This window comes from Gavia stellata, chromosome 17 (genome assembly GCF_030936135.1).
Source record: "Gavia stellata isolate bGavSte3 chromosome 17, bGavSte3.hap2, whole genome shotgun sequence".
Classification (NCBI taxonomy): Eukaryota; Metazoa; Chordata; class Aves; order Gaviiformes; family Gaviidae; genus Gavia; species Gavia stellata.
The window spans coordinates 21,985,318-22,054,220 of record NC_082610.1 but is presented as its reverse complement, the minus strand read 5'-3'; the positions used below and the strand labels follow the sequence as shown (position 1 = coordinate 22,054,220).

General features: G+C 46.3%; 3 protein-coding genes across 3 annotated transcripts; 2 read left to right on the top strand and 1 right to left on the bottom strand.

Annotated features, from left to right (window-relative positions):
- The first annotated feature begins 9,693 nt into the window (after positions 1-9,693).
- On the top strand, positions 9,694-18,310 carry LOC132318553 (forkhead box protein J1-like). Its single transcript, XM_059826145.1, has 3 exons — positions 9,694-9,792; positions 10,587-10,700; positions 17,510-18,310. Exons 1-3 carry the CDS (start codon positions 9,694-9,696, stop codon positions 18,308-18,310), a joined length of 1,014 nt encoding a protein of 337 aa, XP_059682128.1.
- A 4,461-nt stretch (positions 18,311-22,771) lies between these two features.
- On the top strand, positions 22,772-31,115 carry LOC132318552 (exocyst complex component 7-like). Its single transcript, XM_059826144.1, has 7 exons — positions 22,772-22,831; positions 23,657-23,722; positions 24,793-24,977; positions 25,649-25,754; positions 26,253-26,475; positions 27,787-27,954; positions 31,072-31,115. The coding sequence occupies exons 1-7, from the start codon at positions 22,772-22,774 to the stop codon at positions 31,113-31,115; spliced, it is 852 nt and encodes a 283-aa protein (XP_059682127.1).
- A 28,705-nt stretch (positions 31,116-59,820) lies between these two features.
- LOC132318551 (RIMS-binding protein 3-like) lies at positions 59,821-61,830 on the bottom strand (the record flags this gene model as incomplete). Its single annotated transcript, XM_059826143.1, has 3 exons — positions 59,821-60,249; positions 60,436-60,957; positions 61,312-61,830. Coding segments are annotated over 3 exons (1,470 nt in total), but the record flags the coding sequence as incomplete, so codon positions are not given.
- Between the last annotated feature and the right edge of the window lie 7,073 nt (positions 61,831-68,903).

Here is a 68,903-nt window from a genome sequence, read left to right as displayed (position 1 = left end):
AGGGGCCCAAACAATATCGCTTCAATGATACAGTCTTAGGAACAAAGACCCAAGTATTTAAGGACATCAGAAGGAAAGATTTAGCTGCACAGAACTGCCCTCAAGAGGTATGGGATATGTTTGTTTGGGTATTTCTTTGAATCCCCAAGCCAAAAGTAAGAAACAGTACCAAGTTTAATAATCATGGATTCTCAGTGGGTTTTGATAACATTCTCAAAAACCATTAGGCAAAAAAAGTATTTAAAAACAAAAGCTAAGTGATACAATGTCAAAATGGCAAAAAATACACTCCAATCAATTTTTATTGCAGGAAACAAAAAGCACACAACCACCTAGACCAACAACCATATTACTAGCTGTAGGCAGACAGCTGTAGAATGTGGCGCCATGTTCAGTTGTGCAAACCTTGAGCCTACGTGATCTACAAACGATCATACGTTATCCGTAGAGCACAAAGTCATTCAGGAAATATTCTGGCATATTCAATATGAAATACAATGCATTACTAGGCACAAGCACCAAGATTCACTTTACAACTGTGCAATGGCATGACTCAGTTTTTCCTTTGCTGAATCAACTACATGGTATTTACAACACAGACTATGTTTTACTGGGAAATACATTAAGTTAATGTTTGGAAAATTAATACAAGGCTTCATTGTTGAGATCTAAGTGCAGCGTGTAGAAAAAAGTCTGAGATTGTGTTTTTACATACCACTTTTGGTGTTCCACTCACTGGCTCAGTTCGACTTCTAGAAGAAGAAATAAAGGTGATCAGAACTTAAACTAAAGTACTTGTACCCAACATCAAGCAGTGAAAACAGATTATAAAACCTCAACATCAAAACATTCTGTTCTGATAGTCTAGTGACTGTGGAAATTTATTCATATACATAAATACTTCTCTCTTCGTACATTCAGTGCAACTAAAAAAACCCCCAAAATCCCATTTCTGCTTTGTCACAAATTACTCTAAGACTTACAGATGTAGAACACAACAGTGCAAGACAAAGTCCTCAGATATTTTGTCTCTGCTGCATACGTATCGAAAATATGAAGTCTGTACCACGGTTTTGTGTTCTTAAACAATCAGCCATCAACATATGAAGGTAACTTTAGCCACCTGTATATGCCCAGTATTACAAATAGGTACCAGAGAGAGTACTTTAGTCTCTAAGAAAGAACAGGGGTAGTCGAGACCCTTTGAAGTGCAAGTTTACTTAAGGGAAAAAAATCAGTCATCTGACAGAGAAATAACAGCAATGTCAGCAGCAGAGTCTTTAGAACAGTGTTTCTTTGTGGAAGCCTAAGCACTGTGTTCAGATATCGACTGCACTTAGTCATGAAAGTGCCAAAATGCTACATGCGTTACATATGCTATATTGGCTAAAAATAGTAGTAGAAATGTCACCTGAAAGCAGTTCCTAGGATTTTGTGAGATTTAGGAGTCCCATGACAAAAACACAAAAGGTCTTAATTGCCAGAATGTGCTTTAAGATAATCTTGAAAATGCTACAATATCTTAGGAAATATCTATTACATTTGAAACCTTGCTGAGCTTCCACATACTCATTGATCTCTATTTGCATGCTGCTCATCACGAGTCGGACATGCAACCATTGATACAGTTAACAAACCATTCATATATCATCCAAAGCATCCCATGAGCAGAGGCAATTCAAAGGCTCCTATGGACCTGATGTACAAATAGAAAGGCTCACGCTTCCTGCCACTGCTAGAACACCACCAGGCTCGCAGCTACAGGCACGTACCTCCTGAAGATGAGGAAGTACGAGGAAACACTTTAGATTGCCACACGATGGTTTCTTCATCCATTGACCTTGAAGAACATACTCCAAGGCGAGTAACGCATTTTGAAAGCCTCTCCACCATTACAGCCCACATTCATCATCCCCAAATGTTAACCACTCTACCAGTTGTTTCTGCAATGTTTTCAGCTGAAGGAATAGAAAGCTAATCTGCCTGGTTAATTTTCAACGTTAGAACAGCAGTGCCATTCCTTCCTTATCCCCACATCCAGCTATTTCTTTGATCTTTGATGCTAGCAGCACCTATCCTCTCCTTTTAGGGCAGCATTACAACAGCAGGAGAGGGTGCCATCCAACCAGAAACGGAGGATGCACTGACAAGACAGTACTAAGCATACATATTTCAATTAATCTCCCAAACAAAGCCATGTTTATAAGAACCATGCTGTGGCATCCAGAATTGCTAGGGAGTGCCTGAAAGCACTGCAGCAACTACTGCAGTCATATGCCCAAAGTTTACATGCAGAGCCACATAAATTCATGGGTTTTTGCTTGCAGATGCTTCATGGGCACCAGGATGCTGCTGTACTGTTTGTTCGAGACACACTGTAACTCATCAGTCTACTTTATTTCTTGAGAACCAACATCAGAAAGGCACGGCAAAACCACAAGCTAGTAATACCTACTGATTGTGGTGAAGAGGCATATCTTTAAGGTGGCTGGAAAACATGGCCATTCAAACAACGCTAATGTAGCTGCTACAGAATGGGACTGTAGGAATATGTAAATGACAGCCATAATCCTGTAGTCAGGATTGCATTTGAATAGCTGTAATTTTAATCAATACACCCGATTCTCTGTCCTCTGTAAACCTCAGGAACACAGAATTAAAACCTGGAGCACAGATAATCAGCTTAGGGTAAAAACAGACATAGAAAGACAACTCCTAACATTTGCTAAGGTGCTGCACTGCTTACTGAGTTTCAAGTTTGGAAAGGATTAACTGTTCCTTCATCGTACTCACACAAAAGGCAATCCACTTTAGCATATTGTTCTTTTTCTCTTGCCTGAAACCGGCGTTGTCTTTAGGAAACTAACAGGAATCACTTATGAATGGAACTTCTTGTTTGCATGGTTCGCCAGCTGGTAGCCCTTGGTCTTTATAGCTGGTACGCAAAACACCCATATTTGGGGCGTACGAATACCTGCCGTATCCCGCCCCCCCCCCTTCCCCAAATGCAAGAAATAGTCAAACACTCAGACTTGGACTCTTCTGAGATGGGAACAAATTATAAGTTTACACTACAATGCGAATCTGTCTTTACTATAAAAGCAATAAAAGCAAACACATATAATAAGGAATCTCTCCACCGAGGGGAAACAGGATCTGCAACTTGGCTCTCAGAACAATCAACCCCAAGAACAAACCAAACAGATTCATTTTACAAGTTACCATTGTTGGAGATGGAACTCCATGTCCCCGCAGGCTGAAAAATCTCAGTCTACTTTGGGACAGATACGTTAAAATCTACCCCATGACAACAAAAATTAACAGCAGCTTTAACAAGAAAGAGACGATCTGAATGCCTCTGTAAACTAATAGCCACAAAAAAGTTAACACACTGAAACCCCTAACAAAGAATACAGTACATTATGGATACTTACGGAACATAGGTTTTGCTGGTAGCTTTAACTCCTCCAGCAAGGATTCTTCTAACAATTACCGTCGAGCTCTTAGGAATCGGGGCATTACCATGTGGGTATTCTGAAAACAACATAAATACAGACAAAAACATTAGTCAATTAATGAGAATGTATATTAATATGTAATTGCCCTTCAGAGAATCCCTTTACAGACATTAAAGCAAAACTTTATAGGTAACATCGCGCCATTATCATCTCAACACGCTAACAGTACATTTCAAGAAATCTTCACGTTTGATAATCAAACACAAGCAGCAAAATATTTCTCTTTTTTTTACAATAGTTTAAATGCCAACAGCAAAATGGTCTCAAAGGTCACTAAAGAAGAGTCTGCTAATGCACGAGGTTCTCTCCTGATCTAGCTTAAGTTGCTTTTGCTTCTGTTAGGCTACAAAACCAATAGAACTTCGGAGCAAAACAAACCACAGCAAAGTCTCACCTGCGTAAGCCAGATTCTAAAGCCTGACTAGCTTGCCCTGCAACAAACCAGGCACTTAGCTAAAGCATGAAAACTCCACGCCGTCGCTTTCATAGCTGTTAACTAAAAACAATGCACCTCTGCTGCCAGTGCTCCAGGCTGACAGAACACAGAAGAGAGCCTGCCACCGCTGCCTGTTTCTTGGAGCTTAATCCATCAACAACCACACTTCTCAGCTGCTCAGTGCTTTACATTTAAATGGAAACAAAACTGGCAGGGCTAGAATTTGGATCACAGAAGTTTTGGGCAGGTTTTGAGCTTGATTTCACAAGCAGGGCAAAACTGGCTCAAACTAAAGTGGCATTTCCCCTCTTTAGCTTTTATTAAAGGTGAAGTGAAAAAACATAGGCTAAAAAGCTAACTTTTTTTTTTTTTTAATAGGAAAGGACTAAAGCTGGAGCGCTATTCCTAAAGTCCCTGGAAATTTTTGTTTGCTCAGTTTGAATTTAACAGATGCCAGCTTAGTCTAACAGCTCTCAGACTAAACGGGCATCTCCCACCAGGAACCTGTTCCCTGCGGGCAGCAACATCCCCTGGCAACTACCAGGACCTGCAAAGCAGTATCACTCTGCCTCAACGCATGACTCAACATCTGCAAAGCGAGCAGTGACATCATGCTCAACAAGGCTACTTTTCACACGTGTCCAAGCAGAGCTCCAATAGAAATGTTCAACAAAGCTGGAGGTAACAACATTGTGGATTCCTATTCCCTAGCAGCACACCACTTGTTTTAGTGTCAGTGATGGCCAGTACGTGGCTACTGGGCTTTTGTCAATCTGACCTGCGATTAAAAATAAGGATTCAATTAACTCAGAAAGCTTACAAGAGCACAGGAAGATTTGGGTGTTCTATTAAAGTCCAGAGCAGAAGAGACACAAGGGTCTGAAACTTGCTACCTATTCTACAAGAAAATAGTAGGCTTGAAAGAGTCAAGGGGAAGAAGTATTTCAACAAATGAATGGAGGCAGACAACTTAAACAACAGCTACTTTGACTGCTGCCTCATACTGAAGAATTGATGACTTCTCTAAGAACATTTCTTATGTATATTCACCACAAGTGTTCTGCCATAAAACTTCAGTACTGCCCTGAGGTGGTTAACACGTGGTGCCAGGAAAAGAAAAACAAGGTTAGAAATCAATGAGAAAATGATGCTCAATAGCATCTGAATGGCAATGTCTTTGGTGTAGAAAAGCAGTTACATTAACATGAAATTCCAAAGGATAATTTAGATACAGAGAACACTCACGTGCAAGATGGCCCCAAAATGGGGATAGTGAGCACTTTCTGCAACAGCCACAAAACCACTTTTCCAGTGCAGTGGGGTAAAACAAGTTGAAGACAAAATTAAGTCACTCAAACCACTTTTCTTCTTCAAATTAGCCATCTATTCTATCCCTTTCAGCTTTCTCTGCCAGATTTCAAAGAAATCTGGCAAGTTTGTTATTACAAGGCATCCTCCCACGTTTCCTTACCATTTTACCTAGAAGAATTCCAGGAAACCAAAACGTTTGTAAGCACTACCTGTTGCACGTCAATGATGTATTCTTCTACGCATAGCTCTGTGTCTAAAACAGGGATCTGAAGGTAGTTGTCAGAACAGCAGCTACGAAAGAACAGCTCTGTGAGGCCCCCAACACAAGTCACAGCTACCGATCGTGGCCAAATCGCATTATGGCTTCCCACACCGTTTAATCCCTGGAGCCCCTTGCGCCCCACACGCCGGCAGGATGGGCCCCAGGCTGACTCACGCTGCGTGGGGACGAGCCACAAAGAGCAGAGCGCGGCTCCTGCAGACGCAGCCAGCGCAGGGCAGTCTGCGATGCCGCCAGCCGGGCGGTGCCTGAGGCCCCGCGCCCGCCACCCCCACGCACCTTCTGTAGCCTGGGCGTTGGTGATCTGCAGGTGGTAGTTGGCTGCCTTCAGCTTCTCACAGCCCATGATCTGGCGCTTGAGGTCGCACAGGGAGATGTGGAGGCCGTCGAAGGTGACCGCGTCATAGTTCAGCTTGGGGGAGAACTTGTAATGGATGCACAACGTGGTCGGGGCCAGGCGGTGCCGGCTCCACGAAGGCGTCTACCGCGGCAGACGGCGTTGTGGCCTCTGCGCCGGGTTAGGACCCACAGCGGCTCGGGGAAAAAACCACTGAGGGGATCAGGGCAAGCAGCGCAGGCTGAGATCAAGCTCCTCCTCGCAGCGGGGTCAGGCAGGCAGACAACTGGGAGAGGTCCCTGCGGCCCTGGCTCAGCCTCTGCTCTCTCTCCCGCATACAGCGCTCCCAGGCCCGACCGCTCGCCATAGCGACTCGGGGCCCCCCAGCGTTCCGCTGAAGGATTTCCCGGCCGACAGCGCATCACTGCAAAGGCACACTGCACCCACCCCCTGCCCCACGTAACCCAGCACACTATGACAAAAGGACCGCGTCACGTGGGCGTGGCGGCCCCACCCTCTTCATCCTAACGCCGAGCACCCCCTAGGGGAGAGCCGTTACCGGTCGGCATCACCAGCCGTCAGCACCGGGCCTGTCACCGCCCTGGGCCGCTGGTGTCCCTGCTGTCCCCCAGCCTGTCACCGCCCGGTGTCCTGTCACCCCCCAGGCCTGTCACCGCCCAGTGTCCCTCCTGTCACCCCCCAGGCTGTCACCACCCGCTGTCCTGCCACCCCCTGAGACTGTGGTGTCCCTCCTGTCACCGCCTGGGCCTTCACCACCCTGCGTCACCTCCCATCAGCCCCTGGGCCTGTGGTGGCTCTCCCAACAGCCCTGGGCCCATCACCGCCCAACGTCCCTCCTGTCATCTCCCAGGCTGTCACCACCCGCTGTCCCTCCTGTCACCCCCCAGGTTGTCACCACCCGCTGTCCCTCCTGTCACCTCCCAGGCTGTCACCACCCGCTCTCCCCTCCTCTCAGCAGCCAGCCAGGCCAAGACAGCCTGGGGGAGATGCAGTGGGCTTTGCCTTCGGTCGCTCAGCTCCCGCGCCGCAGGGCCAGCGAAGGGAGGGGACGTCTCAGGGTGTTTGAGTGGATCTTGGGGCATTTATGGAGAGCTCAGTCAAAGAAGCCAATGACCATTTATGTTTAGTGCCATAAACCAATGTACTTCCCAAGTGTGGCACAACCACAGTTGCTTCAACGCTGGAGAGGAGGACTAAAAAGCAAGGAACGAACCATGAGCGTTAGGAGGAGCCACAGGACAGTATTTCTTGCTTTCTCAATCATCACAGCTGCTGCTGCAACAGCCCTCGCGCATGAAATGGAGCCTTGAATTATGAGGGCTAGTTCTGCTGAGTAATACGCTACGGCTTGCAGATGTTTCTAGGGCAACCGGCTATTCCTTTCTGCTCCTGTAAATACAGTATAACAGGCTTGGTGTAGTCTGGCAGGGCTAACGAGGGAGCTCCACAACTGCTTGGTTTAGATCTTTAAATGCCTTTTGGGCTTCCAGAGTCAGGAAACCTTTTCGATTTTACATCCAAGGGGTACTTATTTTTGCTATTTGTGTCTGTCTGTTTTTCCTGTTAACAGTGAGTTGGAAGCCTAGGTTTTAATATGGTAGCCTTGCTTATAAGCCTGTGGTGGAATATGGATTATACTTATTCATTCCAGAACTTGGCCATAGCCACAGTCCAAACTACAGCAGCAGAAACAAATAAGCCCCACTGTTGGATATGCACTAAAAGCCCACCCTCTACCAGAAATCAACTCTCCTGGGTATCTGTCCCACTGAATTCTCAGTGGTACAAGGGCGGGCATCTACGTTAGGAATTTTCACTGAAGAAAGGAAGCATACCGCCCTTCTGCCAAGAAGGGTTTGTTGCTAGATCTGTTCCACAGATCTGTTCCTATGCCTAAAGGCAATTGGTATTCCTCCATAGATTCTTCCTATAGACCACATCCACTGAGCGTGGAAGGAGATGCTCCAGAAGCCCTTACAGAAAACCTGTTCTAATAAGCCATCACAATGCAGATTTCTTCCTGGATGGAGTTTATCAGGCCCTGCAGACTCCGAGACAATGTGGATATTTGCAGATAGAGTAACTCAGTATTCTGCAGGAAGCCATAATCAAACTAACGATAATGTTAAAACTGGTTGTCACTACAGGCCTATAGGCTCAGAGTCATCTACTCTGGGTCCAAACCTCACAGGTTTACCGAATCAACTAAATCTGGCACATGCTAACCCTTTTACAGGAAATAATTTACATGATTCAGATTTATTTGAAGATTCTACTACCCTATTTGCACAACTACCAGGGCAATATTAGATAGGTGGAGAAAGGGCATTTGAGGATTTACCCTCCATCTGAGCTGAAAAGGGTATTCTAAGTGCATTAACACCACCCACACAGGTTACAACCAGTATCCCTTCTGCCTCTGTAGCTCCTCGCTACTGCTATCTATGGGAAAAAGTGCTACAGCCCTCTGACAGAACGTGGCACCAAGTTCCACCTGTCTGTAACAGCTTTTATCCCACGGTTAGGGGTTGCAGAACTAAAAAGGGCTATGGCAAATGTGTCAAGAGAATTAGAAAAAGCCTTTAATGAAAGCACAGATAGTATTACAGCCCTACAGGGAGATATCAAATTATTATCACAAATGCTAATACAGACTCAATTAGCCCTCGATCACCTTTTAGCAGCATAGGACAGAGTATGTGCATTATTGAATAACAGCTGCTGGGCTTTTTATGTAAATCAAGATGACAAAAATGAAACTGATAGAAACAAGAGAAAGACTCATTTAAAAATATTACATGAAGTAAGGCAGGGATCTCCCCTAAATCTGTTTGAGTGGCTAACCTCTTGGCTCCCAGACTTAGGTAGAGGACTGTGGTTTTGGGCTGCTGTGTTCACTCTCTTGTTTTGCTTTATAAGTCTGTATGTGTGTGTACAGTGTTGCATTACCTTATGAATTCGACTTATGACTTAATGAGTAGTGTAGTGAGACCCTGATGGTCAAAAGAAAGGGAGGGACTGTTAGGAAAATCTCATTCCCTAACTATTGTACCAATTAGTCTTTAGAGTATGAAACTGTATGAACTTTCTGAAGATACATCTAGTTGACATTGTATACTACCTAGCCGTGGTTCAGTCAGCATGACTAAAGGACCCAAGCCCATTGCACAGAGGAGAAGGACAGCCTCCACCCTCAAGAAGAAAGGATTCCCCTGGACTACCCAGATCGTGCCAGCATCCCAGCCCCTCCGACACCTCTGGAAAACCCTCCCACGATCTGCCATCAGAGATAAGGAACTGCAGCAAGACTGACTCCGGGGACGTCTAGATCAAGGAAGAAGCAGGTGGATGGTGACGCCACAGAATTTGAGTTGCTTTGCAAAACAGCAGTGTGTGTGTGTGTGTGTGTGTGTGTTAACAGCGATTGGTCAAATCAATTTGAATCTGAACACTTGAAAGGTATAAGAATTATAGGAAGCCTTCAGGTGAATACAGATTAGTTCAGGGTTTAAGGGCAATAGATCAGATAGTAAAAGACATTCATCCTGTAGTTGCGAATCCATATACACTTTTGACAACTTTAAGGGAAAGTCATCAGTGGTTTACAGTGCTTGATTTAAAAGATGCATTCTTTTGCATACCCCTGGAAAAGGAAAGTAGAAAATTGTTTGCCTTTGAGTGGGAGAATCCACAAACAGGACGAAGAACACAATTGACATGGACAAGACTACCACAAGGATTTAAGAATAGCCCGACCATCTTCGGCAATCAACTGGCAAAAGAGCTCGAGATGTGGAAACAAAGTAATCCAGAGTTACCTGGTCATCTGCTTTTGCAATACGTGGATGATATACTGATCGCCACCAAGGAAAGAGCAACCTGCATAAAGGTAACGATAGGCTTTTTAAACTTTCCTGGACTTAATGGGTGCAAAGTATCCAGAAACAAAGCACAAGTAGCAAGTCAAGTTGTAATATATCTGGGCTTTGAAATTTTAAAAGGACAACGACAGTTGGGAACAAACCAAAAAGAAGCCATTTGTAGTATACCAGAAGAGAAAAATGTTCACGAACTGAGGGCCTTTTTGGGAAGGACTGGATGGTGCAGGCTATGGATCGTGAACTATGGTCTAATAGCTAAGCCATTGTATGAGGCCCAGAAAGGGACGCCTCCCTTTAAGTGGGGCCCAGAACAACGAAGGGCCTTTAAAGATCTGAAACAGGCCCTGATGACTGCTCCTGCTTTGGGACTTCTGGATTTAACTAAAGATTTCCAGTTGTTTGTTCATGAAAGGCAGCATCTGGCACTGGGAGTGCTGACCCAACGGATGGGAAGCTGGAAGAGACCAGTGGGGTACTTTTCCAAGCAACTGGACACAGTAAGTACAGGATGGTCTACCTGTCTTCGGGCAGTCGCTGCTCGGTAATGCTCATACAAGAAGCCCGAAAGTTAACTCTGGGATGGACAGTAGTGGTATATGTACCACACATGGTGGTGACTGTTTTGGAACAAAAGGGGGGTCACTGGCTTTCTCCCAGCAGGATGATGAAGCATCAAGTAATATTGACGGAGCAAGATGATGTGATACTAAAAACAACTAACCTAGTTAACCCTGCAGTTTTCCTGAATTCTGTACAGGAAGAAGGACAACTGGAACATGACTGTTTAACTACTGTCCAACAGGTGTATTCCAGCCGACAGGACCTGAAAGACACACCATGGGAGGATCCTGACTGGGAACTGTACACGGATGGTAGCAGCTTTGTGGAGAATGGAGTTCGCTACGCTGGATATGCGGTAATAATGGAGACATCGGTCATAAAGGCTAATGATTTGCCCAGCAATACCTCAGCGCAAAAGGCAGAGTTGATAGCCTTGACAAAGGCGTTAGAACTGAGCGAAGGAAAGAAAGGAAATATTTGGACTGACTCAAAGTATGCTTTTGGTGTAGTGCATGTCCATGGGATATTGTGGAAAGAAAGGGGACTATTATCCTCTCAAGGGGCAAACATCAAATACAAAGAGGAAATATTGAAATTGTTACAAGCAGTCCAGAGACCGATCAAAGTGGCAATCATGCACTGTAAAGCACATCAATCAGGAAATAGGAAAGAAGCTATAGGGAACAGATTAGCTGATAGAACAGCTAAAGGAATAGCAAAAAGGAATGCCTTACAGATGGCATTAATTCCCACAAAGAACATTACATTACCAAAAGAGAAACCTAAATATTCGGAGGAAGATGAGAAACTAGGGAAGTTATTAGATGCAAAAAGGAATTTAGCAGGATGGTGGGTCACAGTTCAGGGACAGGTAGTAATTCCCCACTTCTGATGAGAGAAATATTACAGACAAAACATAAAGAGTGCCATTGGGGTCCAGAAGCATTAGTCACCTTTTTAAAGAGATATGTGGTGTCTATAAGAATGTAAGAAATGGCTAAAATGATTTCTGCTAAGTGTGAAAATTGTTTGCGAAACAATCCAGTGGTAAAAAGTTCCAATGGGAACCTTGAAATCGGGAGTACAACCTGGAGATTATTGGCAAACTGATTTTTCAGAATTACCCAGACAAAAAGGGCATCGATACATTCTGGTGGGGGTTGATACTTTTACAGGATGGCCTGAAGCTTTTCCTTGTCGGACCAATCAAGCAAAGGAAGTCATTAAATGATTGTTTCAGGAAATAATTCCAAGATTTGGAGTACCTATTGGAATATCTTCTGATAGAGGCCCACATTTTGTTGTAAAAGTAATACAAAATATTAATAAAATTTTGGGAATTACCTGAAATTTACATACCCCCTGGAGGCCTCAATCAAGTAGAAAAGTAGAAAGAATGAATCAGACATTAAAAAGGCAAACTAGCAAAATATGTCAGGAGACAAATTGGCTACTACAATGAGCGATTGGCTAAATTACAACGGCCTTTGCAATCTTCCCTATTGGCTTTAGAAACTAACCAGTGGCTGTTGTCAAATGTATTACCAAAATGGGAAAAGGTGAATGTGGAAGACCATGAATTGGTTGTAGATGCACTCGGTGTGGTCCAAGATAACCTCTCTTTGGCTCTCAGTTGTATCCAGGCACAACTGTGGGTGCAATCAGTGGCCGCTTCAATCATAAGAGAGGGTGAAGAAGGCACTCTCCCCACCGACATTTGGAAGATAATTTGGGATAGTGTCATTAATTTAGAGAAAAAACTCCAGTCCTGGTGGAATTTGGTAAACTTTACCTACGATCCCATCACAAGTACAGCCACAACCTTTGTATTAACTATACATAATGCTTCAATATATTCGATTTACCCTGTTATTGCATTAGGATTGAATCACAGTGGAACCATACTCTATCCATTTGAGCATAGAGTATGGGCCCAAAAAGTGGGATAGAAATGGCAAACTGTGGATTTGGAATCATGTATTGTACGAGAACAACAAGGGTTCATCTGTGAAGGTAATGCAATCAGAGGTCAGGGTATCTGTTTAGATACTGAACAAAACGTTTGTCATTTTGAGACTCGCCGTGATGAAAACCCTGAAACAGTGCTTATATAGAGATTGGTAAGGGCTGTGTATGTTTGAGAACAGCTTGTGATTTTATATCCATAGATGATGTGGTTATAGATACTCGGAATCATTCAAATTTTTGTGTTTGTAATTTCACTGAAATCACAGGATGTGATTTCTCTCATTTGGCTCCAGTCACATCTCACCAGCTCTTGCAATCTAATTATACATTAATTCAGGAACTGTTGCCTGCACCCATTGGAATGAATCTCACCTTAGTGAAACAATTGCTACAACACCAGGATTTAATCAAAATTTTGAAAAAGGTCAAGGAAAATGGACAAAGAACTTTAATAACTGTCCATCACAATGTGGAAGAAATACACCGTGTTTTAGAGAGGGTGGAAAAGGATGCGGAACATAAATGGTGGGACGCTCTTTTCGGATGGTCACCTACTGCTACAGGCATCCTAAATAAGTTATGCCACCCTATCGCTGTTCTCCTGATATTGATTTTAATAAGTCTTGTTCTATCAGTAATATTATATATTATGAATTGGAGGACGATGAATCAATTAACTCATTTGACATCTATACTTGATGTATTTAATCTGCTTAACTGATTAAAATGAAAGTATTGAAATAATTTTCAAAACTTTCAAAGGGGGGGAATTGTTGTAAATACTCTGATTTTCTAAAATAATCAAAATATGATCATATAGAAAGGTTAAATTTGATTAATAAATAATAAAATAAAAATGTGTAAGTTAGGATTGTTAAGTTAGAAACAATAACCGTAGGAACCTCACCAGGGAGTCGCCATTCCATACTAAGGAACTAATAGTAACGAGATGGAACGATGAAGAATTGAATAGAAAAGTTTTGTTTAAGTCCTGCGACAATGTGACCTGATATGCACCAGTGATGCAGCTTGGAAAATTCCTTACCTTTCCCATCTTGATTCGAATATCAAGAATGCCAATCAACAGATATTAATAGAAATAACCATTGATTAATTTAAGTATGGCTATTGATAGAATGGTATAATCCAGAGAGCGATTAATAAAAAATTAAATTATATATTCTGTATAAAGGTAACTAGGTATGATTTCTCTGTGATTTAATCATAAACTAACTATTGAACAATGTAGCATCGTGAATAGGTAGGGTTTGCTTGTCAAGAGAATGCTAAGTTGTAGGCCTGGTCAGTAAACCGAGGAAAACTTAAGAAGATTCCAAGAATGGGATTTTGTAACCAACCTGAGCATGTGCAAAGATGGGGTTCAACTAAAGGACACCATGAGGAAGAGTATGGACGACCACCAGAGGACCTTAGACGACCACCTGTGTACCTGGAGGCACATGGGTCACGAGCATTTACATATATTAATGAGTTCTCTGAAACTGCATGAATATGTTAATTATTTCTTGGAAATATGTTGAATATATATACTATGATTGTATATAACTTTTGCAACAGAGAAACTAAGCATGCACACGAGGTGGATCGATCCCCTGTGCGTCCAGCACTGCAGTAAAGAAGTGTCTGCTCACCTACATACATTGTGTAGATGAATTTTCATGTTACAGATTTGTAACAGTTTAAAGGATAGAGGAAACCCACAGGACCAAGGGCTGTTGCTTAGCACATACATCACACCTGGCAGAGCCCACAAATAAGGGGTCTTGCTGCATATACTGCAATGGCACCAAAAGATCCAGGACCAATATGGCACTTGTCAGAAAAATCACTACCAACTTCAGTAGCGCTAAGGAGGTATGCTACACACCTTGGACTTCTCCTCCTCCACAGACATTTGCAGGGAATAATGTGCAGAGCATAGCCCATGCTGCTTGTAACTCACAAACTCACGATGTGGCTCTGTCTCTTTCCTCAAGGGTGCACCAAATTTTACTTGACCAACTAAAGAGGAGAAAAGGAAAACAAGAATCTAAGCTGGACTGCAATTAGACCCAATTCAGCTCCAAAGGCTAACAAAAAAGACAAATCCCGTTTAATGAGTGCATCACAGCCCCACTGATGCAAACTTCTGACACAGGCACACCCCCAACTTGTGCCTGCTGGAAACTAAGGGGCACAGAAAGTACTCTTCCATCACAAAGGCAGCACGATCGCCACTTGCCCCACCTAGTCATTAGAAAGAGGAGGAAAACCATTCAGCAAACAGGGCCGTCAAGTGCCCTCTTTAGAGCAGCAATACAGATGTAATTTAGATAAAACACACAGCCATTGTGGGAATTCCCTCTTGGACCTGTTCTTCGGGGAGATCACTAGCACTAAAGAGCCGTGAATGGAGTTTGGAGAGAGCTTATCGCATCTTCCAGGAAAGCTCTTTGGCAGACGCTCATTAACACTCCTTCCCTCAATTTTAGCTTCAGGAAAGACAACTAAAGCGCCAAGGATTGCTCTGATTTAATTCAAACAAAAGAATGACTACAGCTTGGGGGATGGAGTCTGCTTGTAATGGCCAGCGATCAACCACCTCCTTTCCTGATTTCTACAGGACTGTTTCAGTTCAAACTACAACAAGAGACTAAATTAAGGCAGAAAAATCTTCCTCTGCCATTCTGCTACCTAGCACAATCTGGCATCACTCCGAATATCCCTGCTGCAGTGGCGTATGAAGCAATACCAGCCAGCTCTCAGAAGAGCTCAGGTTGCGTCCTGTTCAGTTAAGATGAAGCAATAGTGAGATTTGCTGAAGTGCTGACAAAAGCTGTATTCAAATGTTTTACACTAATGTTTCTTTGGCATAGTCATCTAGAACCTATATCCGTAAGTGAAACAGCATAAGTTTTTCTTTTCCTCTGTATCACTAAAAATGTTTCTATATACGTCAGCTATGCAGAATACTAGTTGAAATATGTGAATATCAATGATTATTTTAAGAATATTTAATGTTGTCATTTTACACATGCTTACAGTTTATTTCAGAGCGTGTCTTTTCTCTTCTCCCATTTCTACTTCTCGAGTGTATCCTATGAGGCACTGCCAGAGGCTAGAGGTGAACAATAAAAGACTTCAATTCCAAAATATATTCACTTGAAACCCAGTATTGTGTACCTGGTTTTTAGCAGGTTTCTTTAGCATAATAGCAACAAAGAAAGACAGAAATCAAGCGGAAGCTAAAAATAAAGATTGCATGTATGTTTTTGTACATGAAAGTTAGAATTATTTGGAGACATTTTATCTGTAGAGTGTCCTCCCCTTCAAGAGAAGGGTTTTTAAAACACTTGATTTGAGCAAGTAAAGACAATGCTGGCCAGCATTTGTCTTTGCTCAGATAACATTTCCTTTTTGGCCTCTCAGTTTAACGGTATTGATAGTTGGAAAGTCTTCACTAACATACAGTTAAGTATGAAGACAGGATGCAGTAACAGAATATCTGTTTTCTCTTGTTTATGAAACACTTCAGTCCTGCACTGCTTATCATCTTACATAAGCGTGCTGGTTTTTCCCAGCTGTTAAAGCAGAAAATCAGAAATTTTGTCTTTGTCAAAACCGTAGGTGAAATGGAGTTTCGGCAAGAAACACATACCAAACCGCTTGACAAAAACAACTACAGGATCATTCTCTTCTTCTCATAGGAAAGTAAATTAGGAACAAAAGAACAAGTTCTACAGAGGTAGAAAATGATTTTTGCGAATGCTTGCTTTGCAGATGAATGGAAACATAATTCCACAAAGAAACAGAAAGCAGAATGCACGACAGAACTCGGGACTGCAGAAGCAGTCCACGCATACTGCTGCAAAATTGTTGAAGGACAACCACAAGCAAAATTTTAAAGTGTTTTCATCTCTTTCTCTTTGAGCGTCTCTCCCCCAAATATAATGAATTTTGCTAAGGGCCTGGACGTGTGACAGAGCAGCACAACCAAAAGTAAAAGCAACCCTTGAGCCTGTTCCCAGATCACAAAACATTCTGTGCCTCAATGAACCATAAGCATTTAGTTTTGTCGGCAAATGAAAACTTAATCTGAGTCTGTGATTAAAACGTAGTCCTACCTCAGGATCATTGTCATCAAAATCACGGTAAGTGGAATGATCAGGATTATTCATTTTATCCAAAAGTTCAATAGCAAGACTTGGATTTAATCGCTGGGTAACAAAAAGGATGCTGAAAGACAGAAGGAAAAACACAGATTAAAATTCCAACCACCCATATTAAGCACATTTTAATTTTAGAACTTAAAAAAAATCCCACACATAAATTTATACCTGTAGTAACTTTTCAGCTGTCGGTCTTTTTTCAGGATTTTTTTCTAAGTACCGTTTTCACAGAATGATGGAAACTATTGGACCTGTGAAAGGAAGTGGTAAACGTGAGAATCAATTGCCCAGTGAAATACATGATCATTATCTACTGAAACAGAAAAGTACTTGCCATTTCATTTTGTCCTTTAATTCAGGAGGCTGGCAGTTGCTTTTCATCATTAGCAAAAGCGCTCTAAAAAAACCAACAGTATTTCTGTGGGTGACATGGCAGTACATACCTGACATGAATTTTGAATACATTGTTTAGTTGGCAGGAAGAAGTCCATCCGTTTAAGAGATGCTACCAGGACAACATGACGCAATTATGCAGCAAAAGGAGCTGGCATAAAAAACCTCACCTCTGGCACGTGAGGCTTTCTAGGATGTGGCAGGGCAGGAGGGACCTGGGTGGCTCGTCCCTCCGCTCGGGTTATTCCCAGCCCAAATCCGCAGTGTGCCAATGATCCCGGTGGCGGTGCTCACCCAGGCAAAATGTCTGCAAAGCCCCTGCCCAGGCGTTGCCCACCTTCTCCCCAGGCAGGTGGGTCTTCAGCGGCTCTTAAAGCCCATCACGGGGAAGGAAACCCTCCGGTCCCTCTCCAGGGCCACCTGGGTCCCCCAGCCTCCCCTGTGCTGGGGGGACCTATGGGAGCAATGCGGGAGGAGGAGCTGTGTGCCAGTCCGTTGACTTTCTCCTGCAAACTCACGGCTGGGTAATCACCACGTTTTTAATTAAATGTGTTTATTAAAAAAAGAAAGAAGGTAGGTGCTGCAGTAGCAGACAAGCATTCAGCCTTGGGTTTTTTTTCTCTTTTGGGTCTAGAACTCCACCCGGCACAGCCTCTCCTTGAACAAGTGCTTCATCAAGGTCCCCCGGGAGAAGGGCGAGCCGGGGAAAGGCGGGTTTTGGAAGCTGGACCCCCAACATGCTGACCGGCTCAAGAACAGTGCCTTCAAAAAGCGGAGGATGCCCCCAGTGCAGATCCCCCCGTCCTTCACCGGAAGAGCCCAGCAAGAAGTATGGTGCGTCACCAACTCGGCCACTTCAACTTGCACCACCGATAGCATCCTCTACCTCAACACGGAGTCGCAGCAGCTGCTGAAAGAATTTGAAAAAGTCACTGGCAACGAGAACCGGAATCCAGAGGATGGCAAAGCAGGCCAGAAGCGCAGGCAGCCCTTGCCCAAGCGAACGGCCAAGGCGTCGCGGCTTTCCAGCTCTGCCTTGCTGACCCAGGAAGAGCAGACCGAGCTGGGATCGCTGAAAGGTGACTTTGACTGGGAGGCCATCTTAGACACCAACCTGAGTGGGGACCTCTCCATTTTCGGGGATCTGGAGTTCACACCTCCACTAAACCCCGCAACACGCAACCTGGACTTGACGGTACAAGGGCACCACGTCGACTGTCCTCAGGGGCAGGAGCAGGTCCTCACTGAACCCAGCCTGAACAACCTGGACTTTGATGAAACCTTGATGGCCACGTCTTTCCTGCAGCATCCCTGGGATGAAGAGACAGACGATCTCCTCTCCAACTGCATCAACATAGATCAGTTGTTTGACCTCAACGATACCTCTTTGCCAGTGGATGTGAGCGACTGGAGCAGTCTCACGTCCCTTTTGTAAGAGGCCAGTCGCCATTCCAAGCCCACACAGACTTCAGTAGGATGCTCCCCCCATGCTGCTGGGACTTACAAGGGACAAGATTTTCTAGAGACAGAGACATCCACAGTGATTTTTGCCAGCTTCATCATAAGATTATTCACAGAAGCACTTGGGGGAGAAAAAAACACCACCACAGGAACTGCTTGATATATCTTTAAAGGACACATCAGAAGTCTCTAGTCCATGAGAGAAGAAATAGAACACTACTTATTTTTTTACTTTTAAAGGAAGAAATGTCCCTTCTGGATTCTCCGAGTTCAACCTCCCTCCTGACTTGTGCCTAGGGAAGAAGAAAAGGTTTATAAATTCAGCAAGTCTGCCTCTTTAGATGTTTTTATATAATCTATTATATATTATCTATTCAAAGAAACCTATATTTTTAGCACTAGAATTTCTTAATAGTGGGGGGGATAGGGGAAATACAGTTTGAGAGTTGTTTTGTATTTTCACTGTTTTTAAAGGCTTGTGTTCATTGTTCTGTAAACCAAGACCAGGCGAGGGAGGATTCCTGGAGCAGCAGCAACAGGTTTCGTTAAAGATCCAGGAACTGGCCCTGGCAGGAGAGGAGCAGTAGGGACCGAGGTGCTCCCAGAACAAGCTTTCGTATTTTTTATAGCCAAAATTCTCGCTGCAGTTGCTGAAGGGTCTAGACCACCATAAACCCTCTCTGTCTTTCACCAGCTGACATAGCCCCTCTCTGTTTTTTTGGTCTGAGACTGTTGCTCTCCACTTCTTTTGCTCATCCATCAGGTTACGAGTGGCTGCCAGGGCAACGCAGGACCCCGATTAAGAATGCATTTTTGGGGGAGCTGTAAGGAAAACACTGTGGCATGGCCATCAGCTGGTGGCAATGGGGTCACTCCACATCAAATGCTCCCAGCTGAGACCAAGGAGGAAGGAAATCCACATTCAGGCTCCATCCAGGAGCTCAGGCCAAAGACTGTGAGGGCCACGGGCTCTGGGGATGGCAGCGGAGATGAAGTTCCATCCAGCCGGGAGCAGCTCATCATCCGGGAGAGCCACCGGGATTGACACAAACCAAAGCTTTGGCCCTTTGGCTCGGAGCACAGCGAGAGTGTGGCAAGGTCTCTGCAAAGCAGCTCAGAAACATTTCGGGAGTGGAGCCAAACTCTGCTGAAACTTGACTTGAAGCTCTCAAGAACGGGATCCTTCGCCTCTCCTTTGCCTCTCCTTCGCTGTAGGTTGTTAGAGTTAGAGTAGATATTAGGTGGGAGTAAGTAGAAGCTGTAGTTTTAGTTGTATGTCTTAGACTTACTGAAAAATGGAAGTTTGTAAAGAATTTCTTTTTTGGTTACAAAAGCACTTAGGACCTTCAATGTGAGCAATATAATTTATTGAGAGTATAGTTGTAGTGTAAGAATCAATAAACAAGCCTTTAAAAAACTATATAAATTACCCTTGGAGTAATTTGCACCCAAATTTGGGGAGAGGGTTGGAGCCGTGGAGGTGGGAGTGCAGGTCCCGCATCCCGCCAGTAAAGCGTAGGACAGGCTAAGAACCAACATCTTCGGCTCACGCAAGCAGCAGAGCTGGGACTGGGCCACTGCTTTGCCCAGGCGCCAGCACCTGAAGTGCCCTGGGATGCCACCGCACAGCTGGGGACGGTGTCCCGGGGCTGGGGAGTGAAGGCCATGTCTCTGGGGGGCTTTGGGGGTCAGTGTAGGTGTTTATATCTGTATTGGCAATGCTCCTTTTTATTTGTTGGTTTTGTTATATTTTCCTGTTTCGGGGCCTCGATGCTGAAGAACTGCAGCGATATGTGTGCAATTTAACCTTTTCCATGGAAAGTTATTTTCAAATTAAAAAAAAAAAAAAAAAAAGAAAGAAAAAATAGGAGAAGAAAAAACCCTTTTGCCTCTTTGTTTCCCTCCAGCACAGCCTGGCTCTGCCTGATCCTCTTCCCTGGAGGTAGGGGACATCTCACCTGCCCAGCCCTGGTTGCACACCCAGCCTTGCTACATGGGTGCTATCACCCCTCTCCACGGCAGCACAGCAATGCCCCGCGGAGAAACTGAGGCACAAACCACCACATGCATGACAATGGTTACACCCCGCCTGTGCGACATAAGGGTGGCTGTGCCCGGGGTCCCAAGTCCTGGGAGCTGCTCCCAACCCCTGGAGCATCCTTCCCTGCCCCTGCGGGGAGCTCTTGAGGGTGACATGGTGTCAGTGCCGGGGGCTATCCCTCTGCTTGTGCCATGTCCCCACCTGGCCCTGTAGATGCCCTGAGAAACACAAGTGGCTTCAGAGCCCTCTTGGGTACAGGGCGGTGAGAGGAGCCGCACAGGAACCGCAGGAATAGCCAAGCCCTCGCGAGGCCAATTACGCCGAGGAGCGGTTGGGCTCTGCCAAGGCAGGGAAGAAAAGCAGCGCACGCTCAGCTGCCAGCCCGGCCGGCGCAGGCAGGGTGAGGGGTGGCGGGTCTGGGGGCAGCAGGTTCGGGGAGCCCCATGGGGAGGGCAGGTTGGCTCAGGGATGTGGGGCTGGGTGCGAGGCTGGCCAGGGCCAGGCTGTGGGTACCTCTCTGTGCCCACAGCTGTGGGGCAGTGCTGCCACTTGGGATGGTGGGAGAAGGGGCTGGAAAGGGACTCTGGAGAAACTGCCAGCAATGAGCCGGGGGGGGTATTTACAACCCAAAGATCCCAGGTGTGCTTTGCGCCCTTTTGCACTGTATTTTAACATGTTCAAACTGCAGTGTTTCTACCCTTTCTTTTTCATTTTACCAGAAATAGCCTCTGCTGCTTTGACTTTTTTCATTTGACCAGCAAGCCAGGTTTTTTCTGCTGCCTCCCCTTGGATGTGGCGTTGCACCTCACGTTTGCACAGACTCTGGTAGTTTTTACACTATTTATTGGCAGACTGACTTTCTGTATATTTATTCACCCTTTGCACCCTAGCTGGCAGCAGCGACATGGGTTGGGTGCCTCTGTCCCAGCTCCCCCTCTTTGCTCTGAGGGCTCAGTCACCCCATGAAGGGGTGAGGGAACATTTTTGCTGGGTTTTCAGGAGATATACAGCACTATTCAGGGGAGCACACACAATTGTTCCCCAGGCTCAGAGAGGGGAGATTTCATTTTGGTCCTGGTTGCTCTTTGAATGAGGGCATGAGTGTTAGCAGAAAAAGCATGGATTGTTATAAAAAAAAGAGATGGCTCTGCTGTACACGGAGAAAAAGAAACCTTCCCAATCACACCAGCCCAGCGGGGAAAAGCACAAGACATGCTGAGCGCTGACCCTGGACAGGGATCTTCTCTCTGGTACCCACAGGACAAGATCCCCTCTAGCAGGTGTCCCCATAAAACACGGGCAGGCAGTCATGGCTGGGCAATGTCACACACAGAAAACACAGTGCCCTGGCTGTGCATCGGCCCTCACAGCAGCCAGAGCCCGGTCACAGCTGTTTGCAGCATGATAAGGTGGGTTATGAAACATGCCGAAGTTGTTGAACAAAAGAGACCAGCCGGGCTGTTTCAGCTCCTTTCCAGAGCCCGGGGTGGTTTGACAAGGGGAAGATGGATGAGAACACACCAGTCCCTTCACGCAGCAGGGGCCTTGCCTCGGTGCACCATGAGACGGCAGGCTGGGACTATCCGTACTGATAAAAGCAGCTCCCTGTGCCAGGCTGGATGTGGTTTGTGAGGTTGCAGAGCCCCGTAACTGCCTCAGCGTGTGATAAACCCGGCCATCCCCACCTATGCCGCAGGAGAAGGCAGCACCTTCCCTGTGGTGGTAGCCTTTCTTTCTGGAAAATGGATGCTGGATGGGAGTGGAGTGGCCTGCACTCCTGCAAATGTCTACATTTCCGTAATTCATACTCAAATCTCTACAATTTAATTTCCCTGGGCTCAAACCCCTGTAATCTTCCTCCACACCTCGTTTCTCCCTCACGGTGTGTGGCAGAGTGGCCCTGGGCCTGGCCGCCCCAACAGCTTGGCAGGGGGGAAGGCTGGCTGGCTTTGGACCCCCGTCAGGACGTCGTGTCCTGTGGGGACGTCGGTGATACTGGGGTTGGAGGAGTTCGACTCGGCCAGGCCGTAGTGGGGATGGCGGGCCTGGGGAGCCAGTCCTGCCCTGACAGAAATGGGGTGCCACCCTGGCACCCGCCACACCACTTCCAACATGGCGGCGCAGCTGCCCACTACGCCCAAACTGCCCGTCACGAGGGGCAGTGCACATGCGCCTCTTCCCCTCTGGGACAACAGCGCATGCGCGTTCAGGGCTGGTGCCTTTCCGGCCCCTACTTAAATGGAGACCACTCTCCAGGGGGCCCTTCGTCGTGCTGCACATGCTCAATGTGTCTTGCCGCTCCCAAGATGGCGCCGCAGCAGTGACGGGAGGGCGGAAGAGGGTGTCTGCAGTGGGACTGAACGGTGGAGCGCGGCCCCGGCGCTCCGCGGCAGGATGATCCCCGCCGAGGAGGTGTCGGCCCGCAGGAGGGAGATCGAGGGCAAGCTCAAGCAGGTAGGGCTGGGCTAGGGCCCTGCTGCGGGCGCTGCCGGGGCCGGGGCCTGGTCCCGGGCCTGCAGCCCCAGCCCGTTGCCTAGGAGATGGGCCTGGGAGCTGGCACGGAGGCCCCCTCCGGGCCTGGGAGCGTCCCGCGGCCCCCTAAGGGCCTGGTCACCCCGCTCCGGGCCTGTCAGCATCCCCAGGTCCCCTTCAGGGCCGAGGGCCCTTTGTTTTCAGGGTCAGGAGGTATTTCTGCCCCCCACTTTGGGGCTGGGGCCCCGCTCTTAGGGCCTGGTAGCTTCTGGGGGCTCTCCCTTCAGGTCCTCAGGTCCAGCCTGTGGGGCCAGCCCTTGCAGGTTGCTGTGTCCCGTCCGCCCCCCCCACCCCATCTCTGGGCTTTGGTGACTTGAAAACAGCCCTTGGTGGTTGCTTTGCGTTGGCTGCTTGAGTTCATGGCTGTGTGGGGGATTTGGATGGTGCCTGTGCAACACCTGTGTTGTGCTGTGGCAGGCAAATGTGGTCTTGTGCCAGTGTGCCTCTGTGGTAAAGGTGTTAACGTTATATTGTGCTGTGACTTCAGTGTGCTAAGGCTCATGGGCTTGGGATATTAGAGGGAAATGAGTAATCCATAAACCCCTCACTTATGTTAAGCGTCTCTCACCTCGGGTCAGTTGTTGTGATTTCTGCGAAGAGGTGGCATATTAAAATATGGTGTCAGCATCAGATCAAACATTGTTTGCTGCAGTGTTTACCAGGACTTGTAAAAACGTACGTGTAGCATGTAGTGACTTAAATGCTCCATGTTCAGAATTGAAGACTAGTTTTTCATCCTACTGACAGGAAGAAGAACCCCTGTCCTTTATCAAAGAAAGCCTTGAGAAGAGTGACCAGCTTACAAAGAACATGGTAAGGAGGTCCTTGAAGTTCAGCCCTAATGTTGGGCCTCGGTTTACTTTTTCTTAGGACAATCTGTTTTCAAGGCTGTCATTGTGCCTATCTGAGGAATGCAGAGTAATGAACCACTTGCTCTGCATCTGTGTTTTGACACTTCAGTGGCTGGGCGAAGTGGGAAACTGATGAATGTTTAAATCCTAAGCTTCTCTCCTGAGGAGATGAGGGCTCACATGAGTCTGTCCTCTCTCTTGGGAATAGGTATTAATAGACCCCAGACTAGTTTGTGCAACAGCATCATGTTGTTGCTTCATAAAGTCAGGTCTCGTTTGGAGTTTTATTTTGGGAGTGTTCTGCTTAGGAGGTAGAAAGTAATTACCACGCTCTAATTGCTCCTAAGCCCTCAGCTAGTATACTATGTCCCGTTTTGGGCTTAGTGCTTCAAGAAGGTCATAGAGGCACTGCCAGAGAAGTGTGGAACACATAACGTAGGAGTGAGTCTTGAAAGAATTACATTTTTGCCTGGAAAAGATGACATTAAGGCTCCATTTATGAGCTTACTAAGAGGTTTTCCACCTTTCAGAAGCAATATCGCAGTCCCTTTTAAAAACTAAATGTCTATGATGGAAAAGAAGGTTCTCGCTATACTGGTCCTGTGTCGTCGTGTTGTGCATCTCATATTTGGGTCTTAGTGGTATGGAGCAAAGTGGCAGCCGGTTTATGCTTTTGTTCTTTTTACCTAGGGCACCTCTAGGCAGTTCCTGTGGTTTTGTTTTCTGCTGTCAAACAAAATTTTGCTCCTCCTTAGTACTGTCTTGAAACATTAGCTTCACACTTTACAAACATCTAATTCAAGCTTGGCCCGTCTCTGTATGGCAGGTGATCTATTTTGTGATTATTAATACAAATTAGGACATAGAGGGATTAAACAGCCTGCTTTAGGAGCCATGGCAAATTAGTAGCAGAGCCCAAAAAGTGAAGCTGGGACTTGAAGGTCCCTGATTGCCCTGCTCTAACTGCTGTCCAACTGTATGGGTCCAGGTGGAAGGATGTCCTCAGCTCTCTGTTTCTCTCTTGGCGTGTAGGTTTCTATTCTTTCCTCCTTTGAAAGTCGTTTGATGAAGCTGGAGAACTCGATCATCCCTGTCCATAAACAGACAGAGAACCTGCAGTGCTTGCAGGAGAACGTGGAGAAGACCCTGTCCTGCTTGGATCACATCATCAGTTACTACCATGTGGCTAAGGACACAGAGAAGATCATAAAGGAAGGGTGAGTTGAGCAGCTAGATCTTACTGGGGTGCTTCATCCTATTGAACTTTTGGTAGGGGACCTGACTCCACACACTCATCGTAATGTTCCTTGTACCCTTCCCACACTCTTTTCCCACTGTCAGTCCACAATGAAGCTGCCTGACTTGACCTTCAGCAATCTCCAGAGGGCAAAGTCTGCTCAGACCCTGGTGTCTCTTCCAGGATTTGCAGACATGCTGCCATATGAATCTGATGAGCATTGGTGGCTTCTCTTCTTTCCTCCACCCTTTTCCCAAAGGTTCTTCCTGCCCTGTTGATGTTGTCGCTGCATCCAGGATGAATCAGAACTGTTCTGGAGCCTGCTTTCAGTCTCTGGGAAGGTGCTGTGATGGCCCTTCTCTGGGGTGGGATGTGCAGCTTCCTCTACCTTCCCATCAGGGCCTGACTGGGAAAGGATGGCAAGGCTGAGAGTTGTGTGCTGCTCCATCATGAGTACTTCTGCACTTGCTGCATGGATTGGGTATTCTGCTGTGCTATTGAGTGGAGGCAAAAGGGAATCCCATGACCTCCTCCTAGTTGAAGAAAAGGGAATTTAGATGTTCCTTGTTATTTGTATCCTGAGTTTGGTCTGGTGCTTTCTTGATACCTTCTTTCTTTGCTGCTTCTGTTTATTTTTGGTTTTATTTTCAGCCCCACTGGGAGGCTGGAGGAGTACTTGAATTGTATGGACAAAATCCAGAAGGCAGTGGAATACTTCCAGGACAACAATCCAGACAGCCCAGAGCTGAACCGCGTGGTAGGTCATGGGTCTGGAACCTGGCATGGGTAAGAGGGACAGATGTAGCCCTGCTGCTTGCCCTCTTGCTTGCTGCCTTGTAAAGAAGGTGTTTGGGCACAGCTAAAGAAACAATTGTTTTGGCTTCTGTTTAAGTCTGCACTCAGCAGCGTTTCTGCTTGTGGCGTTTTGCTTTCTCTACGCACTGTGCCATAGGACTTCTGAAAGTGCATCTTGCACGTGTGGTGGAGTTGATTGAACCTCTTCCTGAGCAGCTCTTGTCAGTCCTTCAACTGCTTGAACGGAATGGGAGATCTGTTTAAATCCCACTTGAAAACTGAGCAACTCCCAAGCCTTTTTTTATTTAATTTGCTTTAAAAGTTTCTTAGTTACAGGTGTTGGAGTTTGAAGCATGTGGTTAGAAACGCTGCAGAAAGTACGTTCTTATACAGAAATACTTGAGAGTGACTGATTACAGAAGCCCTGTGCTGCTTCTGTCCTTCTGCTATTTTGTGCCAGAAATCCCTCTTTGAGAGGGGCAAGGAGTCCCTGGAGTCAGAGTTCCGCAGCTTGATGACACGACACACCAAGCCGGTCCCACCCATCCTCATCCTGGACCTGATCAGCGGGGATGATGAAATGGAGACGCAGGAGGAGATGTCTCTGGAGCACCTCCCGGAGAGTGTCCTGCACGATATCATCGGCATTTCTGGCTGGCTGGTGGAAAACAGCAGGAATCAAGGTTGGTAGTGCTGTGTGTTGTTCCCTTGTAGTTCTGTATCGGGTGAGTGCTCTCCAGCTACTTACCGCATGTGGCTGAGACCAAAAGTAGGGTGTTGAGGGTTGTGTGTAGCACTGTACAGCTTTGATTGTAGATCACACACCTTCAGCCTTGAAGCCTCTGCTCAGGTGCTGCTGTGGCTAACAAACCATGACTCACACTGCCGTTGGTAGCTAGCAGCGCTAGCAAAACTAGTGACTGCCTTAGTGGCACCTTTTAGGTGAGTAGTTCAGTCTCCTTTCAATCACCTTCTTAAGATCCTCCTTTTTTTTTTTTTTTACAGCATTTGTAGTGAGTGATGGTTTGTCAGTTGAACAGAATGATCTGGTGAATATGATGAGAGAGCGAGCTGTGTAAATAAAGCATAAATTGTCTTAATGCATAGCCTGTCCTATAGCAGAAATCCATTTAACTTGCATCTGTAATGCCTTCTGATGGAGCTGCAACTATCTAGTGCTCCATCATTATAAGTGTTATAAATGTGTGGGACACTGGTCACTTATTCCCATTTGGGAACTATTTATGAACAGAACATTTTGTAGTAAATGTGACCAAGGGCTGGGGGGGGAAGCAGCACAGACGACTTTTTTCAGTCAGTACATGTCTCTTCTTTCCTGTTCTGCAGCATCAAAATCTGCCTACAGCTTTATACTCCTTTATTAACTTTTTCTTTGGGAGTGAACAATTTTGTGGACTTGTTACAGGAAACCTGTACTTTCACATACATATAGCTACTAGAATCACCCCCCACCTCAATGATTTGCTTCTGAGTGGGGATTACTGTGCTTACCAAGTATGACAAACATCTTTTAAAAGCTTCTTAAGAACTTTTCCATGATCAAAGGCGACTGAAGCATATATAGCATATTTTGTTAGTCAGTTTGTATTCCGCTTTCAAATGATGAACGCCTCATTTAGTTCCTGAATGCCCTGAATCCTGAGAAGTGTGTAAAGTCTCTCATGTTAGAAACTGAGCACTTGAATTGACAAGGTCTTGCACAAATGTCTCCCATCAGTTCCACAACTGATGTGCTCTTGGTGCACAGACTTGTTGTGTGTGGTGGGAGGGCTGGAATGAATACTGTGGGGGAAGGAAGAAGAAGTAGTAGTTTTTGAAGAAAATAGGAGAGGCTCTGGGAGGGAAAAACACCTTGCGTCCCACATCAATGCTACTAGGGCCCCTTAGGGGCACAGAGTGTTTCAGGAAAGGTTTGTTTTATCGTATAGTGTTCCCTGTTTGCCTATAATCTTGTTTCTACCTTGTCTCCCTAGATTTTATGCCTGTTTACTTCCAAATCCGCTCTGTCCAGCTTGACCGCTCCATCAAGGGGCTGAAAGACCATTTCCGTAAGAACAGCTCCTCCACTGGAGTGCCATATTCCCCTGCCATTCAGAACAAAAGGAAGGACACCCCCACCAAAAAGCCAATCAAGAGACCAGGTGAGTTCTTGAAGGGGTGGGGGGGATTGCTGTACTGTGTATCCTCTTGCCTGGCTATCAAACACCTATCTGTAGGCCTTCTCACTGCTGAGGTAGCCTCTGTGTCTAAAATGTGCGCTTAGGACAGAAGCAGGGGTGAGACTTTGGAGATAAGCGCCTCTTCTCTGCCCTGGATTCAGCATTGAGGCTACAGGCATTTTCTGTCTCTGTTATAAAAGGGCTATAAAAGGATATGATCCGAGAGCACCTGTCCTCAGCCTTGGAATATGGAATACAGACTGTGCCACAGCAAAATAGAAAACTGTGATCTGATAAAACACATCACTTTAATAATCATTAGTTATGAATAAATTATTACTATGCTAGGAAACCAAGAACTCATCAGGACTTGAGATGGGGACTAGGTAGGTGCCTACTGACATGAGATCCAAAGTTGCCTCAATTTTGGAAGGGCTGTTAAGCTTTTGCCTTGGCTTGTCTTTGGAGGAACTAGGAATGTGGTTGGTGGCTTACTCCACCTCTCCTCATAATGGAGTTTTGCTGCATTTTCTGCAGCTGGTGAGGCCGCTCACTCCGGTGTACCGGAGCGCAGAGCTGGAATTCCCATCTCTGAAACGTGCCATCTAGTGGGAGCACAGCCAGGAGGGCCAGCAAAAGCTAGCACGTACCTCCCGCAGCAGCACAGCGATATTGTCCCGCTGTGTGTCACAGCACCCTCTGCAACAGTGATCAAAGTCAGAAAAGTTCATATTTCTGTGGGTTTACCTGGCCAATACTCTCCCACCCTAATAATTTTTTCCTGTGTTGTCAAAATACTCTTATGGGGTTCAAAAACTTAGTAAGAAATGTGGCTAGGGACTGGGAATGGATGGGATGGGGAAAGGGAGGAAAAGAAATGCCCATTTTAATTGTGCTGTGTTTATTTTTATAATCCTGATGTGAATGCAGTCCTCATCCCAGGTAATGTGCGTCTATGTGTGCGTGTGCTGGCCCTGGTGCTCGCTCTCTTCACTTCTGTGTGTGGAGAGGCTTTGCTGGGCCTCTTCTTGCTAAAGCAGAGGGTGTGCCTGGGATATTTGGAGAAGGGGGGCTGGCTGGGGAAGGCTGTGACATCCAGAGATAACCCCTCTGGTCTTTTAAAATCAATCTGTGCCATTGCTGCTGTGTCCTGGAGCTGTTCCTGAAAGCTGATGTGTGAGTTGCAGTTGGTGAATGCAGATAGTCTGCGAATTTCGGTGGATTTTGCCCTGTCAGCAGAGCACCACCTGACAAGGGTATGTCTTACCCCACACTTGGCTTTCCTCTGGAGTTTGACAGGTAGTTATTTGCCTAAGAATTTGCCCTCAGTGTTGGGAGGCCTGTAGAGGACAATATCCTCCTGCTGAGGAGAACTAGCTATGCTGCAGATGGCAGAAAATCAGTGTTTTAAATTGCTCCTAAGCATGATGGCAGTCATTTGTGTTCAGCTCCTGAGCAGTCTCTCCTGCCCAACAACATGATTCCAATAAGTAAAAATTATTTTTGTGTGGTTCAGTAGCACTCTACTGGAAAGATGCCAGATGGGGATCTGTAGTTGAGCCATGGGGAACTCGGGTTGCAGGTGCTTCAGGTTTGGTCCACAGTTCTTGGTTATCACCTGATACTGAAAAGATCCCTGGGTTTTGATTGCTGTGAAGTTAGCAGGGTCAGCAAACATTTCTGAGCAGCCTGCCAAATGGTAACATCTCCCCTATGCCCTAGGTAAATAGATGGATGAGATTTTTTTTGAGCAGATGATAAAAAAATCACTAGGATTTTTTAATGGGTCTCAGATCTTGGATGCTCACACAGAGAGTACAGAAAGGAGCCCACACGTTTGAGAGCACAAGCATTTGTTCTCTGCAAACAGGGTTCCTCCAAAATGGATGCATTTGGCCATCCAGAATTACTTGTCATGATGAATGTCTCGGCTGTAGGTTTGCCAGGAGATTTTTCACATCTTTTTGCCCAGTTTAATTGGAGTTTGTGAGATGGCCAGCTAGAAGGCCCAGAGCATTGGTCTGAATGTACTTAAAGAGCTGACAGTGTATGAAGGAAAGCGCATTTCAAATGATCTATTGGGGTATTGTTAATCTCAAGAAAAGATAGTGGCTAATTTGTCTCCAATCTTCTGTGAACAAGGACAGAGAACCAGACTGTAGCTCTTGAAGGACAGGGGTGGTTAAACCTCATACACCAGCCATCTCTTCTGGCTACTACATTCTACTTAAGTGAAATTAAAAATGGAGGGAAAAAATAGTCTTTGAGCAGAGATTCACTGTTTTTTCTGCAGTTCCATCAGCTTTCAAGGACAGCTCTTGAGGTGGAGGTCTTACACCCTCTTCGCACTGGCACAGTGGCCCTCTTCATAGCAATATTCATCTGGTGGTGTTTGATTCCCCTGGTTTTAGCCTTTTTTCAATTATGGACAAAGAATTTTTTTTTCTGTGCTACTGCATCAGTAAGTAAAGTCAAGTTCTGCCGATTTGGGGTTCAGACAAGGGGGTTTTCTCACAGTTACAATTTGATTTCCTTAAGGAAGAATATCCCAGTGCACACCCCAATGCACACTTAAACCTGTTGCAAGGGATAAATAACAAACTAAATCTGATGTGCTATAACTTGTTTACCCACAAAGCAAAGAGCAAGAGAGGCTACAGCTAAAGGGAAGGTGAGGTGTTAGGGACAGGGTAACAAAGCAGAGGACCCCGCGTCTCCCCCAGGTACTATGTTGGATTCTGGAGAACATGCTCCATATCCATGTGTTGTTTCAGAGGGTCTTAATCTCTGCGTTACTGTTTTATTTGTTGATGTACCCTGTACCGTCTCCCGTTGTTACAGCATGCAGTTGAAAATCTGACTGCTGGAGGTGCTTCTAAAGTTAAGTTGTCTCCTCTTTAAATGAAACTTGCCAAGTCAAGTTGACCTGATGAAGCAATCTGTGGGCTTTTTTTTTTTTGTAGTTTGCTGTTTGAAATGTCAGCAGTCTGTCTCAGAGGGCAGGTGTATTCAGATTCCCAAATCATCCTGCTGCACACATATGCACATAAATACCTCTTCTTTGTGATTCCGGTAGACCAGTGCTTTTTTTGGCTTTAGAGCAGCAGGTAGCTCAGAAGCTCTGCATTGCCAGGGAAGGATAGGGCCAGAAGGTGCTGGTAGGGGCACCCATCTTGGCTGCCTACAAGCAAAAGCTGGAGAACTTTAGCTGGTTTTATACAGACTCCTGCAGCTGGTGCTTAAAAAAAGAGGATGTGTTGCCCTTCTGCTTGGTTAGGAAACTGCTTAATGGAAGAGAGAAACAACGTGCAATTGGAAAACTGTGCCTCATGCATGCCCAAAAGCCATTTTATTTAACAATTGGGCCACAGGAGCAGAAGTGTCAGGTGTTTTTTGACTTTTGGGGGGTTTGGGGGCTCTTTTCAAGCTATAGGGGAGCCCTTTTTCAGTTTACTTAATGTTCCAGTTTACCTAGCGGTGAGGTACTACCTGGAAGGCAGGCTGTGGAGTCTTTGTGTGGCAGAACAAAGAGCCTGTTCCTGCTTCCCATATTGATCGCTGCCTAGCTTGAATGTGATGTTTTCATTAGTAGCTGAAACGCAGTCCCGTTTGGTTTGCAAGCTGCCTAATAGGGGAAAACAATTGTGGAACAAAAGCATTTGGCTTCCACTAGAATCCATTAAAGCCTAATTAGAATACTAAGTAAGAGGGATACAGCAGCACTGAAGTGATGCCCGTGAACACTGAACACTCAGTGTGTGTCAGCGTAAGCACAGGTAATTGTGCTTATGCAAATAAAATGCAGCAGTGGTGTTTCAGCTCATCTGAGAAGAAACTGTCAGGGGTGGGCTGTGGAGACGTGCGCTGCATACCTGTGAAGTGAGATCCTATTGACAGCAGCAGCAGTTGTACTGTCTGCTTGGTTCTCACACCAATTTACCCTCTTTTTTATTTTTTTTCCCCCCCCCTCCCCCTGGATGCTTGAAAGTGGGGGAAGATGAAAGAACTGGTAGAAGAACAGTACCTGGGTTGAGCTGCTCTGCATCAGCTGGGCCCTGGTAACAGCAGTAAGAAAGAGCTTAGTGCATATCTCCAGAGCTTGCCACAGCCCTGCTTGCTCAGGGGAACTTGCTGTTGTGCCCAAGCCGTTAAGGTTTCTGAAAGCAGCTAAGAATAAAGTGGAAGTGTTGGGTACGAAGGGCCTCAGGAAGCTTGGAAGAAGAGGCCTAGCCCTCTCACTTGATCGTATGGCAGAGGCTAGGAGCAAATGCATCAGCACAGCGAAGGTGTAAGTCTTCCCTCCTCCCTGGTGTGCGGTTAAAGGGGAGAAGTTTCCTACTGGAAGAATGTGTTTTATGGATATGATTTTCACTTTACTGAGTGGTTGAGAACACTCTGAACTGGTAGAAGAAAAATGGTTCCTAAAATGTAATGTTTCACTGGCAACAAGTTCTGTTATTTAGTAAGTGCCCCAGGTTAAGGCAGCTTGGTAATTCAGTGGGAACACCTCTCTCCTGTTCTCCCCCATTAGAGATGCACTGTCTGGGGGACTTGAAGTTTCCTTCCCCCTGCGGCGTATCCCTTCATGGGATCGAGCTGTCCTGCGCCCCAGGATACTGTTCTGCAGCAGTGTGTACTTGGGCTTCCCCTCAGGATAGCGGCCCTCAGCACTTGGGCAGCCAACACTCATTTCCAAGCTGCACTGTGGCTTACAGTTACTGGTGGAAGTAGGGATTTTTTGCATGTTGGAAGTGTTTATTACTTTGAAGCGGAAGAACAATTCTTAATTTTGGCAGCAGCATTTTTATTTCTTGGATCCTTCTCCATTTACTCAGGTCTCCTATAGAAACTCCTTCTACCTTCCCAAAACTTTGTTCCCTGTTGTGCAGGCAACAGCAAAGCTCTGCTGTGAGAGGGTGTCCATGTGCTTGTGATAATTGTAGCTTGTTGCATGACGACTAACCTTTTAATGTGGAAGCAGCGCTTCGTCTTCAGTTGTCACATTAATGTTTTGTTTTGTGCTTTCTAGCTGTATATCCAGCATTGGCTTTTGTTCAGTTCTGTCTGTTTTTTGTGTGTGTTAAGTATAAATCTTTTTAACCCAGTGTTATTTTTTTCCATGGTTTTAATTGATTTGCAGTTCCTTAGAAGAGAAGTGTCTTGGGGATTAGGGCGACTTAATGCGAGTTAGACATGGGTGGGCAGCATCTGTTATTCTATGATGCCTGTGATGGGAATTGCTGCTGCAATTGCTCTCTTGAGCCCAGAGGTTGTCACCCTTTTATCGCTTCCTGTAACGCCAGAGATCATTCCTTGTCTTGGCTGTGGGGCTCCTGATGGGTCTATATTGACCACGCTCAGAAAATACCCCTCGGAAAGGCACCTCTTTCTGCAGGTCTAACCCAGTGGCTGCGATTGTGGCTCTGGGGAGCAGGCAACGTGTTACTGATACCAAAGACTTAAACAAATTAGTTAGCATACAAAAAACCCAGATCCCTTTGTGCAAACTTTGTACAGATGAGTTAAGATGATACTGCGTCACACAAACTGAAATATGCATTAGTTGTCCTGGAAACAGGCTGGCTGTGGCGATTAGCTCTATTGGGTTATGTTAATGTTGTCTACCTGGAGACAAAAGTACATCTAGCACCTGATATAGCCTCTGGGTCTACTGATAATGGCCGATATGCAAACTTGAGAGTTGGCCAAACAGCCAAGTCAGTGAAATGCCCCAAATGGGTGCCCTAAGGCTGACCTACCTCATTATACTGTTAAAAACCACACCTCCTAGCTAGAAAAGCCCCCAACCCAAATAAGCCCCCTACTCTCTGGGCATGCGTAGTGAATTAAGAGAACTGTATCTTTAAGATGCAGTAAGAAAGATGCTAACCAATAGTTAGCTAAAGGGTGGGACCAGAAGGCGTAACTAACTTTGTTAACTGTTTAAATACCTGTCATGATTTCAACTGGGTGTGCATGCTGGGAGGAAGGATCCCCCATGCACCCAGCGCTGCAATAAACCAATGTCGGCTTTCTAAACTATCATTTGGTTTGGAGAGTTTTCTTCGTTACGATTTTCGGTAACGTTACCGGACAGGAATGGTCCGTACTGCGAAGCCCTGCTTCCACGGCTGAGGAAAAGCAGCAAACCTTCCATGCTCGGATTCAGAGTACCGGCTTAAATAAACTCGTTACAGGGAAGGGTGCTGGAGCCAGCCGGGCGTCCCCGGCCAGGGCCCCCTCGCTCCGGGGAGCTCCTGCGGGGCGGGGCGTTTGGGGTCGGCAGCCGGGGGCCTCTTCCACCCGCTTCGGTGCCACCGCACGGGTGGGCGTGGGGCAGCAGCCCCGGGACAGCCGCTGCGGACCCCTCTGTCCCGGGAGGGGAGGGGAGGGGAGGGGCGGGCCGGGACCGCCGCGCCTCTGCCCTGCGCCCGCCGGGGTCTCTCGGTCCCGCCGGCTGCCGCCCAGCGAGGGGGGTTCGGCGGAGCTCGGCAGGGGTGTCCCGGGACCCGCCCGAGGAGAGCTCCTGCGTGGGCAGCGCCCGGGCCGGTTCGCCTGGGCGGGGGCTGCGGCACCGGCACCGGCCCAGACCCGCCCCGCCGAGTCCCGCCGAGCCAAGCCGAGCCGAGCCGAAATCACCCGAGCCCTGCCGAGTCTCGCCGAGCGGTGTCGAGCCGAGCCCAGAGCAGCCGAGCCGAGCCGAAACGACCCGAGCCCAGCCGAGCCCGCGGATCGGATCGGAGCCGAAACGACCCGAGCTGAGCCGAGTCCCGCCGGGCCGAGCCGAGCCCGGAGCAGCCGAGCCGAGCCGGAATGAGACGAACCCAGCTGACATTTTGTGAGTTCTTTCTGGTTAGAATTCTTCTCTTCAAGGTCAGTTGATCACTTTCTGGGGCAGTGTGTGAATGTGGATATTATTTGGGTTTTACTGTAGCTGAATAATTACCCCTTAGGCTCTTTGGCTGTGGAGGGGTAGTTTGTTGTGTGCCTGCAGAACAGTCTGAGGCAGATTGGTTTCACCTACTGAAAAGAGCGAAATAGCTGTTTTGGAAACTGCCTGTTAGTTACTAGAAGGTGATTGAGGAGAACTTCATGTATACATCACGTAACTTTTTGCACACACATGTGCGCGCACACAAGCACGCCTGTGTATATGTCCACATGTGGAAGTGTATATGCTGTGAGCTTATAGATTGAGAGCTTTAGGAAAAAGAGTAGTAAACCACTGCATACAGAAGAATGTTTGATTTGTGGAGAGGAGTTTATCTAAAAATGTGTTTTGCCCTTTAGGATGGCGCCAGAAGTTGCTGCAGTAGGAAGAAAAGGTGGCTATAAGCACCTCTGTGATCTGTGGGCAGCTGGAATAACTGCTACAGAGCTCGCTGAGCTTCAGCCTCCAATGTTTGACCTACATCCCGTGAGGTTAGCAAGGGGTTAAAGCGCGGTGTGTAAGTACAGCTTCCCAAATCATCCATTTGGAGTAGTGGCTACATGGGTGCTTGTGGTGTTTGGGGGTACTGCAAGGGTGTTGGGTTGTAAGTGTTCTGGATGTACGTGATAGAAATTGTGACAACTCCTTTTGCTGCATAAACGCGTCATGTTGTCCTGGTAGCGTCTCTTAAACGGATGGACTTCTTCCTGCCAACTAAACAATGTATTCAAAATTCATGTCAGATAATGTAGTGCCATGTCACCCACAGAAATACTGTTGGTTTTTTTAGAGCGCTTTTGCTCATGATGAAAAGCAGCTGCCAGCCTCCTGAATTAAAGGACAAAATGAAATGGCAAGTACTTTTCTGTTTCAGTAGATAATGATCATGTATTTCACTGGGCAATTGATTCTCATGTTTACCACTTCCTTTTACAGGTCAAATAGTTTCCATCACTCTGTGAAAACGGTACTTAGAAAAAAATCCTGAAAAAAGACCGACAGCTGAAAAGTTACTACAGGTATAAATTTATGTGTGGGATTTTTTTTAAGTTCTAAAATTAAAATGTGCTTAATATGGGTGGTTGGAATTTTAATCGGTGTTTTTCCTTCTGTCTTTCAGCATCCTTTTTGTCACCCAGCGATTAAATCCAAGTCTTGCTATTGAACTTTTGGATACAATGAATAATCCTGATCATTCCACTTACCGTGATTTTGATGACAATGATCCTGAGGTAGGAATACGTTTTAATCACAGACTCAGATTAAGTTTTCATTTGCCGACAAAACTAAATGCTTATGGTTCATTGAGGCACAGAATGTTTTGTGATCTGGGAACAGGCTCAAGGGTTGCTTTTACTTTTGGTTGTGCTGCTCTGTCACACGTCCAGGCCCTTAGCAAAATTCAATATATTTGGGGGAGAGACACTCAAAGAGAAAGAGATGAAAACACTTTAAAATTTTGCTTGTGGTTGTCCTTCAACAATTTTGCAGCAGTATGCGTGGACTGCTTCTGCAGTCCCGAGTTCTGTCGTGCATTCTGCTTTCTGTTTCTTTGTGGAATTATGTTTCCATTCGTCTGCAAAGCAAGCATTCATAAAAATAATTTTCCACCTCTGTAGAACTTGTTCTTTTGTTCCTAATTTGCTTTCTTATGAGAAGAAGAGAATGATCCTGTAGTTGTTTTTGTCAAGCGGTTTGGTATGTGTTTCTTGCAGATTCTATTTTCTATCTTGGAATACTCGGAAACTTGATTTCACCTACAGTTTTGTCAAAGACAAAGTTTCTGATTTTCTGCTTTAACAGCTGGGAAAAAAATAGCATGCTTATGTAAGGTGATATGCAGCATGGGACTGAAGTGTTTTGTAAACAAGAGAAAACAGATATTCTGTTACTGCATCCTGTCTTCATACTTAACTGTATGTTAGTGAAGACTTTCCAACTATCAATACCGTTAAACTGAGAGGCCAAAAAGGAAATGTTATCTGAGCAAAGACAAATGCTGGCCAGCATTGTCTTTACTTGCTCAAATCAAGTGTTTTAAAAACCCTTCTCTTGAAGGGGAGGACACTCTACAGATAAAATGTCTCCAAATAATTCTAACTTTCATGTACAAAAACATACATGCAATCTTTATTTTTAGCTTCCGCTTGATTTCTGTCTTTCTTTGTTGCTATTATGCTAAAGAAACCTGCTAAAAACCAGGTACACAATACTGGGTTTCAAGTGAATATATTTTGGAATTGAAGTCTTTTATTGTTCACCTCTAGCCTCTGGCAGTGCCTCATAGGATACACTCGAGAAGTAGAAATGGGAGAAGAGAAAAGACACGCTCTGAAATAAACTGTAAGCATGTGTAAAATGACAACATTAAATATTCTTAAAATAATCATTGATATTCACATATTTCAACTAGTATTCTGCATAGCTGACGTATATAGAAACATTTTTAGTGATACAGAGGAAAAGAAAAACTTATGCTGTTTCACTTACGGATATAGGTTCTAGATGACTATGCCAAAGAAACATTAGTGTAAAACATTTGAATACAGCTTTTGTCAGCACTTCAGCAAATCTCACTATTGCTTCATCTTAACTGAACAGGACGCAACCTGAGCTCTTCTGAGAGCTGGCTGGTATTGCTTCATACGCCACTGCAGCAGGGATATTCGGAGTGATGCCAGATTGTGCTAGGTAGCAGAATGGCAGAGGAAGATTTTTCTGCCTTAATTTAGTCTCTTGTTGTAGTTTGAACTGAAACAGTCCTGTAGAAATCAGGAAAGGAGGTGGTTGATCGCTGGCCATTACAAGCAGACTCCATCCCCCAAGCTGTAGTCATTCTTTTGTTTGAATTAAATCAGAGCAATCCTTGGCGCTTTAGTTGTCTTTCCTGAAGCTAAAATTGAGGGAAGGAGTGTTAATGAGCGTCTGCCAAAGAGCTTTCCTGGAAGATGCGATAAGCTCTCTCCAAACTCCATTCACGGCTCTTTAGTGCTAGTGATCTCCCCGAAGAACAGGTCCAAGAGGGAATTCCCACAATGGCTGTGTGTTTTATCTAAATTACATCTGTATTGCTGCTCTAAAGAGGGCACTTGACGGCCCTGTTTGCTGAATGGTTTTCCTCCTCTTTCTAATGACTAGGTGGGGCAAGTGGCGATCGTGCTGCCTTTGTGATGGAAGAGTACTTTCTGTGCCCCTTAGTTTCCAGCAGGCACAAGTTGGGGGTGTGCCTGTGTCAGAAGTTTGCATCAGTGGGGCTGTGATGCACTCATTAAACGGGATTTGTCTTTTTTGTTAGCCTTTGGAGCTGAATTGGGTCTAATTGCAGTCCAGCTTAGATTCTTGTTTTCCTTTTCTCCTCTTTAGTTGGTCAAGTAAAATTTGGTGCACCCTTGAGGAAAGAGACAGAGCCACATTGTGAGTTTGTGAGTTACAAGCAGCATGGGCTATGCTCTGCACATTATTCCCTGCAAATGTCTGTGGAGGAGGAGAAGTCCAAGGTGTGTAGCATACCTCCTTAGCGCTACTGAAGTTGGTAGTGATTTTTCTGACAAGTGCCATATTGGTCCTGGATCTTTTGGTGCCATTGCAGTATATGCAGCAAGACCCCTTATTTGTGGGCTCTGCCAGGTGTGATGTATGTGCTAAGCAACAGCCCTTGGTCTTGTGGGTTTCCTCTATGCTTTATACCTCATTGCCAAGTATATCATTCCCCTTATTTATAGAGTTATTTTTTTAATGGTAGAATGCCTGTGCATATTCAAATGTTCCTCTCCCTTGTGCTTGTATTGACAATGATTGAGAATGGAAATAATAAAATTGAGAGCCTGGGAAAGAGGTATTGACACGCGGAAACAAACTTCACAACTCACACAGAGTTACAAAGCAGGCATGTTTATTGCGGCGCCGGGTGCAAGGGGATTTCTCCTCCTGACATGCACACCGGGTTAAAATCATGACCGGTATTTAAAACAGTTAACAACGTTAGTTATTCCTACTGGTTCTACCCCTTAATTAAATCTTGGTTAATACTTTTCTTACTTCATCTTAAAGTTATAGTTCTCTTTTAATTCACCACGCATGCTCAGAGAGTAGGGGGCTTACTTGGGTTGGGGCTTTTCTAGCTCGGAGGTGTGTTCCTTAGTGTTATAATGAGATTATAATGAGACAGGTTAACTCTAGGGCACTGTTTTGGCAGTCCATTCTATTTTTCTGAGATTCGTCCTTGTGCTAATCGTTATTGCTAGTTAGCAGAGAGCTGGTGAAGACAGTCTTTATCTCTAATATGTCTAAGTGCCAGGTGCAGTTGTTACGAACTATCTTCTTTACATTCTTCTAATTCTTCTTGCTTGTTTTTAACACTTGTTTTTGACCTTGTTTTTCAAGATATTCTGTAACATTTCCCCCCTTTGAAACTTACGGATATATTTTATAATCTCCATAAGTCTCAATCCTTCTTACCTGGATTTCACCAACTAAACAGAAGGTGATTAACCTTGTCACACATTCTCAAATCTACCTGTCCTCTTACAACCTGGAAAAAGAAATAGAATATAAAATATTTCAATTCTAACCTGATTATGCACGCAATAATACTATTAATACTATAATAGTATCAATATTATTAATAATAATTTCTAAGAGCCTTATTGAAGTAATTCTGTGGAAAAATCAGTTATCTTATGCATAGTCGATACCAAGTCTTCTCAGTGGTTTGGATATTAGTTCAGTCTGAAGTTCTGGGATTATCATTATATCAGTTCAGCGATGCAGTTGAAACAACAAAGTCGGTACCGAGCCCACGATCGGGACGGTTTTCCGAGATGAATAACTCAATAACAACTAGTTTGTTATTAAGCAGGCATACTTTAATACATCGCTGGGCAGCACTGGGGATTTGTCCACCACGAGTGCTCCAACAGGTTAGCAAAGCACCTCAGTTCATATACAGAAAAATCATACATATTCATCAGATTTCTACAAAGACTGGTCTTATCTGGTCTTATGTAGATGAGTTCCTGGAATTCATTTGCATAGTCCAAGCATGCGCAGTAAAATTAGGATTAGGGTCTTTTCACCCTCCGGTGGTCATTCATAGTCTTCTTCACACTGTCTGCTAGTTGAACTTCGGGCTTCCTTTGTCCATACATAGTCATGGGATTGGCTTATCCATCCTTTGGCCTCGGAATGTTAACGAGCTACCTCAAGGCCCATTTGATCTTATCAGGAAGGGAGTTACATATCTTGAAACATCCTATTATCAGTTCTGCTCAAGGAATAACTAAAACTATGCAAGTAAAGCTTTTATGTATCACAGTAGTGTCTCAGCCAGGGACCGTCAGTGATTTAACCCTTCATTCATTCCCCCCTTTTCTTTAAACTTTGTAAATTCTTTTAGAAAGATTCAAAATTATCGTATTTCATTACCTTAGGCAAAGCCCAAACTCTGACAGTCAGCTTTTTCAGCTTATACCACAAGAGGCAATTGACGACTGTTAGTATGATAACAAATACCAACAGTATCAAAAGTGGATGAACTAAAACATTCAAAGTTTGTTTTGCAGAGGGTGAGTATCCTGAAAAGATATCCCACCAATGATGGGCAGTATCAGATTCAATTTGACTAGATAGTCCAACAAGTTTGTCTTTAGTTATCACTGTTTTAATGACAGATTCTGCTAGTGTCTTATTTCGCTTTCTTAAGTGTTCTTGAAGTTCTTGAGATTGGTTCAGTATCTCGTTTAATTTCTTTAGAGATAATCTTGCATGACTTAACTTAAAGCTCTCATAATGCTAAAACATTGCCACTTGCTCCTCTGTATATGCAAAGAATGAGTATGTTTGCCCATGCCAAGTTTAATGAATGGGCTGGTTACGTTACATTCTTCAACTATTGATTGTTAGTCACCAAGCACACATATCTAGCATTAACCTTTACAAACATTTTGAATACATTAGGAGAAAGGATTATCCATTTACAACTATTAACAGAATGTTCTAACAAGCAAGGTTCATATAATTGGGATTATTGTGCACACAAAAGGCCGTCAGGGGTGGTCTCGCAAAGATCTAAATCGTATGTTTTATTATTATTACCAATATACTTCCGGTAACCAATATTCTAGATTCTCTTGACTCGAAAAGAGTGTTGGCAGAATTAAAAATTTACACATTATTTCTGGGTCGGTTACATTATAGAATATCAATTTTCCTGCACACCACGTATCATACATTAATATTTGTTTCGTATCAGTCTTACAGGCATGGGTCCTATGGGTTGGGATTTCCATGATCCACTGGGCGCTTTCTTAATTCTTGAATAGTGGATCCAAGCAGCGTGTTTCTCAAGCTTGACTGCAGTGTAGGTTGTGAGTAGAACTTGAAAGGGGCCACTCCATTTCTCTTCAAGAGGATCACCTGAAATATTTTTAACATAAACCCAATCCCCAGGTTTAAACAAATGCACCGGGGAATCCAAACCCCATGCTCTAGTAGACATTACTAATTTATTTACTTTTTGTAATTGCTTCCCCAATGCAATCAGATATTGCTGTATATTAATTTCTCCTACTTGGGTGAGATCTTGCCCTTGATACCTAGTTTGAAATGGTCTTCCATACAAAATTTCAAAAGGACTCAGTTTCTCCTTAGTCCTTGATTTGACTCGGAGCCTTAGTAACGCAATCGAGAGGGCTTGATCCCACCTTAAATTGGTTTCCTGGCAAATCTTACTCAACTGTGTCTTTATTAAGTGATTCATCTTTTCCACTTGCCCACTCGCTTGCGGGCGATAAGCTGTGTGCAATTTCCAGTTAATTTCTAAAAATTTACTAACTTGTTGAACTATTTGTGAGACAAAGTGTGGTCCCCTATCAGAGGAAATCACTTCTGGCACTCCAAATCTAGGAATAATTTCTCTCAATAAAATTTTTGTTACCTCTCGGGCTTTATTGGTCCTACAAGGGAAGGCTTCGGGCCACCCAGAAAAGGTGTCAGTTAATACTAATAGATACCTATACCCCCCTTTTCTAGGGAGTTCTGAAAAATCTATCTGCCAATTTTGACCTGGAACTTTCCCTTTATCAATACTTCCAAATTTTACACGATTTTCTACTTTTGGATTATTCTTTAAGCACGTTTCACATCTATCACCCACGGTTTTCACAGTTTGAAACAAATTCCTGGCCACTATTTGCTTTGTAAGGGAATTATACAAAGCCTCAGTTCCCCAATGGGTCTTGTCATGTTCTGTTTTCACCAGTTTCCATAATATTTTAAAGGGAACTATTATTCTATTATCTTTTAATTTTGCCCAACCTGATGATTCAACTTCTGCTTCCAGATCTTTAATTAATTTAAGATCCTTTTCATCATAATCAACCAAGTCTGGTAGTGGCAAAGCTCTTTCAGGAACCAAACTTAATACCTCACCTTGTTCGGCCGTTCTTTTTGCCTCATAATCTGCCAATTTATTCCCCACTTCCTGAGCAGTGTTACCCTTCTGATGCCCTTTGCAATGCATAATTGCAACCGCCGAGGGCAACTGTACCGCATCCAAAAGTCTTAGGATCATGTCAGCATGCTTAATATGTTTTCCTTGGGCCGTCAGAAGTCCCCGTTCCTTCCAAATAGCTCCATGGGCATGAACGACACCAAAAGCATACTTTGAATCTGTCCAGATATTCACTCGTAGTCCTTCAGACAGCTCTAATGATCTCACCAAAGCAATTATTTCGGCTCATTGTGCAGATGTACCCTTAGGGAGTGACTTTGCTTCCACCACTTGATCTGTGGTGGTCACGGCATACCCCGCCATCCGAGCTCCATCCTTTACAAAACTACTCCCGTCGGTATACCAAGTGTGTTCAGCTTCCTCCAGCAGCTCCTCCTTCAAGTCAGGCCTGCTTGTGTTACAAATCTGTAATATAAAAACTCATCTACACAATGTATGTGGGTGAGCAGGCACTTCTTTATTGCAGCGCTGGACGCACAGGGGATCGCTCCACCTAGTGTGCGTACCTAGCTTCTCCGCTACCAAAGTTATATACAATCAAAGTATACATATTCATCATATTTTCCAAGAAACAATTAACATATTCATACAATTTCCGAGAACTCATTAATATATGTAAATGCTCGTGACGCATGCGCCTTCAGGTACACAGGTGGTCGTCTAAGGTCCTCTGGTGGTCGTCCATAGTCTTCCTCATGGTGTCCTTTAGTTGAATCCAATCTTTGCGCATGCTCGGGTTGGTTGCAAAATCCCATTCTTGGAATCTTCTTAAGTTTTCCCCGGTTTACTGACCAGGCCTACAACTTATCATTCTCTTGACAAGCAAATTCTACCTCTTCACAATGCTACATTGTTCATAGCTAGTTTATGATTAAATCAGGGATAGCTCATACCTAGTTACCCTTATACAGAAAATATATATATATATAAAAATCTTAATCTTTTAATAATCACGTTTCTAGCTTATAAGTTTCTGTCAATTTCCATGCCTATGAATAATCAATGTTTATTTCTTTTAGTATCTATCGATTGGCATTCTTGATATTCATATCAAGATGGGAGGGTAAAGGGGATTTTTCAAGCAGCATCACTGGTGCATATCAGGTCACACTGTTACAAGACTCAAACAAAACTTTTCTATTCAATTCTTCATCATTCCATCTCGATAGTGTTAGTTCCTCAGTAGGGAACGGCGACTCCCTGGTGAGGTTCCTATGGTTATTGTTTCTAACTTAACAATCCTATCTTATTTATCTATTAATTATATTTAACCTTTTCTATATAATCATATTTTGATTTAAAAAAATCGGAATATTTACAACACTTGCATACACGGCCTCAATGGTCTCTATGCAGTCATGCACAACAGTTTCCATTTCCTGCTTATCGCTTAGAAAAGAAGCAGGGTTAATGACAGTAGATGTAGTAATTTCCACATCATCTTGTTCCATCAATACTGCTTGATATTTCAAAAATCTTGATGGCGAGAGCCAGTGTCCCCCTTTTTGTTCCAAGACGGAAGTCACAGCATGAGAAGTATACACAACCATCTTTTGCCCCAGAGTTAACTTTCGGGCTTCTTGAATAATCAACACAACAGCACCTACTGCTCGAAGGCATCCTGGCCATCCTTTACTAACTTCATCCAATTGTTTAGAAAAGTAGGCTACTGCTCGTTTATAAGGACCCAGCTTCTGAGCCAGAATTCCCAAAGCCACTCCTTGCCTTTCATACGAAAACAGCCAGAAGGGCTTTGTTATATCAGGCAGGCCCAAAGCTGGAGCCCTCATCAGTTCCAATTTCAATTTTTTAAATGCCCTTCTAGCTTCGTCAGTCCATACTAATTGTGTCTGGCTGTTTTCCAGTAGTTCGTATAATGGCTTAACCATAAGTCCATAATTATAAATCCATAATCGGCACCAACCTGTCATTCCCAAAAAGGTTCGAAGCTCTTTTACCGTGGTTGGTTCTGGAGTCCTGCAAATAGCTTCTTTTCGGTCTTTTCCGAGCTGTCTCTGTCCCTTAGAAATCACAAATCCCAAGTATATTACTTCTTTCTTCAGGATCTGGGCTTTCTGTAATGAGACTCGGTAACCACTTAGTCCAAGAAAATTCAACAAACTCACAGTCCATTCTTTACATTCTTCATTCGTTTCTGTGGCTATCAAGATATCATCCACATATTGCAAAAAATTCCCATTTCCCTGAGGTCTTTCCCAGGCCTCTAATTCTTTAGCTAATTGATTTCCAAAGATTGTGGGGCTGTTTTTAAATCCTTGAGGTAGCACTGTCCAGGTTAGTTGGGTTTTTCGTCCTGAATCAGGGTTTTCCCATTCAAAGGCAAACAAATTGCGGCTTTCAGGGGCCAAGGTGAGGCAAAAGAATGCATCTTTCAGATCTAATACTGTGAACCATTCACAGGTTTCCTTTAAATTAGTCAATAAGGTGTATGGGTTTGCCACTACCGGGTGTAAATCTTCCACTATCTTATTTATTGCCCTCAGGTCCTGTACTAATCGATAGGTTTTGCCATCAGGCTCTTTGACAGGTAGAATAGGAGTGTTATATTCTGAAGAACATTCAATTAATAATCCAAATTTTATAAACTCTTCTATAATGCTTTTCACTCCTCGCCTGTCTTCCAATTTCAGAGGATACTGCTTTACCCTAACAGGTCGTGCTCCCTCTTTGAGTTTAACAACAACCAATTCTGCATTTTTAGCCTTTCCAGGTATCCCTGAGGCCCATACTCCTGGGTATACCTGGTCTTTTATTTCTTGTGGAATTCTTTCTTCCCTAATTTGGGGTTCAGTAAGAGCCAAACTTAAAATTTCCATGTGGTTTTCTTCTGGTATTTTAAATTCAATTTCTCCTTTTCTAAATCTTATTTTCGGCATTCAGTTGTTCTAATAAGTCCCTTCCCAAAAGTGGTTTAGGAGCCTCAGGCAGGTAGAGGAATTTATGAATCCCTACACTTTTCCCAATTTTGAATTTTAATGGTTTCAGAAAGAACGCCTTCTCAACCTGTCCAGTTGCTCCTACAATATTAACAGTTTGCCTACTCACAGGTAATAAGGTCTGATTCAACACTGAAAACATAGCACCTGTATCTATTAAAAATTCTACAGGTTTCTTTTCTTTCCCTAGCTGAACTTTTACCAAGGGCTCCGCTAGGGAAGATTGCCCTGGTCCCCGTCAATCATCTTCTACATCTGTTACCATCACCGGGTTGCCCAACTTCGGGCAATCCCTTTTCCAATGCCCCATTTGCTTGCAGTAAGCACACTGATCTTTCAGGAGGGGTTGATTTCCCCTAGGTGGGCACTTACACCGATCCTCATGGCTCCCCTCCCTCCAACAGTGTTGTTTCCTGATGGGTTCCGAGGGGGTACCTGGCCCCCTGTGGTGCGTAAGGCAGCCGCTGTAGCACTGGCAATTGTTTTGCTCATTACTCTCCCTTTCTGACTATCCCTATTCCGATACACTTGCCAGGCAGCCTCCAACAATTTCTCTAAATCTCTCATATCTGTCCCTTGCACTTTCTGTAACTTTCTCCTGATACCATCCGCCGACTGTCCCAAAAACAGGAATATCAAATGACCCTTTCCCTCCTGAGAGGTAGGGTCTAAAGGGGTATATTTCTGCATTCCTTCTTTTAATCGGTTCAAAAAATCAGTAGGGGATTCTTTTCTATCTTGTTTAATTTCATACAATTTAGACCACTTCACTGATTTTGGGACAGCATTTCTTATTCCATAAGCAATCCATTCCCTGTACCGCACTAACAAATTCCGGGCTCCCGTCTGATTAGGGTCCCAACCGGGATTAGGAATCGGAACATGGTTATCCACTGTTCCGGGCAGAGTTCCAGCCAAAACCAGAGCCTGTACCTGGGTTCTAGCCGCTCTCACAACCATCTGCTTCTCTGACTCACTAAACACTGCATCCAACATTGCATCCACATCTTCCCAGTCAGGGTCCTGGGTTTTAACAATCAATTCAAAGCCTTTAGCAACCTTTTCGGGATCATCCCAATAATCACCTGCAGTAGCTCGCCATCCCTCTAAATCTGCTAAAGTGAAAGGTACTTTAATTCTGACAGATCCTCCTGCTCCCATTGCCTGTCTTAGTGGAGCCTGTAGGATAGGTCCCACTTTACTTCGAGTTCTGGTAATGGTGGGAGAAAATTTAACATTAATCTCTTCCCTTTCCCTTGCCTCTGATTCTTCACCCCCAACAGTGCCAGCATCTCCTTCTCTATCACCTTCTCCTTCTGGTGGAGGCAAGCAATCCTCTACTCTCTCATTCTGTGAACCAATCTTTAAACATCTTTGCCCAATGCTGCAAGCCGAGCAGCATCTTTTTAGCTTCCTATTTTGCTTCTTGTTCTCTTTTTCTATCGCCAGGACCATAGGGTCCTGGGGTGCTAAATTGATTCCGCATTCTTTTTGCCATTCAGGGTGATTTCGCAAAGTGAAAAACATCTGCATAAACCACTTCATCCCATTTTCCTTCTCGGCGCAGAAATAACATAAGCTGCAACAAAGTGTTGTACTTTAAAGTTCCATTAAAAGGCCATTTTTTCCATCATCTAGCTTGTATAAAGGCCACCACTGGTTACAATATTTAATTAAGGTCTTACGATTTACAGTCCCTCCAGGTGGTCCCCCGATATCTTTCCAGGGCTCTAAAATGCAGCCCAAAGGGCTCTTTTTCAACACTCCGCCTTGTTGGTTCCCCATTCTAAATTTATAGGACACAAGGACAGGGGTCAGGGCACGAACACTACACACAACTAACAGATACTATCACAGATAAAATAACAACCATTAACTCCCGGGTAACAAATACCGACTTAGGCTGATGAAAGATTTTCAAATACGCGTATATCAGACATATGTGTGCATCACACACACATATGTAAACTGCAATCAAATACAAATACACAAACAAATGACCGTACTAACCAAATGAACAATACAAATCATGCAACGTAGTAACCAAGTGATTAATAAAAATCATACACACAATTGTATGCCACCCAGCGGGGTTCTCATGAACCGTGACTTATGAGCAGCTTCAAATGACCAGTCCCAAACCAAAAAGAATGCCTTATTCTTACCAGAGGTCCGTGTCTGTCCCCGGGAGGATCCACCGAATCGGTGAGTCCCTCCAGAGAATTCTCCGGGGCCGGCCTAGGGAGTCGCCAACTCAGAGGTTCCTGCAGCCGGACAGAGATTGTCCCACCTGGGTCGCCAAAACTGAAACAACAAAGTCGGTACCGAGCCCGTGATCGGGACGGTTTTCTGAGATGAATAACTCAATAACAACTAGTTTGTTATTAAGCAGGCATTCTTTAATACAGCGCTGGGCAGCACTGGGGATTTGTCCACCACGAGTGCTCCAACAGGTTAGCAAAGCACCTCAGTTCATATACAGAAAAATCATACATATTCATCAGAATTCTAAAAAGGGCAGTCTTATGTGGATGAGTTCCCGGAATTCATTTGCATAGACCAAGCATGCGCAGTAAAATTAGGGTTAGGGTCTTTTCACCCTCCGGTGGTCGTTCATAGTCTTCCTCACACTGTCCGCTAGTTGAACTTTGGGCTTCCTTTGTCCATACATGGTCATGGAATTGGCTCATCCATCCTTTGGCCTCGGAATGTTACAAAAGGGTCAGTTTGAACTAGTTCTTTGGCGCTTATCTTGAAACAAACGTCTCGAGTCCCTGTTATCAATGATTTACTCAGGAGGCATAATGAGCTACCTCAAGGCCCATTTGATCTTGTCAGGAAGAGAGTTACACGTCTTGAAACATCCTATTATCAACTCTGCTCAGCAAATAACTAAAACTATGCAAGTAAAGCTTTTATGTATCACAGTAGGGTCTCAGTCAGGGACCGTCAGTACTTTAACACTTCATTCAGGGTTGATACTTTTACAGAATGGCCTGAAGCTTTTACTTGTCGGACCAATCAAGGAAAGGAAGTCATTAAATAATTGTTACAGGAAATATTTCCAAGATTTGAAGTACCTATTGGATTATCTTCTGATAGAGGCCCACATTTTGTTGCAAAAGTAATACAAAATATTAATAAAATTTTTAGAATTACCTGAAATTTACATACCCCCTGGAGGCCTCAATCAAGTAGAAAAACAGAAAAAATAAATCAGACATTAAAAAGGCAAATTAGCAAAATATGTCAGGAGACAAATTGGCTACTACAATTAGTGATTGTCTAAATTACAACGGCCTTTGAAATCTTCCCTGTTGGGTTTAGGAACTAACCAGTGGCTGTTGTCAAACTTACTACCAAAATGGGAAAAGGTGAATGTGGGAGACCATGAATTGACTATAGATGCACTCGGTGTGGTCCAAGATAACCTCTCTTTGGCTCTCAGTTGCATCCAGGCACAACTGTGGGCATAATCAGTGGCTGCTTCAATCATAAGAGAGGGTGAAGAAGGCACTCTCCCTACTGAGATTCGAAACATAATTTGGGATAGTGCCACTGATTTAGAAAGAAAACTCCAGTCCTGGTGGAATTTGGTAAACTTTACCTACGATCCCATCACAAGGACAGCCACAACCTTTGTATTAACTATACATAATGCATCAATGTATCCAATTTACCCTGTTATTGCATTAGGATTAAATCACAACGGAACCATACCCTATCCATTTGAGCATAAAGTATGGGCCCAAAAAGTAGGACAGAAATGGCAAACTGTGGATTTGAAACCTTGTATTGTACAAGAACAACAAGGGTTCATCTGTGAAGGTAATACAATGAGAGGTCAGGATATCTGTTTAGATACTGAACAAAATGTTTGTCATTTTGAGACTCGCCCTGACAAAAACCCCGAGACAGTGATTACATATATTGGTAAGGGATGTGTATGTTTGAGAACGGCTTGTGATTTTATATCTGTAGACGATGTAGTTATAGATACTAGGAATCACTCAAATTTTTGTGTTTGTAATTTCACTGAAATCACAGGATGTGATTTCTCTCATTTGGCTCCAGCCACATCTCACCAGCTCTTGCAATCTAATTATACATTAATTCAGGAACTGTTGCCTACACCCATTGGAATGAATCTCACTTTAGTGAAACAATTGCTACAACACCAAGATTTAATCAAGATTTTGAAAAAGGTCAAGGAAAATGGACAAAGAACTTAAATAACTGTACATCACAATGTGAAAGAGATACATCGTGCTTTAGAGAGGGTGGAAAAGGATGCAGAACATAAATGGTGGGACACTCTTTTTGGATGGTCACCTACTGCTGCAGGCATCCTAAATAAGTTATGCCACCCTATCATTGTTCTCCTGATATTGATTTTAATAAGTCTTGTTCTATCAGTAATATTATATATTATAAATTGGAGGATGAGGAACCGTTTAACTCCTTTGACATCTATACTTGAAGCATATAATCTGCTTCACTGATTAAATTGAAAGTATTGAAATAATTTTCAAAACTTTCAAAAGGGGGAACTGTTGTAAATACTCTGATGTTTTTAATCAAAATATGATTATAAAGAAAAGGTTAAAGTTAATTAAGAAATAAATAAGTTAGGATTGTTAAGTTAGAAACAATAACCATAGGAACCTCACCAGGGAGTCGCCGTTCCCTACTGAGGAACTAACAGTAACGAGATGGAATGATGAAGAATTGAATAGAAAAGTTTTGTTTAAGTCCTGTGACAGTGTGACCTGATATGCACCAGTGATGCTGCTTGGAAATCCCCTTACCCTTCCCATCTTGATATGAAGATCAAGAATGCCAATCAATAGATAGTAATAGAAATAACCATTGATTATTCCTAGGTATGGAAATTGACAGAAAAGTATAATCTAGAAAGGGATTAATAAAAAGATTAAATTTTTTATATATATATATTCTCTATAAGGGTAACTAGGTAGGATCTATCTCTGATTTAATCATAAACTAGCTATGAACAATGTAGCATTGTGAAGAGGTAGAATTTGCTTGTCAAGAGAATGATAAGTTGTAGGCCTGGTCCGTAAACCCGGGAAAACTTAAGAAGATTCCAAGAATGGGATTTTGCAACCCACCCGAGCATGCGCAAAGATTGGGTTCAACTAAAGGACACCACGAGGAAGACTATGGATGACCACCAGAGGACCTTAGACGACCACCTGTGTACCTGAAGGCGCATGCGTCACGAGCATTTACATATATTAATGAGTTCTCGGAAATTGTATGAATATGTTAATTGTTTCTTGGAAAATATGATGAGTATGTATATTTGGATTGTATATAACGTTGGTAGCGGAGAAATTAGGCACGCACACTAGGTGGAGCGATCCCCTGTGCGTCCAGCGCTGCAATAAAGAAGTGCCTGCTCACCTACGTACAATGTGTAGATGAGTTTTTATATTACAGATTTGTAACAATGACATTCCTCTTCAAGACTGCCCTCAGAAATATCCGGGGGGGTCATATGGAGCTGTGAGCAGCCCCAGCCCACGCAGCACCCTCTGCACAGCAGAAGGAGCCTGCCCTGCCGGGGCTTGCTCTTCCCAGCCACAGCTGCTCCCCAAAATGCTACGGGCGGCTCCCCGGGCAGGCTGAGTGCTGACCCTGGCAGGCGGCAGAGCCCCTGCCCCAGCACACAGCTCCCCGGGGCGTAGGGACCCTGCTTGGAAGGACTGTCCTGGGCAGCCCTGGGTGCACAGCCAGCTTCACGCCCCGCATCAGCCGTACCCGGGAGAAGGCAGCTCTCATGGCCTGTCCCCCTGACGATGCAGTAGGGAAGCCGTGCTCAGCAGCACGTCTTCCAGCAGCCTGGATAAACTGTGAGGCTTGTTCAGACAGATGCCTTGGATGTACCGGATTTTGGAGAGCCCTCCGGGATATTCATGTGCACTGCCCTGCAGCCAGCGTCTTACCATGTAAAGACCTGTGAAGATTTCTCCCATCCTGAGAGCTCGGCTGTCCTGCCGCTAACCTCTCTCTGTATCGCTCCGCTCCCCTTGCTGCCTGCAGGCAGTGCCCTCAGCCCTGCTGCGCTTTGCAGGGGAGCTGCTCCTGGGCAGAGCTGTCTCTCGCAAGCAATGCCCGCTTGCTATGAGCTCCCTCCATCTCCGGAGCCCAGCCCAGCTCAGGAGCAGAGGCCCAGCCCAAGGCGTCACTTGCTCTGCCCCTTCTGGGCTCCCTGGAGATGTCCCAGGGGCTCCAGGGCTGACAGCTCCTGAAAGGCAGCAGAGTCACCCTTGGGGAAGGGACTTTTGAGCTGACTGCGCTAGTCACCGATTGTCCCTCTCTGAAGAGTGGAGAGAGACCGATTCCAAAAGCATGGTTTGTCCTTCCACAGCACGGCCGTCTATGGGAGCTGTAAACATTCCCCTCTGGACACGGATATTCTTGAGCCGAAACAAAAAGAACATGCAGGCAGTGACAGGGAGCTGTTGGTTGGACCCTGTGCCAGGCAGGGATTCAGCTGAAGCAGTGCAGGCGTCTCATCCCCAGCTGGAAGCCCTCGGGAGGAAGCAGCATTCAGCTCCCCCCATGCAGCCCACAGACCCCCACTGTTAAGGGGTGTCAAGCCTGGCCACCACTTCCAGCCACTCCGGACCAGCAACCCCTCCTGCCATGCCGCTGGAGCCCAGTACAGACCAGGAGCACCCAGTAGAGTTCTGCCTGGCTGCTGGAGCCCAGCCTGGTGCCTGGGGACCTGGAGCCTTTGCCCAGGCTGAGGGATGCAGCTGCCACTTTTCCGCGTGCAGCTATTACTTGTAGCGAAGCTGAGCGTGCATCCCAAAGATTCACACACACAGACACACAGACGCGCAGGCACGGACACGCACAGGACACTGACACGGCCAGTCACACAGACTGCCACAGATGAGGCGCTGCCCTCAACAGCACCCACACGTGAATGAAGGGTTAAATCACTGACGGTCCCTGGCTGAGACCCTACTGGATACATAAAAGCTTTACTTGCATAGTTTTAATTATTTGCTGAGCAGAGTTGATAATAGGATGTTTCAAGACGTGTAACTCCCTTCCTGGCAAGATCAAATGGGCCTTGAGGTAGCTCGTTATGCCTCCTGAGTATATCATTGATAACAGGGACTCGAGACGTTTGTTTCAAGATAAGCGCCAAAGAACTAGTTCAAACTGACCCTTTTGTAACATTCCGAGGCCAAAGGATGGATGAGCCAATTCCATGACCATGTATGGACAACGGAAACCCGAAGTTCAATTAGCGGACAGTGTGAGGAAGACTATGAACGACCACCAGAGGGTGAAAAGACCCTAACCCTAATTTTACTGCGCATGCTTGGTCTATGCAAATGAATTCCGGGAACTCATCCACATAAGACTGCCCTTTTTAGAATTCTGATGAATATGTATGATTTTTCTGTATATGAACTGAGGTGCTTTGCTAACCCGTTGGAGCACTCGTGGTGGACAAATCCCCAGTGCTGCCCAGCACTGTATTAAAGAATGCCTGCTTAATAACAAACTAGTTGTTATTGAGTCATTCATCTCGGAAAACCGTCCCGATCGCGGGCTCAGTACCGACTTTGCAGGAACCTCTGAGTCGGCGACTCCCTAGGCCGGCCCCCGGAGAATTCTCTGGAGGGACTCACCGATTCAGCGGATCCTCGCGGGGGTAGACAAGGACCTCTGGTAAGAATAAGGCATTCTTTTTGGTTTGGGACCGGTCATTTGAAGCTGCTCATAAGTCGCGGTTCGTGAGAACCCCGCTGGGTGGCATACAATTGCATGTATGATTTGTATTAATCACTTGGTTACTACGTTGCATGGTTTGTATTGATCATTTGGTTAGTACGGTCATTTGGTTGTGCATTTGTATTTGATTGCAGTTTACATATGTGTGTGTGATGCACACATATGTCTGATATACGCGTATTTGAAAATCTTTCATCAGCCTAAGTTGACATTTGTTACCCGGGAGTTAATAGTTGTTATTTTATCTGTGATAGTAATTGTCAGTTTTGTGTAGTGTTCGTGCCCCGACCCCTGTCCTTGTGTCCTATAAATTTAGAATGGGGAACCAACAAGGCGGAGTGTTGAAAAAGAGCCCTTTGGGCTGCATTTTAGAGCCCTGGAAAGATATCGGGGGACCACCTGGAGGGACTGTAAATCGTAAGACCTTAATTAAATATTGTAACCAGTGGTGGCCTTTATACAAGCTAGATGATGGAAAAAATGGCCTTTTAATGGAACTTTAAAGTACAACACTTTGTTGCAGCTTATGTTATTTCTGCGCCGAGAAGGAAAATGGGATGAAGTGGTTTATGCAGATATGTTTTTCACTTTGCGAAATCACCCTGAATGGCAAAAAGAATGCGGAATCAATTTAGCACCCCAGGACCCTATGGTCTTGGCGATAGAAAAAGAGAACTATAAGCAAAATAGGAAGCTAAAAAGATGCTGCTCGGCTTGCAGCATTGGGCAAAGATGTTTAAAGATTGGTTCACAGACTGAGAGAGTAGAGGATTGCTTGCCTCCACCAGAAGGAGAAGGTGATAGAGAAGGAGATGCTGGTGCTGTTGGGGGTTGAAGAATCAGGACCCTGATTGGGAGGATGTGGATGCAATGTTGGATGTGGTGTTTAGTGAGTCAGAGAAGCAGATGGTTGTGAGAGTGGCTAGAACCCAGGTACAGGCTCTGGTTTTGGCTGGAACTCTGCCGGGAACAGTGGATCCCATTACTAATCCCGGTTGGGACCCTAATCAGATGGGAGACCGGAATTTGTTAGTGCGGTACAGGGAATGGATTGCTTATGGAACAAGAAATGCTGTCCCAAAAGCAGTGAATTGGTCTAAATTGTATGAAATTAAACAAGATAAAAAAAGAATCCCCTACTGAATTTTTGAACCGATTAAAAGAAGGAATGCAGAAATATACCCCTTTAGACCCTACCTCTCAGGAGGGAAAGGGTCATTTGATATTCCTGTTTTTGGGACAGTCGGCGGATGATATCAGGAGAAAGTCACAGAAAGTGCAAGGGACAGATATGAGAGATTTAGAGAAATTGTTGGAGGCTGCCTGGCAAGTGTGGCGGAATAGGGATAGTCAGAAAGGGAGAGTAATGAGCAAAACAATTGCCAATGCTACAGTGGCTGCCTTACGCACCACAGGGGGCCAGGTACCCCCTCGGAACCCATCAGGAAACAACACTGTTGGAGGGAGGGGGGCCACGAGAAGCGGTGTAAGTGCCCCACCTGGGGGAAATCAACCCCTCCTGAAAGATCAGTGTGTTTGCTGCAAGCAAGTGGGGCATTGGAAAAGGGATTGCCCGAGGCTGGGCAACCCGGTGATGGTAACAGATGTAGAAGATGATTGACGGGGACCAGGGCAATCTTCCCTAGCGGAGCCCTTGGTAAAAGTTCAGCTAGGGAAAGAAAAGAAACCTGTAGAATTTTTAATAGATACAGGTGCTATGTTTTCAGTGTTGAATCAGACCTTATTACCTGTGAGTAGGCAAACTGTTAATATTGTAGGAGCAACTGGACAGGTTGAGAAGGCGTTCTTTCTGAAACCGTTAAAATTCAAAATTGGGAAAAGTGTAGGGATTCATAAATTCCTCTACCTGCCTGAGGCTCCTAAACCACTTTTGGGAAGGGACTTATTAGAACAACTGAATGCCAAAATAAGATTTAGAAATGGAGGAATTGAATTTAAAATACCAGAAGAACACCACATGGAAATTTTAAGTTTGGCTCTTACTGAACCCCAAATTAGGGAAGAAAGAATTCCACAAGAAATAAAAGACCAGGTATACCCAGGAGTATGGGCCTCAGGGATACCTGGAAAGGCTAAAAATGCAGAATTGGTTGTTGTTAAACTCAAAGAGGGAGCACGACCTGTTAGGGTGAAGCAGTATCCTCTGAAATTGGAAGACAGGCGAGGAGTGAAAAACATTATAGAAGAGTTTATAAAATTTGGATTATTAATTGAATGTTCTTCAGAATATAACACTCCTATTCTACTTGTCAAAAAGCCTCAATTAATACAAGACCTGCGGGCAATAAATAAGATAGTGGGAGATTTACACCCGGCAGTGGCAAACCCATACACCTTATTGACTAATTTAAAGGAAACCTGTGAATGGTTCACAGTATTAGATCTGAAAGATGCATTCTTTTGCCTCACCTTGGCCCCTGAAAGCCACAATTTATTTGGCTTTGAATGGGAAAACCCTGATTCAGGACGAAAAACCCAACTAACCTGGACAGTGCTACCTCAAGGATTTAAAAACAGCCCCACAATCTTTGGAAATCAATTAGCTAAAGAATTAGAAGCCTGGGAAAGACCTCAGGGAAATGGGAATTTTTTGCAATATGTGGATGATATCTTGATAGCCACAGAAACGAATGAAGAATGTAAAGAATGGACTGTGAGTTTGTTGAATTTTCTTGGACTAAGTGGTTACCGAGTCTCATTACAGAAAGCCCAGATCCTGAAGAAAGAAGTAATATACTTGGGATTTGTGATTTCTAAGGGACAGAGACAGCTCGGAAAAGACCGAAAAGAAGCTATTTGCAGGACTCCAGAACCAACCACGGTAAAAGAGCTTCGAACCTTTTTGGGAATGACAGGTTGGTGCCGATTATGGATTTATAATTATGGACTTATGGTTAAGCCATTATACGAACTACTGGAAAACAGCCAGACACAATTAGTATGGACTGACGAAGCTAGAAGGGCATTTAAAAAATTGAAATTGGAACTGATGAGGGCTCCAGCTTTGGGCCTGCCTGATATAACAAAGCCCTTCTGGCTGTTTTCGTATGAAAGGCAAGGAGTGGCTTTGGGAATTCTGGCTCAGAAGCTGGGTCCTTATAAACGAGCAGTAGCCTACTTTTCTAAACAATTGGATGAAGTTAGTAAAGGATGGCCAGGATGCCTTCGAGCAGTAGGTGCTGTTGTGTTAATTATTCAAGAAGCCCGAAAGTTTACTCTGGGGCAAAAGATGGTTGTGTATACTTCTCATGCTGTGACTTCCGTCTTGGAACAAAAAGGGGGACACTGGCTCTCGCCATCAAGATTTTTGAAATATCAAGCAGTATTGATGGAACAAGATGATGTGGAAATTACTACATCTACTGTCATTAACCCTACTTCTTTTCTAAGCGATAAGCAGGAAATGGAAACTGTTGTGCATGACTGCATAGAGACCATTGAGGCCGTGTATACAAGCAGGCCTGACTTGAAGAAGGAGCCGCTGGAGGAAGCTGAACACACTTGGTATACTGACAGGAGTAGTTTTGTAAAGGGTGGAGCTCGGATGGCGGGGTATGCTGTGACCACCACAGACCAAGTGGTGGAAGCAAAGTCACTCCCTAAGGGTACATCTGCACAACGAGCCGAAATAATTGCTTTGGTGAGAGCATTAGAGCTTACTGAAGGATTACGAGTGGATATCTGGACAGATTCAAAGTATGCTTTTGGTGTCGTTCATGCCCATGGAGCTATTTGAAAGGAACGGGGACTTCTGACGGCCCAAGGAAAACATATTAAGCATGCTGACGTGATTCTAAGACTTTTGGATGCGGTACAATTGCCTTCGGTGGTTGCAATTATGCATTGCAAAGGGCACCAAAAGGTTAACACTGCTCAGGAAGTGGGGAATAAATTGGCAGATTATGAGGCAAAAAGAGCGGCCGAACAAGGTGAGGTATTAAGTTTGGTTCCTGAAAGAGCTTTGCCACTACCAGACTTGGTCGATTATGATGAAAAGGATCTTAGATTAATTAAAGATTTGGAAGCAGAAGCTGAATCATCAGGTTGGGCGAAATTAAAAGATACTAGAATAATAGTTCCCTTTAGAATATTATGGAAACTGGTGAAAACAGAACATGACAAGACCCATTGGGGAACTGAGGCTTTGTATAATTCCCTTATCCACTATTTGAGAATTAAGAAAGCACCCGGTGGAACATGGAAATCCCAACCCATAGGACCCACGTTCTGTAAGACTGATCCAAAACAAATATTAATGTATGATATGTGGTGTGCAGGAAAATTGATATTCTATAATGTAACCGACCCAGAAATAATGTGTAAATTTTTAATTCTGCCAACACTCTTTTCGAGTCAAGAGAATCTAGAATATTAGTTACCGGAATTCCGAGGGAAGTATATTAGTAATAATAATAAAATATACAATTTAGATCTTTGCGAGACAACCCCTGACGGCCTTTTGTGTGGACAACAATCCCAATTATACGAACCCTGCTTGTTAGAGCATTCTGTTAATAGTTGTAAATGGACGATCCTTTCTCCTAATGTGTTCGAAATGTTTGTAGAGGTTAATGCTAGATATGTGTGCTTGGTGACTAACAATCAATCAATAGTTGAAGAATATAACGTGACCACCCCATTCATAGGATGTCTTAAAAATATTACTCATTTAACTTGGCATGGGCAAACATACTCATTCTTTGCATATACAGAGGAGCAAGTGGCAATGTTTTGGCAGTATGAGAGCTTAAAGTTAAGTCATGCAAGTTTATCTCTAAAGAAATTAAACGAGATATTGAACCAATCTCAAGAACTTCGAGAACATTTAAGAAAACGAAATAAGACACTAGCAGAATCTGTCATTAAAACAGTGATAACTAGAGACAAACTTGTTGGACTATCTAGTCAAATTGAATCTGATACTGCCCATCATTGGTGGGATATCTTTTCAGGATACTCACCCTCTGCAAAACAAACTTTGGATGTTTTAGTTCATCCACTTTTGATACTGTTGGTATTTGTTATCATACTAACAGCCGTCAATTGCCTCTTGTGGTATAAGCTGAAAAAGCTGACGGTGAAAATTTGGGCTTTGCCTAAGGTAATGAAATATGACAATTTAGAATCTTTGTAAAAGAATTTACAAAGTTTAAAGAAAAGGGGGGAATGAATGAAGGGTTAAATCACTGACGGTCCCTGGCTGAGACCCTACTGTGATACATAAAAGCTTTACTTGCATAGTTTTAATTATTTGCTGAGCAGAGTTGATAATAGGATGTTTCAAGACGTGTAACTCCCTTCCTGGCAAGATCAAATGGGCCTTGAGGTAGCTCGTTATGCCTCCTGAGTATATCATTGATAACAGGGACTCGAGATGTTTGTGTCAAGATAAGCGCCAAAGAACTAGTTCAAACTGACCCTTTTGTAACATTCCGAGGCCAAAGGATGGATGAGCCAATTCCATGACCATGTATGGACAACGGAAACCCGAAGTTCAATTAGAGGACAGTGTGAGGGTGAAAAGACCCTAACCCTAATTTTACTGCGCATGCTTGGACTATGCAAATGAATTCCGGGAACTCATCCACATAAGACTGCCCTTTTTAGAATTCTGATGAATATGTATGATTTTTCTGTATATGAACTGAGGTGCTTTGCTAACCCGTTGGAGCACTCGTGGTGGACAAATCCCCAGTGCTGCCCAGCGCTGTATTAAAGAATGCCTGCTTAATAACAAACTAGTTGTTATTGAGTCATTCATCTCGGAAAACCGTCCCGATCGCGGGCTCGGTACCGACTTTGTTGTTTGACATAAAACACAAACAGAGGCGGCCACGTCCCCTCCTCCTCGTGGGCTGCCAGAGGCAGGAGGTCACTAGTGCGGGCACACCCATGCGCACACATGCCCACAGGACACTCTCTACCTTCACAAGCGCACACATGTGCATGGATCCCCTGAGTACTGACAGAGCCCCCCTTGGCCCCCCCGGTACCCCTGCCCGGGTCCTGGCCCTTTGACCCACCCCACGGGTCCCCTACTTGCTGGCTGGTCCCTCTTGGTGCTCCCTGCAAACATTCAGCACTCCCACATCTGTCCCGCAGGCACCCAACACTCGCCCGTCTCCCCAGGTGCCAGTCTGGGCCCTCTGCCTGCCTGATACTCCAGCCCGGGCCCTCTGCCTGCCTGATAACCCAGTCCGGACGCGAGGCCCCGCCTAGTCACCAGCTGCTCCAGCTTGAAGTTTGCTGGTGAAATCACACGCACACCCCCTGCACCCCGGGTTTGGGGAAGATGCAGACACTCACAGAGCCTCTTACTTGCCTCCCTTGTGCTGGTCCCCCCCTGAGGTGGTTTTCAGGACACACACCGTTCCCACCCCCGTGCCTGCTGGCCGAGACCCCCACTCGCTCCAGTAGCTGCACCGGGACCCATACCAGTAGCTGGCACCATAAGCCAGGGGTGCTAACATCCCCTGCTTGGCTGCGGTAGCTGGCAGCCAGTCCACCCACGCCAGCTCCCCCAGTAACCGGCACATCGTCCTTCCAGTTCCCACACACATGGCTTGAGAGTGAGATGACACAGAGAGATTGTTCAGAAAAGATTTAATAAGAAGGTATAAGAAGACAGGACAGACAGCATCTGTGTCCTGCTACCAATCACTTGTCCCTGGAGAGTCTCCGCTGGCATCAGGTTGTCCCTCATCTGAAACTTCTTCAACAAGATTAGAGGGGACGAATCCTCTTGTGCCATCAGTCAGCTCTCCCACATACCAGCCGTCTTCATCCACGTCTCCAAAGACGTACACGTATTGTCCAGCAACTAGAGGAAGCTCTAGTTCAGGCCGCTCGTTGGGACCATCGAAAGGATCATAGCTGTATCGAGCTATGAACGCTCGAAGCTCTGCCGGTTGTTTTCTCATCGCCTCCAGCAGGAGGGACTCCTTGTCTGCTACCAGGTTAGCCTGGCACGGCCTGGAAACGCTACGCTTGGATCTTGCTCTTTCCAGCCGTTCCAGTTCCTGAAATAGCTGCTGGCGTTGTTCCTTTAGCTTCTCATACCGATCATTCAGTTCAATCAGCTGGGCTCGAAACAGTGGCAGGGTTTCTTGGAGTTCCCTCTGCAAGCACGCGCCTTCCTCTTCTTTCCTCTGGAGCGCTAGCTTGGCCTCCTCATGTTCCTTCTCCAGCTGTTGACTTCTTTCTGCCATTTCTCTCATGGCTTTCAGTTCACGCTCTGCCTCTTCCAGTTGGCTTTGAAGACAGACGTTTCTTTGGATGGCAGAATCTCGCTCGCCTGCCACTCGTGCTAGTTGCCCTTTCAGGTCAAGGTTTTCCGCTTGAACCTCTTCTGTCAAAGCCATCTGCCCATGGAGGCGAGCATTTTCTTGAGCCAGGCGGGTGTTTTCATTTGTCATCTCCGTGAGCTGCACCTGTAACTGCTCACGAGTTCGGCTGTGGGTGCTCACATCATAGGAGCCCTCTTCGTCTGCAGCCACTTGGGCCTGAAGCTCCACGGCCGCCTTCCGTGAGGAGTCATCCTGCCTGTCCTGCGCCAGCAAAGCTCCGTCAGCCTCGCCTGTTTCTCCATCGCTGTGCTGAGGAAACGATGCCACACACAGTTCCTCAGTAGAGCGTTGGATGGGCAGTGGCACTCGAGTATTGATCAGGCGATTGCTGGCCACCTGCAGTTGCCTGGATCTTTCTTCCAGCCGCGAGGCGAGGCCAGCTAGTTGAGCACTTTTCTGCCGCAGCCAATCTGCCTCCTTGCGGGCTTCTGGAGAGCCTTTCTTTTTCAGGAGGCGGCTCTCCATCTCAAGGGCCCTCTCTTGCCTCTCCAGGTCTTCCAGAAGACGCTGCAGGTGGGTGTTCTGCTCCAGGAGCTGGCTGCACGTGCTGCCAAGCAGCACCAAGTCTTCCGCCTCTGGCACCTGGAGCTGAGCATCTGCCACTGCCTTGCATGTTGTTTGCTGCCCAGCACTGTGGCTTTCGGGCAGTCTTTCCTGTAGTGCCGCCAGGGCCCGGGGCCCGTTTCTGCCAGAAGAGCAGGAGCTCTGCATCTCCTGATGGCCCTGGTGCGCAGGAGGGCCTTCGGGCTGGGCCGTGCTGGGGGAGGCGGGCAGCTCGCCCTCCAACTGCTGCAGGATGTATTTGGTGAAGAGTGTCCTCTCCAGCTGCAGCTGGTTCTGGAGGTGGCGGATGCGGGCGGGCTGGTAGCCATCTCTCTCCCAGCAGAGCTTGCTGAGGACATCCTGGAGCTTGCTCCGGGCCTCCCTGCCACTGCTGCTGGGCCTCACCATCTCCTCGGCCAGCTGCTGCTGCAGGGCCCGCGTCTGGCCAAGGGCGGTGGTGCACTCGTGCCGCAGCAGCTCCTGTTCCTCGCGGAGCTCAGCCTCCTTCCAGCGCAGCAGCTGGCGGGTCTCCACCACCCGCTGCCGCTGGTTCAACTCCAGAAGCCGCTGCACCTCCTGAGCCTGTCGCTGCTCCCACTCGGACTGGAGGCGCTCTGCCAGGAGCTGCTGCTCCCTGCCCAAAGCCGCCTTCAGCTCCCGGGTTTCGGTAGCGAAGCAGCGGCGCAGCTCCTGGGTGCGGTGCCGCTCTTCCTCCAGCTCAGCCCGTAGCGCTTCCAGCTCCCGCCTCTGCTCCTCCTTCTGCGCAAGGCTGCTGGGGGCCTGCACCGGGCCCCGGCGGGGCGAGGGGCGGCTGCGCGCCACGAGCCCCCTGCCCGCAACATCCCGCGTCATGGTGTCGGCCACCAAACGCTGCTGCCCAAGGTCAGCAAGTGTTGCGTTCCTGGGGCTGCGAAGCCAAGACAGCGTCTGCCACGGCCGGGGCGGGTGAGCGCGGCCTTATGTGCATGTCCTGGCCCCGAGCTCACAGTGGAGGGGAGGGGCAGCATGGCCTTATATGGTATGACCTGGCCCCGAGCTCACAGTGGAGGGGAGGGGCAGCATGGCCTTATATGGTATGACCTGGCCCCGAGCTCACAGTGGAGGGGAGGGGCAGCATGGCCTTACATGGTATGACCTGGCCCCGAGCTCACAGTGGAGGGGAGGGGCAGCATGGCCTTACATGGTATGACCTGGCCCCGAGCTCACAGTGGAGGGGAGGGGCAGCATGGCCTTATATGGTAGGACCTGGCCCCGAGCTCACAGTGGAGGGGAGGGGCAGCATGGCCTTACATGGTATGACCTGGCCCCTCTGCGCACAAAGGAGGGCGGGCGGCATTTTCTCCCAGAACAACGGAGAAGACAAAGAGGGGTTCCAAGCCATGCGCAAGAGAACCAAGTGACCTCTTCTGTACAAGTGGGTTTGCTGCTAGAAGAAACCAGACCAAGCTGGCTGAAAGCGGCAAAGTTGCAACAAAACTGTGCAAACAGCTAATAAATATTTCACCCCCACCTTGACATTCCTCTTCAAGACTGCCCTCAGAAATGTCCGGGGGGTCATATGGAGCTGTGAGCAGCCCCGGCCCACGCAGCACCCTCTGCACAGCAGAAGGAGCCTGCCCTGCCGGGGCTTGCTCTTCCCAGCCACAGCTGCTCCCCAAAATGCTGCGGGCGGCTCCCCGGGCAGGCTGAGTGCTGACCCTGGCAGGCGGCAGAGCCCCTGCCCCAGCACACAGCCCCCTGGGGCGTAGGGACCCTGCTTGGAAGGACTGTCCTGGGCAGCCCTGGGTGCACAGCCAGCTTCACGCCCCGCATCAGCCGTACCCGGGAGAAGGCAGCTCTCATGGCCTGTCCCCCTGACGATGCAGTAGGGAAGCCGTGCTCAGCAGCACGTCTTCCGGCAACCTGGATAAACTGTGAGGCTTGTTCAGACAGATGCCTTGGCTGTACCGGATTTTGGAGAGCCCTCCGGGATATTCATGTGCACTGCCCTGCAGCCAGCATCTTACCATGTAAAGACCTGTGAAGATTTCTCCCATCCTGAGAGCTCGGCTGTCCTGCCGCTAACCTCTCTCTGCATCGCTCCGCTCCCCTCGCTGCCTGCAGGCAGTGCCCTCAGCCCTGCTGCGCTTTGCAGGGCAGCTGCTCCTGGGCAGAGCTGTCTCTCGCAAGCAATGCCCGCTTGCTATGAGCTGCCTCCGTCCCCGGAGCCCAGCCCAGCTCAGGAGCAGAGGCCCAGCCCAAGGCGTCACTTGCTCTGCCCCTTCTGGGCTCCCTGGAGATGTCCCAGGGGCTCCAGGGCTGACAGCTCCTGAATGGCAGCAGAGTCACCCTTGGGGAAGGGACTTTTGAGCTGACTGTGCTAGTCACCGATTGTCCCTCTCTGAAGAGTGGAGAGAGACCGATTCCAAAAGCATGGTTTGTCCTTCCACAGCATGGCCGTCTATGGGAGCTGTAAACGTTCCCCTCTGGACACGGATATTCTTGAGCCGAAACAAAAAGAACATGCAGGCCGTGACAGGGAGCTGTTGGTTGGCCCTTGTGCCAGGCGGGGATTCAGCTGAAGCAATGCAGACATCTCATCCCCAGCTGGAAGCCCTCGGGAGGAAGCAGCATTCAGCTCCCCCCATGCAGCCCACAGACCCCCACTGTTAAGGGGTGTCAAGCCTGGCCACCACTTCCAGCCACTCCGGCCCAGCACCCCCTCGTGCCATGCCGCTGGAGCCCAGTACAGACCAGGAGCACCCAGTAGAGTTCTGCCTGGCTGCTGGAGCCCAGCCCGGTGCCTGGGGACCTGGAGCCTTTGCCCAGGCTGAGGGATGCAGCTGCCACTTTTCCGCGTGCAGCTGTTACTTGTAGCGAAGCTGAGCGTGCATCCCAGAGATTCACACGCACAGACGCACAGACGCACGGACGTGGACACGCAGAGGACACTGACACGGCCAGTCACACAGACTGCCACAGATGAGGCGCTGCCGTCAACAGCACCCACACGCAGGACTCACATAAAACACAAACAGAGGCGGCCATGTCCCCTCCTCCTCGTGGGCTGCCAGAGGCAGGAGGCCGCTAGTGTAGGCACACCCACACACACACATGCCCACACGACACTCTCTACCTTCACAAGCGCACGCATGTGCATGGGTCCCCTGAGTACTGGCAGAGCCCCCCTTGGTCCCCCGGTACCCCTGCCCGGACCCCGGCCCTCTGACCCATCCCACGGGTCCCCTACTCGCTGCCTGGTCCCTCTAGGTGCTCCCTGCAAACATTCAGCACTCCCACATCTGTCCCGCAGGCACCCAACACTCGCCCGTCTCCCCAGGTGCCAGCGTGGGCCCTCTGCCTGCCTGATAACCCAGTCCGGACGCGAGGCCCCGCCTAGTCACCAGCTGCTCCAGCTTGAAGTTTGCTGGTGAAATCACACGCACACCCCCTGCACCCCGGGTTTGGGGAAGATGCAGACACTCACAGAGCCTCTCACTTGCCTCCCTTGTGCTGGTCCCCCCCTGAGGTGGTTTTCAGGACACACACCGTTCCCACCCCCGTGCCTGCTGGCCGAGACCCCCACTCGCTCCAGTAGCTGCACCGGGACCCATACCAGTAGCTGGCACCACAAGCCAGGGGTGCCTACACCCCCTGCTTGGCTGCGGTAGCTGGCAGCCAGTCCACCCACGCCAGCTCCCCCTGTAACCGGCACATCGTCCTTCCAGTTCCCACACACATGGCTTGAGAGTGAGATGACACAGAGAGATCGTTCAGGAAAAATTTAATAAGAAGGTATAAGAAGACAGGACAGACAGCATCTGTGTCCTGCTACCAATCACTTGTCCCTGGAGAGTCTCCGCTGGCATCAGGTTGTCCCTCATCTGAAACTTCTTCAACAAGATTAGAGGGGACGAATCCTCTTGTGCCATCGGTCAGCTCTCCCACATACCAACCGTCTTCATCCACGTCTCCAAAGACGTACACGTATTGTCCAGCAACTAGAGGAAGCTCTAGTTCAGGCCGCTCGTTGGGACCATCGAAAGGATCATAGCTGTATCGAGCTATGAACGCTCGAAGCTCTGCCGGTTGTTTTCTCATCGCCTCCAGCAGGAGGGACTCCTTGTCTGCTACCAGGTTAGCCTGGCACGGCCTGGAAACGCTACGCTTGGATCTTGCTCTTTCCAGCCGTTCCAGTTCCTGAAATAGCTGCTGGCGTTGTTCCTTTAGCTTCTCATACCAATCATTCAGTTCAATCAGCTGGGCTCGAAACAGCGGCAGGGTTTCTTGGAGTTCCCTCTGCAAGCACGCGCCTTCCTCTTCTTTCCTCTGGAGCGCTAGCTTGGCCTCCTCATGTTCCTTCTCCAGCTGTTGACTTCTTTCTGCCATTTCTCTCATGGCTTTCAGTTCACGCTCTGCCTCTTCCAGCTGGCTTTGAAGACAGACGTTTGTTTGGATGGCAGAATCTCGCTCGCCTGCCACTCGTGCTAGTAGTCCTTTCAGGTCAAGGTTTTCCGCTTGAACCTCTTCTGTCAAAGCCATCTGCCCACGGAGGCGAGCATTTTCTTGAGCCAGGCGGGTGTTTTCATTTGTCATCTCCGTGAGCTGCACCTGTAACTGCTCACGAGTTCGGCTGTGGGTGCTCACATCATAGGAGCCCTCTTCGTCTGCAGCCACTTGGGACTGAAGCTCCACAGCCGCCTTCCGTGAGGAGTCGTCCTGCTTGTCCTGCGCCAGCAAAGCTCCATCAGCCTCTCCTGTTTCTCCATCGCTCTGCTGAGCAAACGATGCCACACACAGTTCCTCAGTAGAGCGTTGGATGGGCAGTGGCACTCGAGTATTGATCAGGCGATTGCTGGCCACCTGCAGTTGCCTGGATCTTTCTTCCAGCCACGAGGCGAGGCCAGCTAGTTGAGCACTTTTCTGCCGCAGCCAATCTGCCTCCTTGCGGGCTTCTGGAGAGCCTTTCTTTTTCAGGAGGTGGCTCTCCATCTCAAGGGCCCTCTCTTGCCTCTCCAGGACTTCCAGAAGACGCTGCAGGTGGGTGTTCTGCTCCAGGAGCTGGCTGCACGTGCTGCCAAGCAGCACCAAGTCTTCCGCCACTGGCACCTGGAGCTGAGCGTCTGCCACTGCCTTGCATGTTGTTTGCTGCCCAGCACTGTGGCTTTCAGGCAGTCTTTCCTGTAGTGCCGCCAGGGCCCGGGGCCCGTTTCTGCCAGAAGAGCAGGAGCTCTGCATCTCCTGATGGCCCTGGTGCGCAGGAGGGCCTTCGGGCTGGGCCGTGCTGGGGGAGGCGGGCAGCTCGCCCTCCAACTGCTGCAGGATGTATTTGGTGAAGAGTGTCCTCTCCAGCTGCAGCTGGTTCTGGAGGTGGCGGATGCGGGCGGGCTGGTAGCCATCTCTCTCCCAGCAGAGCTTGCTGAGGACATCCTGGAGCTTGCTCCGGGCCTCCCTGCCGCTGCTGCTGGGCCTCACCATCTCCTCGGCCAGCTGCCGCTGCAGGGCCCGCGTCTGGCCAAGGGCGGCGGTGCACTCGTGCCGCAGCAGCTCCTGTTCCTCGCGGAGCTCAGCCTCCTTCCAGCGCAGCAGCTGGCGGGTCTCCACCACCCGCTGCCGCTGGTTCAACTCCAGAAGCCGCTGCACCTCCTGAGCCTGTCGCTGCTCCCACTCGGACTGGAGCCGCTCTGCCAGGAGCTGCTGCTCCCTGCCCAAAGCCGCCTTCAGCTCCCGGGTTTCGGTAGCGAAGCATCGGCGCAGCTCCCGGGTGCGGTGCCCGTCTTCCTCCAGCTCAACCCGTAGCGCTTCCAGCTCCCGCCTCTGCTCCTCCTTCTGCGCAAGGCTGCTGGGGGCCTGCACCGGGCCCCGGCGGGGCGAGGGGTGGCTGCGTGCCACGAGCGCCCTGCCAGCAACATCCCGCGTCATTGCGACGGCCACCAAACGCTGCTGCCCAAGGTCAGCAAGTGTTGCGTTCCTGGGGCTGCGAAGCCAAGACAGCGTCTGCCACGGCCGGGGCGGGTGAGCGTGGCCTTGTTTGCGAGTCCTGGCCCCGAGCTCACAGTGGAGGGGAGGGGCAGCATGGCCTTACATGATAGGACCTGGCCCCTCTGCGCACAAAGGAGGGCAGGCGGCATTTTCCCCCAGAACAATGGAGAAGACAAAGATGGGTTCCAAGCCATGCGCAAGAGAACTTGACCAACTGACCTCTTCTGTACAAGTGGGTGTGCTGCTACAATAAGCCAGACCAAACTGGCTGAAAGCGGCAAAGTTGCAACAAAACTGTGCAAACAGCTAATAAATATTTCACCCCCACCTTGATGTTGTAAATACTCTGACTTTTTTAATCAAAATATGATTATTTAGAAAAGGTTAAAGTTAATTAAGATATAAATAAGTTAGGATTGTTAACTTAGAAGCAATAACCATAGGAACCTCACCAGGGAGTCGCTGTTCCATACTGAGGAACTAACAGTAACGAGATGGAACGATGAAGAATTGAATAGAAAAGTTCTGTTTGAGTCCTGTGACAGTGTGACCTGATATGCACCAGTGATGCTGCTTGGAAATCCCCTTACCCTTCCCATCTTGATATGAAGATCAAGAATGCCAATCAATAGATAGTAATAGAAATAACCATTGATTATTCCTAGGTATGGAAATTGACAGAAAAGTATAATCTAGAAAGGGATTAATAAAAAGATTAAATTTTATATATATATATTGTCTATAAGGCTAACTAGGTAGGAGCTATCTCTGATTTAATCATAAACTAGCTATGAGCAATGTAGCATTGTGAAGATGTAGAATTTGCTTGTCAAGAGAATGATAAGTTGTAGGCCTGGTCCGTAAACCCGGGAAAACTTCAGAAGATTCCAAGAATGGGATTTTGCAACCAACCCGAGCATGCGCAAAGATTGGGTTCAACTAAAGGACACCACGAGGAAGACTATGGACGACCACCAGAGGACCTTAGACGACCACCTGTGTACCTGAAGGTGCATGCGTCATGAGCATTTACATATACTAATGAGTTCTTGGAAATTGTATGAATATGTTAATTGTTTCTTGGAAAATATGATGAATATGTATATTTGGATTGTATATAACTTTGGTAGCAGAGAAACTAGGCACGCACACTAGGTGGAGCGATCCCCTGTGCGTCCAGCGCTGCAATAAAGAAGTGCCTGCTCACCTACATACATTGTATAGATGAGTTTTTATATTACACATTTGTAACAGTTTTGGCGACCCAGATGGGACCTTGCGAGTGAGAGTGGAAGGGATCGAGCGTGGATCAGACTCCAGCCGGCACCGAGGGATTCTCGGAGGAGGACCATCTTCCTTGACCCATAAAAGCTCCTTGCAACGTTCCCTGGAGAAATAAAAAGGTAAGGCACTTCTTTTCTTTTTTTTTGGAACTTTTGGATTCCGGAATTTTGGAATTGGTGTGTTGCATTTGGCAACATTTGGTAGCCTGCCCGTAAGGCGCGGCGAAAGCTTCGCAGGGTTGGGCCTTGGAGGGTACCCGTTTGTGTATTGGAAGCCTAGGCGTCTGCCCGTAAGTCATAAGCGAAAGCTATTGCTGGGCTGGACAGTTGTAAATTGGACAATTGTCTTTTGGTATTTAATTTGGTATTTTATATTCTATACCAATTTGGTATTGGTATTACAATGCAAATATTTGTATTGGTAAAGATATTGTTTATATTTGTTATTAATATGTAATTATATTTGTATTTATTAAATAATAATTATATTTGGGGTTTTTCTATGTATCTATCTATCTATCTATCTATCTATCTATCTATCTCTGTATATATGGTGCTAACAAAATTGTTTAAGAGAAAGAGTGTGGGGAATTTAACTAT

Coding starts and splice junctions, on each gene's coding strand:
- LOC132318553 (XM_059826145.1), top strand. CDS start 9,694: ATGTGGAAACAAAGTAATCCAGAGTTACCTGGTCATCTGCTTTTGCAA. Junction 9,793..10,586: donor AAAGAGCAACCTGCATAAAG/GTAACGATAGGC, acceptor ACTGTCCAACAG/GTGTATTCCAGCCGACAGGA. Junction 10,701..17,509: donor TTCGCTACGCTGGATATGCG/GTAATAATGGAG, acceptor TTTTGGGTCTAG/AACTCCACCCGGCACAGCCT.
- LOC132318552 (XM_059826144.1), top strand. CDS start 22,772: ATGATCCCCGCCGAGGAGGTGTCGGCCCGCAGGAGGGAGATCGAGGGC. Junction 23,723..24,792: donor ACCAGCTTACAAAGAACATG/GTAAGGAGGTCC, acceptor CTTGGCGTGTAG/GTTTCTATTCTTTCCTCCTT. Junction 26,476..27,786: donor GGAAAACAGCAGGAATCAAG/GTTGGTAGTGCT, acceptor TTGTCTCCCTAG/ATTTTATGCCTGTTTACTTC.